This window comes from Panicum virgatum, chromosome 9K (genome assembly GCF_016808335.1).
Source record: "Panicum virgatum strain AP13 chromosome 9K, P.virgatum_v5, whole genome shotgun sequence".
NCBI lineage: Eukaryota > Viridiplantae > Streptophyta > Magnoliopsida > Poales > Poaceae > Panicum > Panicum virgatum.
In genome coordinates this window covers 41,196,404-41,252,254 of record NC_053144.1, presented here as the reverse complement: position 1 = coordinate 41,252,254, position 55,851 = coordinate 41,196,404, and the positions used below count along the sequence as shown (strand labels likewise).

General features: G+C 46.3%; 2 protein-coding genes across 2 annotated transcripts; one reads left to right on the top strand and one right to left on the bottom strand.

Annotated features, from left to right (window-relative positions):
* Positions 1-7,138: 7,138 nt before the first annotated feature.
* LOC120647995 lies at positions 7,139-14,818 on the bottom strand. Its single transcript, XM_039924784.1, has 4 exons — positions 14,749-14,818; positions 14,441-14,685; positions 8,524-8,894; positions 7,139-7,541 (listed from the first exon to the last, which is right to left on the bottom strand). Exons 1-4 carry the CDS (start codon positions 14,816-14,818, stop codon positions 7,196-7,198), a joined length of 1,032 nt encoding a protein of 343 aa, XP_039780718.1. The 3' UTR covers positions 7,139-7,195.
* Positions 14,819-31,617: 16,799 nt separating this feature from the next.
* Positions 31,618-34,138, top strand: LOC120651426. The gene is made up of 3 exons (XM_039928900.1): positions 31,618-32,984; positions 33,097-33,209; positions 33,316-34,138. The coding sequence occupies exons 1-3, from the start codon at positions 31,667-31,669 to the stop codon at positions 33,751-33,753; spliced, it is 1,869 nt and encodes a 622-aa protein (XP_039784834.1). The 5' UTR covers positions 31,618-31,666; the 3' UTR covers positions 33,754-34,138.
* The last annotated feature ends 21,713 nt before the right edge of the window (positions 34,139-55,851 follow it).

Here is a 55,851-nt window from a genome sequence, read left to right as displayed (position 1 = left end):
TCACCTTTAGCACTGCTTATCATCCTCAAACCGGTGGACAAACCGAGCGAGTCAATCAAATTCTTGAAGATATGCTCAGATCATGTGCAATCATTTATGGGAAAGATTGGGATGAATGCCTACCCTTTGCTGAATTTTCCTACAACAATAGTTATCAAGCAAGTATTGGGATGTCCCCATTCGAAGCCTTGTATGGGCAGAGTTGTAGAACTCCTCTCAATTGGTCGGAATCCAGAGAGCGAGTGTACTTTGGCCCGGATATTGTTATGGAAGCCGAAAAGAAGGTGAAGACCATTCAAGAACGGCTACGGGCGGCTCAATCTCGCCAAAAGCAATATGCCGACCGTGGAAGGCAGGAGCTACGTTTTAAAGTTGGTGATCATGTCTATCTCAAGGTTACCCCTTTCAAAGGCACACAACGATTTCAAGAAAAAGGCAAGCTTGCTCCCCGCTATGTTGGTCCATTTCGGATTTTGGCAGGCGTGGGGCTGTCGCTTATCAATTGGAGTTGCCACAATCTCTATCAACAATCCACAACGTGTTCCATGTCTCTCAATTGAGGAAATGCCTAAGAGTTCCTATAGAAGCCACCAATTATGAAGATCTTGATATCCAACCGAATCTTTCTTACAAAGAGCATCCTATTCGAATTCTTGATCAAGCGGAACGCAAGACTAGAAACAAAACCACCAAATTTGTGAAAGTCCAATGGAGTCGCCATTCCGAGCGAGAAGCAACCTGGGAGCAAGAAGACCAATTTTGGCAATCCTATCCAATTTATTCGAAAACGAGTATGTGCATTCGTAATCCTCCCATTTATCTTGTTCAACATCTTCTTATTGATTCTAAGTTGATTGTCACAAAATCTGAAAAATTTCTGTTGTTGGATGCTTCATGTCTTGAGAAAACCCACTTCTAGTTGTGCTGTTTCTAGGCATTTTTCGTGTCTCACGGACAGTCCGGCCTTCTGTCGTGGACAATCCGCAGTACAAAACTCCAAATCCACCAGAGAGCCTGCAATCTGTGTCTTCCAGCTGAAATCACCTGCGTGCGGTCCGGTTTTTACCAGCGGACGGTCTGCCGTAGTTTCAAAAAATTGTACCAGAACCCTCCCAGAAACTTGTTGTCCCGCTAGTTTAGCCGGCGAACAGTCCGCCTATATGTCGCGGACGGTCTGCAGAAGACTTGCCCAGAATTACACAGAACCAACCCGAAACTTGGAATTCCCAGCCTTTTACCTGCGGACGGTCCGCATTTCTGGATCGGACAGTCCGCCGTAGACAAACCCAGGACCTCACCGAGCACAACCCTCTCTGGTAATTATTTTCCTCACTGATCCCCGGACAGTCTGCCCTACCTAGCGGACAGTCCGCCCCACCTAGCGGACAGTCCGGCCTCTTTTGAGGTCCTTAGCCAAATCTCGGGACGAGATTTTCCCAACGGGGGAGAATTTGTAATAGCCCTATGTTGATTAACGAGCTAAATATGTCATCATGTGCATCATTAAACATTAAGCATAATTAGCTCACACTTAAGGAGTGAATCAATACTTAGGATAATCCACTGATTATGGTAGTGGCGGACAGTCCGCCCCTATACGGCGGACGGTCCGCAGTTATGGCACGTGGCCGACCACGGTTCACCTTGGACTCATCGACTTCAAAGCCACGTCACCCCACCCGCGGGCAGTCCGCGACTCACTCGCGGACGGTCCGCGAGTGCACCTCTGGTACGTGTCATGCGCGCAGAAACTTAGCACCACGTACCCTCGCGGACCCCACGCGTGAGCCACGCCTCCTCTTTCACCAGAGCACCCCGTGCTCCCTCTCCCTCATCCCATTCACTCAAACTACTCTCTCTCTAACCCCAAGCCATGGAGGAGCTTCACCCTCTCCTCCACCATTGAAGCCTCTTCTCCTCGCCGGAACCTCGTCGGAGCCTCACCGGAGCATCGCCGGATATCGACGCCGACGAGCTACACCACCCGATCTTCTCTTCTTCCTTGGGGAGGAGCTTCCCCAACGAGTTCTTCTTCTACTCCATCTCCTCCTTCCAGCCCCAAGCAAGGAAGACGACCCCGAGCAACTCCAAGCCTTCCCCGTCGCCTTGAAGCCCTTGCCGGTATCCTACTCGACGCCGGTGAGTGTTTCTACTCCCCGATCCATTCCCCATTGCCTAGGATTTGAGGCTAAGAACTCACCTAGAGCCCAATCACCATTGTTGACCTAGAGCTTCAAAACCCTAATGCATGTGAAGTTTAGTTGCCAAAGTGAACTCCCTAAACTCCCAGGAACCTCTAGGAACAAACCCCACCTCAAACCGTGGCCGGAATCGCCGGCAGCGAACTCGCCGGTGAGCCTCAGCCGTGTCGCGGACGGTCCGCCCGACATGGCCGGACGGTCTACCAGATTCCCCAAATCAACAGAGCCTCTGTACGATTTATAGCCTTTCAAAATTTGAGAGGCGGACGGTCCGCTTAACCTACGCGGACAGTTCGCGATTTAGTCAGAGAGCATGTTTTCACCCAACACGGTCCGCACCTGACTGGCGGACGGTCCACCAAATGTTCCGCCGTTTAGAGCCGGACGGTCCGCTTCTCCCAAGCCAGATGGTCCGCATTTAGTTGTTCTTTGTCCTTACACTTAGCAATGATTAATCCACATATGTACTACATGACTAGCCCCTTTTATCATAGTTTTGCAATGTTAAATCATACCTTCTCATACTATTTGCATACCATGTCAATCATTCATGGCATACTTATTTATCATGCATCGTTGCACTCATGTAGAGACCGTGACGCCGGAGCAAGAGGAGCTTGAACCGGAGATCGTTGGAGACTCTACTCCCGTCGAAACTCAAGGCAGGCCCCTAAGCATTTCTTACACCCTATTTTGGATCAATGAAGTATATGTGTCTTGTTTGCGCATGAGTTACTATATATATATCATTGATTGCATAGAACCTATTTGATGCATTATCAACCTTGATTAGGATATCATCCTTAGATGAGTATGCTTGAATAGGTGTCACGAACTATATGCTTAGCCATGCTTAGCTACGGTACAAGACGAGAGGTGGCAAGGTCACCACCACTCGCGAGCTATAGGATGTTTGATTAATTTACATGATTAGTCAAGAATGGATAAAAGTTGAGCAAATATGAAAGATGATTCGGACTTGGGCAAGTATGATAGGGCCATGTTGGGATGGAGCTCACATGGTTAGTCTTGCTTGAGTTGATTAAGGACCGATGCATAATTGCTTTGATACTTGAGCATCTTTCCGTACAAACCACATACTTTATAATGGGACGGTAAGCCAATTAGCATGAGTCACACCTTGCCTTGATCGGATTCGGTGCTAGTTGTGATGGAGTGTGATCGGCGGGTCCGGTGCATTTGTCCTTCTCGACCATTCGCTCATAACCGGTTGTGTTTGTGTGAAAGGTTGAGGCTTGAATCAACACTTATCCTTGGCCGTGGGTATGGTCGTTGGTCTTGTTCTCGTGTGGGAAAAGTTGTACACCCCAGCAGGGTTTTTGATCTATTGCAATAGCCGCGCTCTTAGACATTGAGCACGCTCTCGTACTTTGACTTTAACGTAGAGTTACCGAGGAAGTTCATGGAAGATTGAGCTTATGATTTATGAACACTTTACTTATGTAATTGTTTGATGCATGCTTTAGAGATTATAGATGCTCTGTCTTTTGCTTATTACAACTTGATCAAAGTTAGATGCTTTTATACAAAAGTTAAATACCATACCCTATCCTTGCTACTAACCAAATGCATTCTCCTTGAGGTCGGGATTGTATATACCCATATTGGTTAAGTCCTGCGAGTACCTTTTGTACTCATGGTGCTTTCGTTAAAAGTTGTTGCAGGTGATCCGCAGTCGGAGGCCGTCTTTGGGTACTTCTACCCCGCGGACGGAGGTGCGGGTGAGGAGTAGATGGCCGGTGGCTATGAGAAGGGCACTATCGGCATATAGTGTTAACCTTCTATTTTGTACTATGTATGGAGTGAGCGCGACGTAGAACTTTCCGCTGCAAAAATTCTGAAACTTGATGTCCTTGTACTTGAACCTCTTCATGTAATCTAAACTCTATGTACTGTTGTGCTTGTGTGACGATGTCTACATGTTGTGCAAGTAGAGTGTGTTTAAATCCTAGGCGGTGCTCATGACACATTCTAAGGACTACCGGGGTTGGCCCTTTTTAATCTAGTTGATTAATAGACGATAACTTGATTAAACATGATCGACTTGGACTGGTTCCTCACATCCTCCTTCGTATGGCACGCGAATTTCAAACACCGATCATTTGCCACAATTTTGCTGCAAAATGAAATCCAACACATCGGGAGCCTTCTGTGCCTAATCAATGAGGAGGGGGCCGTATCCCCAGTATGTATCGCAGCTGAAAGCCGGCCTCTTGACTCCCCCACTAGCCTCATCTATATGTACGAGCTTCCTGAGTCACGGAACCGGGCGATGATTAGCAAGCAAATAGTTTTATGAACAGAGATTAGAGACCTACTTAGTGGCAACCTAGAGCTGGCTGGTACATTGCCTTTGATTTACAGTGTTTCCTTCAGATAGGGTCTATTTGGAGAAATAGCCAAGAGCTATTTTAAAAACTATTCTTTAGCCCATGTAAATAGCCCTACATCCAAATAGCTCTAGAGTTGTTTGGATCTCTTGGCTATTTTATCTTCCTAATTATTTGGCTCCCACTGCACCTGGATCCAACGATTCTGCTCCGCTGTGACCCTTGTTGTGGCCGCTCTGCCCTCTTTTCTCGCTCCACAGCCGGACACACCTAGCTGCCTCTGTCTCGAACTCGTGGTTCTCGATGCTGACGGGCGGCCACCGCTCTATGACCTCCCTCCTGCCGCCGGCCGCATGCTGCTCACCCTCCCTCCCGCTGCAGGCCACACGGGCTCGCCTCCTTCTCGCCGCAGTAGGCCTCCTCCGCCTCGGGCTTGCGCCGAGGACCGCGGCTTGCGCCTCGCCACCTCCGCGGCTGTGGGAGGCGGCGCAGGTTGGGGAAGGCGGCGGCGCTGGCGCGAGTGTCTGGCGGGGCGCGGCTGGGGAGGTGGTTGCGGATAGGGGAGGCTTCGTGGGTGGAGAGAGGGGCACGCAGATGGGGGAGGAGGGCTAGCCCACCGGCGACGCTGGGAGGGAGGAGACGCCCCACCACCGGCGAGGTCCTGAGCGCCGCCCCATGGTCGTGCTCCTCCCTCGGCTCAAGCTGCTCGCCATGGAGGATGTCGGCGTCGGCTCGGCCGATCGCGAGGAAGCGGATGGGGGCTGGCGACGCCGATGGGAGGCGGCGGGTCGGATCAGGTGGGGGCCGCAGAGGCCGCGAGCGCCATGGCCAGGGGCTCCCTGGCCAGGAGCCACCATGGTCGACGGCGTAGAGGCTGCGAGTGGATGCGGCGCAGGATGGGGGCAGGCATCGGCGTGGGCTGGGCGGCAACGCTGGTGTGTGGGTGAGGCGGCGACGCTGGCGTGGCGAGGTGGCGGCGCAGGCGGGTGGAGCAGCGGGGCTGCGATAGGGGGCGGCGGGGGCGGCACAGGTGGTGGTGGGGGGGGGGGGAGATGGGATCCAGTGCGTGTGGGGGAGAGAGAAAAGACAACTTTTTCTGTGGGGTCCACTCAAAATAGCCCAAATAGCACCTCTTGAGGGGATAATTTTTTGAGGTGAGCTATTTGGAAATAGCCCACAAATAGTCCTCATGTTTGGCTCCCCTAGGGCTACTTGGGGCTATCTGGAGTAGGCTAAAAAATAACCCATGGATTCAAACAGGGCCATAGTAACAATTATACGCTTGCCAAGCTGGTTTCTACTTGTAGTCTATGGGAGGGACACCTTCGGTGCCACAGAACTAATGCAGCTCGGTCGCGAAAAAAGAACTAATGCAGCTAACTTTGCAATTGTTTGCTGCCTAGGAGCGTTTCATTTCTTGCAATTAGGTAGTGCAATATCCCCAGGCTACTGGGGTCTTAATTTGAGTTAACTAGGGACTATGATAACTATGCTTTTTATGTTCTGATGGTGCAGGGGTGTTTTCAACTTCTAACAAAGATTGCAAGAAAATATTGCATCGCTACAGTGTCCTAAACAACAGTATAGAATGTTTCTGCTACAATGCAATACACGCATTCGAACATATCCTTACATTATTAGCATTTGCATCATGTCCTCATCGTTATCTGTTATTTCTGTGACCCATCTCGAGAGGCGTGAATTCCATGACAAGCTACTCAAACTTGTGGGGTTTTGAAGAAAGAACATGTGCCACGTAGTTGTACCTCCGTTATCGATCCTTCATCCTTGAGTAACCTCTATTTCATACTTATGCATTGCAATCTCAGCTGCATTTCCTTAATGCTAGGGTGGACGCAACAATGGAGCTCGAGCTAGTGCTAGGCAGCCATTATTAACGGATGAATACCTAGCTGAACTTGAAGCTGACTTAGCATCTGGGAGGTAAAGGCGCCATGCCATTTATGCTTATTTGATTTAATTCAAATGTTCCTCCTGGCGTGTCTTTTTGATAGATTGGCCTTGGAGAAAGCAATAAATGAGCGTGACGCGAATATGCGTTTTGTGATTTGGTCTGGCGCTGCTGGTTTCGGCCTGGCGTTGCTCACTATTGGACTGACAGTTCGTGAGGAGAAGAAGAGAGCCAGGGCGTTTAGACTTGGTTAAGTAATCTGGAGTTTGCTGGTCCAGCCGTGGCAATTCAATGTGATTACCAAATTACTTGTCCTGGTAACAGCTTGTTCGTGGTGTACCCAGCGTACCTATTTATGTTTGTTATATGGGCCTGTGTCATGCTGCAGAGTTCAGAGGCACTCTGATTTGTGTTGTAAGCTTGCACCTCCTTAACTTATTAGTAACTATTATTATAATTTGCAGCTCTGGTTGCCTTGTTGATTTGGAACTAGCTAGGCACGATGCCCTGAAAAAAAAACGGCTATCTGTTAACTATATGCGCATGATAAGTATTAAAATGTTTCTACTCCATCATAAAATTTATTTATTCCATTCCAAGTTAAATAAAGATAACAAAAATTGTAATCTGGAGCACCTTCATCGAAATCCATATATAGCTAGCTATTGCCAAATTCTAAGAAAATGCATTGCCTTCTACGAACATCTGGAGCGAACGTCCTTCCATAAGGATCAAACTTTGCTCGTAGGTTCTGTGGGTTGAGACAACGGGGGCGCTGAGGGCGGCAGCGGGTCACCGCCGGCGACCACCTCATCAGCATCTTGCCGCGGCTGCCCCATGGCCACCTCCGGCTGCTGCTGCGTGGCCAGCGGTTTCGTGGAGCCTTTCGCGGGCGCCAGGAGCACATACGAGGCGATCTGCGAGACGGTGGCTACGAGAGAGAAGACCGTCGCCGCCGCGAACAATACGCTGCCCGGGTCGACGGGGCACTTTCCGTCGGTGGTAGGCTGCCTCTTTTGGTCCGTGTTCATGGCAGCGCCCGCGATGAACAGTGCCACAACTATAATCACAAAGATCCTGCAAAATATAATTGGAAATTGGAACAAAATATAAGCAGAGAATAGCGCTACACAAATAAAATTTAATGAGACTATGTAAATTGCATTTCAAGAAATTAAAAGAATTGATAATATGTGTTTTACTCGCCGTTTTTGTTTCTAGCCCACGGGGGATATCGATGTCGTAGCCATTATTCCATCCTCCTTGTACATGTGGTTTGAAGTAAAACATGTATAGTTCAATGGGATTACTATCTTTACAGTTTACCCCGACGACATATATGACGAAGAGTCCAGGTTTTAGTTTGTACTTGGCTCAAGTTGCTAGACCCGGACCATAACCACACCAAATTGTTTACTAATCTTCCCACCTATCAAACCTCACCACACCGAACTGCATGCCTCAAAAACCGAGCTAAACCAAACTGATTTGCTGTTTCAAACCAAACCCAAACAAAACCAGCAGTTAAACTGTAGCAAGCAGCAGCAAGATTACACTTTCCAGTCGAGATGAGACAGACGGAGAGGCATCGGGCATCGGAAGACATGGAACTGATTCCAAACTGGACCAGTCCATCACAACTACTATCCCAAACCGAACCAGCCCATTACAGTTTCCAGGCCATTCCAACCCAAACCAGGTAGGTCCAAATAAAAAACCAAACCAAAAAAACCAGTTTTGGACCGAACCATTCCCATTCCCAGGTTGAAGCATGGCACCTAAAAGGTTGGTGTCGCCTTCGAGATAGATCTTACTGTACTAAGATTGCTGGATCCTTTTCGCCGATCTCCTAATTAATCTAGTATAGCATAACACAATAATAATTTATAATCCATATATTTTATTACTTTAGAAAATATACATATATGCGAACCATCTTTAAAATTAGATAGAGATCAAATTTATCCGATTTCTATAGTTCAATTGTCAAATATACCCAGACTAGATGATAATTTGATGATCATAAATGGACTTTTTGGAAAAAAAAGAAAATATGTACCACGAGACGACGGAAAGAACGATGCCGACGATGTGTCTTGCCGCTCTGGGGAGCTCCCATGTTCGGCAGCACCCGCAGAGAAGGCTGGTGGTGGTGACGGCGATCTGAACCGCGAGCGCGAGCAGTCCCGCCACGATGCCGCAGGCCAGCGCCGGCGTGGTCTGGTACACGCATTTATTGACGTCGTACAAGCCGTCTTTGGACAGCCCGACCAGCGCCAGCGCGGTGGCGGCCTCACTGGCGACGCCCAGGATGACGAGGACGAGGCCGAGGAAGCCCACGACGGAGCACACGACCACCACGTGCAGCTGCACCATGGAACCCTTCTTCTCCGGCGAGGACTTGATGACTTGCTGCGGCCCACGTGCTTCCTTCACTAATTAAGAGCTGAGCATGCCTATGTAATTCCATGCACGCTATAGCTAATTACATGCGTTCATCATATATATAATAAGTTAGCTCAGACGGGACGAAGGTTGGCTGTTACATTGTGTCGCGTGATTTTGTCTGAATATAATGATGAAGCTTGCATTGCCTGCCTGCCTCCAATGTACGTGCAGGAATAACTTTGGGCTCTCAGCTGATGCGTCCTAGAGTTTTGTTGTTGCTTATTTGGCTGAGGCCAGCTGCAAACTAATAAATTACACGCCTCGATATCATGGTTTTATATTAGATTCGAGCCAGATGCATCGGCTACGGCTAGCATTGTTATCACCCCCTTTTCAAAGTCATTTAAAAGTTTCTACTGTTCCATAGCATCAAAGACATCATCCTAAGACGAGAGGTGAGAATATAAATATTTGTTATTATATATTTCTAAAGGGAGGACCATTTTCTTGGTTCGTCATTGACTTTCGTCGGTTTTAGTAGGTCCTATAATGGTCGTGGGGTCCATGGATGAAAAAAGATCGAATCGAAATCAGAAACTACCAGACCACACATGCATGAAGAGAGCTAAGGGTCTGAAACCCTATAGAATTAGCATTTGGAGAGTAAAATAATGAAGCTATTAACCCACACGTACTAGATGATTACTCTTTTAGTTATTTAAATGATTTTTTCTGTAGCAATGCACGGTTATATATTTGCTATATAAGGCCTAGTTTGGCAACGAGTGTTAATTAACCCAGGGAAGAAAATCCCTCACGGTAATTTCCTTGGACCACAGAATCCCCCTCCATCCAAGAGCGAGGAAACCCGGGAAATTACCTGCTGCCGTTTGGAAGCTGCATAAATCCTGTGTCCGTTAGGGCTTGCTTGCTTTATATTCACAGGTGTATTGCAATAGAGAAACATTAGGCATTTTGTTTTACTAGTTCATGTAAGCAACATTTTATCTGGAGATAAACAAATACAAAATACAAAGTGCCAGATGTTATACTAGTCCACATAAGCTTAATCCATATATTATGAAGATATCATCCAAAATAGCAGAATTGTTATTGTATGGTCCTTGGGGTAACACGCATTGCTATTCCATATAAGCTTAATCCATCTCAACTAGCACCAACATAGTCACGATGAGACATGGCTAAAATGATTCACACCATGCAAATCCTATATTACAAACTACTTTGACCAAATACTGAATAACAGGCCATGGAGATAAATTACTAGCTAGGTAATAATTTTTTCTAGGAAAACAAAGAAAAATCACGTGGATGAATAAAAGCAGAAGCAAGATGTAAGCTACATGTGATATTTAATTAACATCAATGCAATAAGCAACTGTAGCAGATCCGCCCAAATTAAACCGGCTTAAGTGAGCTAACTATCATCTTAATAAATAATCAAGTTACCACGCACTTATAACGGTGTAATCTGACAGTCCGTCGGGTAATTCCTGATTAAACTACTGTACTCCAGGATCACAATTATTTGCACTAGAAGTCTCGCACGAAGACGAGCACATGTAATACAAGCATACAGAAATTCTCAAATTAATTTACAACACTGATTTTACATAAAAGTTTGAATACAAACTATAGAGTTCAAATGCAGCGGAAATTAAAACAGAGTTCAAAATACAATACGGTAACTATGAACGATGATACAAGGTGAGCTCCACATCCTGCCCGCCGATGTGATGCCAACCTGCCCGAGCTTCACGGGGAAGACGGGGCCCACTCGATGTTCCACCCAGGAGGAAGCGGTTGTCCAATCCAGGACGCACAGATCTCCTTGAAGTCAGCGGGAACACAACCTGCTCAGATGGGTTACAACAACAACCCTGAGTATACTAATACTCAGTAAGGCTTACCTGACTATAGTATATACTTAGCCGACTCCTAGACATGCAGGCTTTTAGCTCTGGGTTTGTTTTGCTGAAAAGCTACTAATACTGGATCCTTACTTTCAATATTTTAGCCCCGTTTAGTTTAATAAGTAACAACTAGATTTGCCCTAACCGCTAAGCACACATGGTTGATCACATTATCTTTTCAGAATATCAAAACTACAACTCATATGCTCATCTTTCCATTCTCATCTTAACCCTTACTACGATGTGACAAAGTGACCAATGTTCTCTTAACCGAGAGAGACGGCGAATCGATCCGATTTAACCTTGCAAGGTGGACCTAACGCACACGACACATGCAAGCCCCGTCGGGCCACACACGTTAGCTGTTCCTAATATTACTACGACCTCTGAACCCCGCCAGCTAAAACCCAGGTGAAGGGCCCCTTAAGGCGAACTCCTGGAGAACCCGGAGGCGACAACAATCCAACACCCGCCATCATCCCACGCCCAGCGTAGCAGGTCGAGATTCAAAATATCGTTGTAACTCGGTACACAGTTTACCGGTTTCGACTACCTCCTACTTCCGGCATGTGGTTAGTACTGTTCAAACTTGATCAACACTGCCAACAACGGTACGGTCCTCAATCGACACAGGCGGAGGTTCTTTTTCCATCCATTTCATATCCATAATCAAACTTATCCTCGCCTGGTCTCCATTTTCCTTTTCTCATTGATTCATCCTCAAGACACTTTGCCCTAAGTAACAAGGACATAAAACTCACGAGTGACAGGAATCACTCGACTTCTACCGAGTCCTAATTAAGCATGGCAGCACTAACGACCTGCACACTAGTAGAGTAACTGAGGAAGCCTAGGGATCATGCATCTACGGTTCCAATCAACCCCTAATAATGTAAATGCACAATAATTATATAATAACATTAAATACTGAAATTAGGGGTTATGCTTCGGAGCTTGCCTTGCAGGTCAGCGAGGTTAGCGGCTTCTTCTGGAGCTTGCTCAACTGCTTCTTCGCCCTGCTACCCTCCTGCTTGTGGCTCCTGGTCCGGCTCAGCAACCAGCTCGTAGACTACTTCGTTTGTGGCATCTACACGTATGAAAAAGATGCCATGCAAGAATTAGAGGAACAGCGGTGCAATGAAACGATACAAATGCTTATGATGCAATGCAGGGCAGACTAACTAGAGATTCTAATTAGCTAGCAAGCAACTAGAACCAAGTCATTCCCAAGCGTACCATAATCTGACCCTAATGCAAGAACAGAAAGATTAAACCGAAATCAAGTAATTGTTGAAAAGATACACTGCAGCAAAGAATTTATTTAGCAGCCATAAAAAGGAACGCTGCAGCTAGGAATCAAATAAATGCACAAACATAACTTGCAGACCTGATCTAGCCACACAAATTTACCAGCAAGACAAGACATTGACAAAGTATGCCACAAAAATTTATCAACATTTATTGGTAGCATAAAACATTTATTTTGGCCCTAGGAATATAAACTGAACAAAAACAACTTCACAGACATGCACATAGCTTCTGCACATGAAAATTTTTCAGTGAACTACACAAGTGAAGAGTAAGCTACTACATAAATTTCATAACTTTTTGGACAACTATAGCTGCAGATACAAAATAAATAAGCTGGAACACAAACTAAAATATAACACAAGCAAAACTGATATAACACAAGCATGGATAATTTTCCTCTGAAGCTCTGGATCTAACTAAGCTAACAAAATTGATTTTGCATTTTTAGCATTTTTCTGTGATTTGTTATGCATTTTACAAAATCTCAGCCAAAATAAATGATTTTGATAAAAACCCTAAACCGTAAACAGGGGCTGACAGCTTGGCCCCACGGGTCAGTGAGAGGCCCAGCCCAGCCCCTCCCCTGAGCGCGCACGCCATGGCCAGCCATGGCTGGCACGGCGGCGGCGCGGCGTTCCCGCCAGCACAGAGCAGGGCGGCAGGGTGGCGGGGCACGCCCGCAGCTAGGGAGGCGAGGTGAGGTCGGGGCGCGCGGCAGCGCTGTGTGAACCCGCGTAGGGGCGGCCCGCGACGGGCGCCGGCGGCATAGCACGGCTGCCACAGCGGCGTGGCTACGCCCCGGCGGCGGCGGTGCCGGAATCGAAGGGGAAAGGGGTCGGACGAGTTGAGGAGCTCACCACATGTCCATTTTGCAGGTTGGATGGCGAGGAGGAGGGCCCGAAGGTGGGGATCGACGTTGGAGGTGGAGCTTCGGTGAAGCAGTAATGGCGGCCAGGCAGAGGAAGGGTCCGATTCGGCCGGGGAACGGCTCGAACGGGCTCGGCGAGGGGAGGCGGAGCTTCGGGGCGTGGCGAGGAAGGTTGGGGCATGCTGAATCGGGGCGGGACGGCGAGGGATGGCCGACGCGACGCCGGCGGCGGTCTGCTCCGCTCGGCTCAGCTCGAGCGCGAGGAAGAAGGGGGGAGGGGGAGCAATGATTAGGCTCGGGGACGGATAATGACACGCCCACGCGGAGGGCGAGGTTCGCCGCGACAGCCGACGCGTGGCGGTCACCGGCACCGTGCCGGTCGCCGGGAAGGGCGGCTGTACGGTGAACAGTGGGAGCAGGTAGAATAGGGAGCAAGTTTGAGTGATTTTGACCCACTTTTGACCGACTAAAACTCAAAATTTCATATTGCAACTTGAAATTTGGCCAAAATAGAAGTTGTAGAGGAAGTGAAGGTCTACAACTTTGATTTTGGGCGAAACTTGATTTGAGACTCGGATCATGGAGAAAAACGTGGTCGAACTCAGCTAAGTTGATGTTTACTATGCAACTTGATTAGCGCTAATGACAAGTTTAAGCCCATAATTAGTGAATTAAGCACAAATTAACACTGATGTGTTACAACAACTGTAAACCGCATTTGCGCCATTTCTATCACAAAAGTTTTAGGTTCTATGTATTTCTTCGACCAAGTGCTCTGCAAGTAACATGAAAACCCCCTCAAAAGCTGAAGCTAAATACTGAATGCATTGCACGGACCAAATAAACTAAAAAGGCTAGAATGCTGAATTCTGAGCTAAAAAACCAATAATGCAAAATACATATCATGCTGTAGGCTAACAGATGCTGAACCAAAAAATTATTAAGCTAGCAAATATTTTATTTGAGGCTACCAGATATTGAGTTAATAACATATTGTATTTTTTTAACTAACAGATTGTATTTTATCATACAATACATCAATGCTACTATTAGAGTCCATGCCTGCTCAATGCAACAACACCAAAAAAATATGATAACCACTAGTAAATATCTACAACTAAAGAGTTGGCAAAATATTGTCTCTAGAATAATTATTGACAATCTACTCTAGAAAAGCATATCAACAGTCAAATTTCAAGTGCAAGACCAAAAATAGAAAAGTATTTTAGGAAACATATATACCTGATTTTTCTTCAATTTTCATATCATGCACTTCCACTAAGCACTCTGCAGGTAACAAAAATTGACACATGGAACAGTTTAGCCATTCATCTTCTGTAACTCTACTTATATTTCTAGATAGATCTGATCAGACAAGTTTTAACTAAGTACATTGAGCATATTAAAGAGACATACCTGGTATTTCTCTTTAGCCAAATTAGTCGAACATCAGGATTTTTGGTCTTCATGAATACTTGTCTGTTTGTATCAAATTCAAAGAGCTCCACAGCATATAACTTCTCCTCATTTGTTAATTCATTCATAGAATCCACTTGATCAGCACACTTCTCAAAACAAAATTTCTCATCACGCCTTTTCTTTTCATTCAGAGCTTCAAGAGTTTTGCTTGTTTGGCTCTTTTTAAACTCCACATAATCCTTGAGAGTAGATTCAATGTAACTTTGCTTACGCTTTCTCCCACTTTCACATTCACTTGGAGCTGATTGAGCTTCATTTTGTTTATTACGTGCAACAGGCTATTCCGCATGGAAATTGGGCTCACCCGGGCCGGAAACCTCAAGCAACGGGCTACCAAAAGTGCTTGCTGGACTCTGCGCGAAATTCTTCCGCATGGGCTATCGACACCGGGAAACCCTATAATAGAAAGTACGACTGTGTACGTGTGCTAGATTGAAAAAAAAGACATTAGTTTAGAAAATATGCACGATCATAACTCAACCGATAAACTATGTGCTGGATATGTTTACATGGCTAAAAGTTGAATTATTGCCATGATTATATGTTGTTAAGGATGAAAATCTAGCTTAATTTATAGATCTTTGCGGCTGATAACTAACACAGTAGGTGCACTAGCTGTGCCACTGTCACCGTCTTGCGGCACTGAACATGGACAAAAACCGATTTGTACAGACCAAAAGTAGCAAAGCATGGATTAATCATATTCCCTGCATTGGCTATTGCGTTCTTACCCCTATTTTGAACCACAATTGTGATTTCAACCTTATTTTCTTTCATTTTAAATATTCACCCTTACTGTACTCCATGGGCAGCACATAACAGTGTTGAAGAAGATAATTTTGTCTTTGCGCATGCGAATGTACCCCTACTTTTTTTAGAACTTTGTGAATATACCCTTGTTTGCAATTATATTTCAACATCATTTCGATAAGAAAATGAACAATAATTTGTATAGCATCATAAATAACATTCCATCATACATATCTAAAAGAGATGTACCACCAGATCACATCCCCATCATATATATCTAAAAGAGAAGCATCACCGGATCACATCCCAACATATATAGGTGTCTAACAAAAGTACATCACATTCATGCATCTATTCCCAACAATACAGTCAATCGCCCTCCTATTCCTCCCCTTCTACTCTTCTTCTTCCTCTTCCCCTACCTCCTCTAGCCCCTTCTATTCTAGTTTCAATTTGACTTAGATTTCCCCTTCCTCTTCCTCCTCCTCTTCCTCTTCCTCTTCCCCTCCCTCTATGGAGTACTTCTTCTGCAGCATACTATGCAAATCCCGTGGTCCATTTCAGGGTCATCCACAACAAATCCACCACTCTTTCAGCAACCCATTTATTTGAGTCCATTGTTCCACCATAATTGTTGAAAGAACCACACGTATGCTTTGGTCCACTCGTCTTAGCCTACAAGAAATGATAGAAAAAGGTACTAGTTAGTGCTAATTATTTGCTGAAAATAATAGGAAAATGCACTAATTACTTACTAAAAATGATAGAAAAAATGTCTAATTACTTCATGAGTACCTTAAAGCCAATGTATTTCGTACTTGTTGATGCAAAAAAACGTCCACTTGCAGCCTTGATAGGATCTCTTGCATTTAGCTCTAAATCTACTCTTGTCCTTTTTCACAATCTCAAAAGTAAGATCATGCAAGATTGCATGATGGGTAACTGCAGACATGCACTGATCCACATATAGTGGTCAGCTATGAAATTTACCAACTACAGCAAGCTATAGTTATGGATGTCAACCATTTGAGTGGGCAAAGTTTTACCCTGCATTCATGTTTTTGTCCCCCATCAGGCAAACTGAAGAAGGATGAACCCTAACAAGATTCAAACTCTTCTTATTTGACCTACAAATCAGAGCAACTGAAACCAAATTAGCGCATCCCAAAATTGGCCAATACACAGCCAGAGGTCGAAATTTTGTACCTGGGCACCAACTCCACAACATTGGACTCCTGCCCGAGCCTTGACCGAGCCCCGCCGCCTACACGCGCCGGTTGTGCCAAGCCCGTGCATGCCGCCCCGCCCCGCACATGTCCTACCGCTCGTCGCTAGCTCGCCGCTAGGGTTCGTGGGTTCCTAATGGATAGTAACAGCACGGTGAGGAGGAGGGTGAGAGGATGGGATTCAAGGGATAAGGGGCATTTTTGTGTTTTCGGCATATTACAAAGCATTTTCTCTTTTTTTAGAAAATTCGCAAATTCTTGGCACAGCTAACGGTGTAAGACTAGGAGCAAACAACGGCTTCAAAGTGCAATGGTGAGGGTAAAAATGCAAAATGAAATAAAGTGGGGGGTAAAATCACAACTAGAGTTCAAACCAAGGGCAAGAGTAGTCCCTTTTTATTTACATGTCATTTTAAATTGTTTTAAGTCAAACTCACTAACTTTGACCAAATCTATAAAAATAATATAACAATAACTATATTATCCAATATATGTTCTATCAACATATACTTTATGGTGGATTCAGGGAAACAAATTTGGTATTGTAAATGTAATTATTTCTTTCTATTAGTTTAGTCAAAGTTTGACAAGTTTGAGTTAAAACAAACCTAATACGAAATGTAAAAACACAAAGGAGTACTCGTGAGGGAGTCCTCATGCAGGTCATCGTGGTTTCATATATAAAAAATGTTTCAGGTAGGATTGGCACAAAAGCTCGATGCTCACAAGCCGGCTGTTGGAATTTATATATTCAATAATTTAATGGAAAAGGATTAAAGTCCACTGTTAATGCTAGGGAGTCATGAGGAGATCAATACCATATTGGTAATTGACGAGAGTGATGATTGGGTTGTAATTGGTGATTAAAATAGAGGATTGATGACTGGTTAATGGTGCAAATTGATAGTCATTGTAGCACCTATAGGTGTCCAGGTTCATCCCCTTCCTCTAAGATCAATTATATAAGGATACCAGCCTCTCATTCTCATACAACTCAAGCACTCTCAGGCACTCTCGCTAAGATCTCTCTCTTCTCCCTCAGTTGCTCTTCTGCATTCTCATTGCTAGTGCTGCGCCCATAGTACTGGCATGGGAATTGCGCACCCGGTGCCTCCAACACTGGTCCCACCTCGGGGTACATTTTAAACCACCTCTGATTTATTGTTTTGTTCATATTTATTACTTAGATTAACATGAGCACAAGCACATATTTTTCTATCACAAGATTACTAATTTACGTCATGAAATTGTTAATAATATTTTGTATTAAAATATACCGAAAATTGACTATATATCTAACACCGGCTAGGCTCGTTTATAAATTTGGTTTGGTTCAGCTCGGTTTGACCTCTCAACGAACCGAGTCAAATCTCAATTTCAGCTCATTTTCTTAACGAGTTAGTAACCGCTCGTTAGATTTGATAAATATGGCAATATCAAACTTACTTAATTTTATTTATCATTGGTATTATTAATATTGGATAAATAAAATTTCCATTCTACTTCTAATTCAAATATGATAGTAAAATAGTATCCAGACATCTATATTTTACCAAACTATCAGCTTGTGTTATTTATTTTCCTAATATCAGCGTAGCTATAATTTTAGATATTATTTGCATTCTTAAATTACTATATGTTAGCTACTGTTGTACTTCAATTTAGCACTATTGTTGAATAATGCTCGGCTAGTGGTTGAGCCAAATGAGACAGCCCGAGCTATTCGGACGAACCCCAGGTTTCACTTCCCGTCCGGGATCCGCCGGAAACCGGAAAAATTTCCCGTTCCCGGAACTATCCGGGATTGGAAACCGCTAGAATTTCCCGAAAAATTTCGCCAAACTTTAAAAATTTTTAAAAAATTTGTATGAACGGTAACCGTTGCATCCCGAGTGGGAACCGACGTTTCCCGACCGGTTTCCGTTGATTTTGACCGGGAAATGCCGTCGGCCGAGGGGAAAATTAAAAATTTTGGCAACATTTCCCCGTAATTTTGTAAATAGCATTGCACAAAGTATATATCAAGCATTTATGTATCATTGACAGGGAGATAAACATATAAATAGAAGTTCATATACATATAAATGTTGTGTTCGCATGAGTAGTCCATAAATCACAACAATAGTCCATCCAAACTTCATATCCATAGTCCATACAAATCATCAAATACACATCATGTTATTTGTATGTATCATGTGGAATAATGTGTACTATGGAGCATGGACTTTGGTTATGTATTTGATGATTTGTATGAACTAGTGTGTATGAACTTCTATTTATATACATTATCTCTGTGTCAATGATATACAATTGCTCGATGTATATTTTGTGCAATGCTTTTTACAAAATTAGGGGGAAATGCTGTTAAAAAATTTTATTTTCACCGCAGCCGACGACATTTTTCGGTCAAATTCAACGGTGCTATATGACTTGTATTTGTAAGGCGCTATATGTGTAAAACATATGCTGTGACATGTCTATATATGTGTGTGACATGTATATATGTATCTTATATATGTTTGTGCCATGTCATGTATTCAATTTGCACTGAAATGCTGCCAAAATTTTCATTGTTCGTACTAACTATGCAATGCTATGTCCATTATATACATTAAAACATTATATATGTCTTCAAAATATCTTACGACATGTCAATTGTTCAAATGGAGTCATTTCTTTGTAAAATTTGGCTTCACTGCACCTGTTTTTTTAATTCCCGGCAGCTGTGACCGGTTTCCCGGTCAAAAAACACCGGTTCCCGGTCGGGAAAACCGGTTTCCCGATTTTTGAATTTGAAGTGTCATCCCGTCCGGTTTCTAGCGGTTTTCACCGGGAACCGGCCGGTTTCCCGTTCCCGGACTCAGGCGGGAAAGCGCTTCCCGACGGAAACGTAAACCCTGGACGAACCAAGCTGCAGGTCAACTCAATTTTCTGCTTGTTAGTCTTAGCAGACTGAGCCGAGCTAGCTTGACATCAAACAAGCCATAACGACTGGTAGGTGCGGGTTACAAGGCAATTATCAACAGTCACTAATTCCTACTCCTCCCTCTGTCTCAAAAAAGAATGCAACCTTCGCTTCTCAAAAAGTCAAACAATTTTAAGTTTGATCAAACATATATAAAGAATTACAATATTTATGTGTCCAAATAGATTTAGTATGAAAAGACATTATATTGTTAATCTAATAATATTTATTTATAACATAAATGTTAATACTATTTTGTATAAATTTGATCAAAGTTTAAATTATTTGACTCCAAGGGAAGCGAGATTCGCATTCTTTTTAGGACGAAGGAAATAGGCTGATATGAAACGACCACAGCAGATATGATGAAAAGAAATAAAAATTTGCATTTTGACCCTCGGTATACCTAAGCTACAACACTGGTGGAGCCATCAGTATGGCGAGATCTGGCGTCCGCCATTCCTGACGGACGGTAAGCAGCCTCGTACCTCCTATTTTCTTCGGGCTGCCATGGCTGCGAGCCTGCGATGCAGAGGCCTTCTCGGGCAGACATCGACTAGAAGACCAAGAGGTATCTATTGTCTTGGGCTGGGCCTAGTGCTTTGGCCCTCCACGGCATAGCCCACTTACTGCTGCCCCATGCCGCCAATCATATTCATCTTTTATGAGATTTTTTCTTCTTCATCTTCCAGTATTTAAGATTCGTGCGAATAGTTATACCCGTTGATCCACTCCAAACCCACCTCTCTCCGCAAGCTTCTCTCCCCGCCGCAATCACTGCCGGCCGCCCTCGCCACGCGCCCGCGGCTCCCGCTTTTCCCGGCGCTGCCTGCTGGGACCTGCTGCTGCTTGCCGCGTGCTGCTTCCTGCTGCCTGCATTGCCCGGACGCTGCCCGCCGCGGCCCACTGCTGCCCGCCTGCTGATATCGAAGATGCTTGATCATTTGTTCCAGCTGCTCCCAAATAATTAATATGGAGCAAAAATTGAATCCTTGCTGTTCACAGGAACTGATGGAAGGCGACCACATAACCAAACCGGAAGGGATCGAAGTACCTGCAGGATTTGCCCGTGATGAAATTGGTCACGAAATCCCAAAGGATGCGCCGCTGCAGCACACAGTCCGCGCTGCTCCCTCCGCGCAGCGTCGCTGCCTGCACACTGTTGCGCCGCCGCACCGTTGCCCGCGCTGCCGCTCGTCGGAGAAAAAGCTTGTCTGCTCGTGTTTAACATTTTGAATTTAACATTTCATTCTTCCAATTTTAACAATTCATCTATAAAATTTTAATATTTTATTGTCAAATGTTGAACCGGTTCAATAAAATGTTATCAAAATATTAAATATAGTCACAGAAATTTATACAGAATAATTGGGTCAAATATACTTTAAAATTAGATAATTTATTTATCTTTCAGAAGATAGACAGGAGGCCCCGCCCCATGCCGTCTACTCAATTGCTCGAAGGCATAGTGATTGCGTACACCAGAACGGAAACGAAGGGACGCTAGCCGCCGCGCGTGAGCGTCGAGTCCACGAATCCACAATGGCTGATGGTCCGATGGAGAAACGTGGATTCAATTGAACAAATCGTTGACAGGGTAGAGAGGATTCAGTTCAACGAGATCGTGGAAGAGTAGGGAGCCAGAAGAGCGCACTCTGTGCTGCCGTGGGACAGGCTTCTCATGCGAGTCAGATGAGGAATAAATTTGCCTCAGTCTCCTCACCCCGATTATTTTGCGTATACACTTGCATTTTAGTATACTGTTCAGAGTATTCAGTGGTAGATTCGCCGTAGGTGAATTTTGGTTCCGGCTCCGCCACTGGCTACAACTTACTTTACCCTATTTATCTAAGAACTCTTAGTGTACATATGACTATATACACATTTGATAAGTTCCGAAAAAGATGCAACATTATGGATATCATGACCGATCACCATCGAGAAAAAAGAATAATTTTTCTAAATCACTTCAAGTGAGCGGGGCCTTCAAGCATCCAAAATACGCCGGGTTGTAAATGACATAGCCTTCCTGATAGAAAATGACGACTTCTTCAGAAAAACAAAATTATTCAAATTCTTTTTACAGTACCTAAGAAGTCCCGCTCTGACGGCCTACACGTTACATCTTGTTGGTCAAAGTGAACCATATAAATTGGCGCAATTTATTTTTCGCTGACGTGCCTGAGCACATATTTTATTAAGAGGAAAGCAATACGACCAGTACAAACCTTAATAGTCAGATGCTATTAAGGCGAAAACAAATACGGCAAGAAAAAAACAGGGAAGACATAGGCAATCCCGCGATCCTAGACACAAACACAACTAGAACCTACAACAGGATATTACAATGCCAAGGGTGCAAGGATCGGCAACACGACAAGGGTGGCAAAGCATCTACCCGACCCACCATAGTAGCAAAGCATCCGCCAGAAACAATCACAAAGACGACGATGGTGGCCAATCATCCACCAGAACAGGGCGGCAAAGCATCCGCCAGATAACGACCAATGCAACCTAGATGATGTCGACGATGCAAGCAAAGGCAGGAGCAAATGCGGAGACTCTCGCGACCATCACCAGCAGACGACCACCGCAAGTCGAGCTTCCAAAACGACGCCTTCAAGAAGGGAGCGACGCCAAAAGCGCCGTCGTCGTCCGACCAAACAGGTCAAGGCTTCCGCCCGGAAAGCTCAACGAAGGAGAGGGAAGAGGTGGAAAGGATGACGCCTTGAAGAAGATGAACGGCGCCGCAGGCGTTGTCGTCATCGGTCCACGAGGAGACCTATGGCTTTCGCCTCCACCTCAAAACCTCTCCAGAGCCGAGGGCCGAACAACGCCGCCACAACACAGGAGAGCCCACCCGCGGCCACCAGAAGCAGCCGACAGGAAGGCACAAGCGAGCGACGGCCTGTCCTGGGGCGGGACAACGGGCAGCGCCGTCGGGGTGCCAAAGACCCGCACCGCCGCCGCCGCCACAGTGGCCGCAGCCATCGCACGACGCCAGCGCAGGCCCAGGACGAGCCGCAACGCCTCCACCACCACCGCCAGGCCCGCGCACCACCGTCGCCGCGCCGACCCCACCAGGGGACGGGCCACGGCTGGAGAGCGCCGACCGATGAGGAGCCCCAGGGAGGCCAGATCCGGCCAAAGGAAGCCCGGTTCCGGCAAGGGAGCCGCCGGATCTGGACCCGCACGGGCGGCGGGCGGCGACCGGCGGTGGTGCAGAGGGCCAAGAATCGCGAGTTTGGGGGAAGAGGAAGGGAGGAGGGAGGGAGGGGGCCAACGAAGCCGACTTGCCGCCGCCGCCGGGCAACTGGAGGAGGTCGGTGGAGGCGCGGCGTCGCCCCCGAGTTGCCTAGGAGGACGACGCAGGGGGAGGGGGAGTTTCGCAGGAGAAGAGCCTTGGATTCCCAATTGGCGCAATTTACACATTTTCAAAAATACATCACAGTTAAAAATGGATAATGCTTTGCCATTTGTTTTTTCTCTGTAGGCCAACAAGTACGGTGTTTTCATAGGAATGCTGAGTGGCTAGAATTAGATTATAACCGAGGAGCATATCAGTATATCAGATAAATATCAGGAAAGAAATTTTTCTTTTTTTTGAGAAATCGGGTTGATATTTCATTTATATTCTTGGTGATTACAGCCCATGTTACAAAGATACTCTTAAAAGAAATAGAAATTACAGTTCAGTCCTGGTAACCATCTCCCGATTTTCCTCAATAAGGCGACTGGCATCCGCGACCTGAGGCCGGCCTCCTCTCGGGTGAAGAAAGAAAATTTGTTGTTGCTGTCTTGAGCAGCATATTGAAAACAACATGCTTTATTGTCGTTGAACGATCCGGCTGTAGAAGATGACCGGCGGCCATCACATCGTCGGGCCATGGGGAACCTGACGCTCCAAGAACCTGCATAAGCTTCAATCCGCCGGACAACGAAAAACCCCAAAGAGGAACTGAACCACTAAGACAAGTGGTAATTAGCAACCAACCCGATTTCATCTCTGGTTAGTAAGCAAACCTCTCCAAATCGACAACGACAAGAGAGGGACAAAAGAACCTAACGAGACCTAGAACTTCCAGATCGAGGGGACACACACCACTCCGGCTCATCACCGGCATCAAAAGACTCACCAGCGAGGTGAAGAAGAAGCCGGAGTATCTTATTCCGCTACTACAGTCCCGCCTTCACCGTGCGAGAGCTGCTTGAGCTAAGTTACCTATAGTAGATAGGTACTTGTACACCGACCACCTCACTCCTCGTTCCCCATCCTCTCCGGCACCTGTCCGGCCACTGGAGTGGAAGGGGAACGGAGGAGATCGGCGCCGGACGCAGATCGCCTCACGGTATCCTGCTCTCAACTGTAGGTGGCGAGAGAGTTCGAGACAGGAGTGCCGAGGTTCACTGATTTTTTTATTTTTTATATTATTTTTTTCGGATTTGTCAAAAATATATGCCGATTTTTTTTGCAAAAAATGTCATCCTGCTGCCAGTTCAACCGGCGGAATGAAGGTACTGCCGGATGAACCGGCGGCAGGCGCACTGTAGAAACATACCGCTGGTTCCTCCGGTGAAAGGGTACTGTAGCGATTTTCACTGGCACTCTAGCGCCTTACCGACAAATCAACCGGAGGCACTGTAGCAATTCTCTGTAGCACATTTTCAAAAATATATAACAAATTCATATGGATTCGGATGGTGATAAAATTTATACGAAAATTATAGACCTCGACGAGATCTACAACTTTGTAATTCAAACTTTTTTCATTTGAAATCATCGTGGTGTTTAAATAATCGACACAACATTTAGATCTAAAAAATCAAATCTAAACAAAGTCGTGCTGCTCATCGGGAGTGCACCGGGAATTTTTCATCTAAACAACGCTAGACTTGTAATTACAAAGTTGTTTAGATCTAATTCTCGGTGCACTCCCGATGAGCAGCAAGACTTGTTTAGATCTGATTTTTTAGATCTAAATGATGTGTCCATTATTTAAACACCAGAATGATTCTAAATGAAAAAAGTTTGAATTACAAAGCTGTAGATCTCGTCGAGGTCTATAATTTTCGTATAAATTTTATCTCCATCTGAATCCATATGAATTTGTTATAATTATTTGAAAATGTGATACAGCGAATTGCTACAGTATCGCGGTTGATTTTGCGGTAAGTCGCTACAGTGCCTTTCTCCGGATGAACCGGCGGTATGCTTTCTACAGTGCACCTACCGCCGGTTCATCCGGCGGTACCTACCTTCCGCCGGATAAACTGGCGGCAGGATGATATTTTTGCAAAAAAAAAATCGGCATATATTTTTGATAAATCGGAAAATAATAATATAAAAATTAAAAAAATTCAGGTTCACTGGACATGCCCCGATGTGGCGGTTTTTTTATTTCTATATTTTTTATTTCCGTTTTTTACAAAAAAATATATTTTCGATTTGGAAATTTACAGAAATATACCTCGGCCGCCCGGCTACCGGGCGGCCGAGACCTGGCTGCCCGACAGCCGGGCGGCAGGGGCTTATCCGCAAAAAAAAAAAAAATTGCAGATAGGTCCCTGGGGCCGGTCACCCGGCTGCGGGGCGGCCGGCCCCCCCGGCCGCCCGGCAGCTGGGCGGCCGGCCCCCCCACCCCTATATAAGGTGTTGGCTGCCCCTCACCCCACATTTGGCTCACTAAAAATCCAGAAAAAAAAGAAAAGAGAGGGAGGGAGAGAGAGAGGAGGGGTGAGGGAGAGGCAAAGCGGCGAAGCCCTGTCGGATTTTTAAGCCGGCGACTTTAGGTAACTAAAAGTTTCTACATTTTATAAATAGATTATGTTGTAATTATTTTTTTGAAATAGTAGATTAGCAATCAGTTCAATTATTATTAGGAGTGATTAGTGTTACATTTAGGTGCAGTTACTTGTAGTGATTAGCGTTGATATAGTACATTTAGTGTTAGATTTAGTATTAGAAAATACTAGAAAAATGTTAGAGAAGTATTAGAAAATAAAAAAATGCAAGATAATATTAGAAAATTGTAGAAAATATTAGAAAATTATAGAAAATGTTAGAATTTTTTTTAGAAAATAGTTTAGCAATCAGTTTAATTATTATTAGGAGTGATTAGTGGTACATTTAGGTGTAGTTACTAATAATGATTAGCGTTGATATAGTATATTAGCAATCTGATTGCTCACTTGTGATTGCCAGGGTTTAACACCATGGCATCCTCAGGATCCACCTATATTCCATGGAATAAGGTGACGAAAACAGTCCCCCAAGGAATCTAGGTGCCTATGTGTTTTTGCAGATCCTTGTGCAAACTAATGAAATCAAGGGTTTTGGGGGACGACTTTGGCAAGAGATTCTTCATGTGCGAGAATTACGAGTACGACCCGCCCAAATATTACGGCAAGGACTGAGCAAAGGTACTACAAAACACTATCAGAGTTTATCACTTTCAAATCTAGTAATGACTTCTAACATGATTTGGAGAAAGACTCCACCGCCTCTATGTGATTTCGTGCAGTGGTTAGACACCGAGCAATCTCAGCAGGATAAGGACCACGTGGAGCGTCAAGCAAGGTGGGCTACACAAAGGTGGCAAGGAATGCTGCATGAAGAACAGATGGAGGAGAAGCGTAAGAAAAACCAGGAAGAGATTCAGAAGATGATTGCAGAAGTGGAACGTCAGAAGGCAGAGGAACATGAAGCTGATAAGGAGAGGAAGCGAGAGAGGGCCCGCAATGCTAAGGAAGCAGGGTCTGAAGCTATTAGGAAGGGAAAATATCCCCGGTGCACTCAGTAAATCACCACCATGTAATCCCGGCATTTTACATTTCCTAAGGCATGTTAGGTTTACTCACAACACGAGGTTATCGTGTTGCACATGCCATGGTTTTCATTGTTCAAGTATCTAGTAGTACAAACGCCTTAGGCCTCTGCTTTGTAATCGTAGCATTGTTTACAAAACTGTATTGCAAACCGAAAATTTATGATTCGTAACTACCCTTCTATTTTCAGTACACTTTCCAGTTTTTCCAGTGAGATATGAATTTTGAGTTACCACTCTCTTCTGTGTTCTTGGATTGTTCTTCCAGCCATCATATATATAATCAGGGAGCGTACAGTGGAAACTCTATTAAATGCATGCACACTTCTCATCTTGTACGAGCGGAGTCTTTGATTTTTCTTTTCATAATTCTTCAAGGAGGGTTGAAAAGTACAGAACAACTCTAAGGAATATTAATTACAGAAACTTTTACTTTTGCTACCGAAGGAACTTGCCTTCAGATGATGATGCCTTTCTCCTTTACGGATGCTATTATTTTGATTTTCTTTTCTGCAATCCCATCTGGTCAACCATTAACAGACCATCAAGCAAAACACAGAACAATTCAAATAAAGCTTTGAAAATATTGATATACATATAGATAGGCCCAGTGGCTGGCCCAAGCGAGCAATATAATTGAACCAACCTACACATTTAGAACTACAACCAAGAAATGTTACTACACAAATACCTTCGTAATATTACATGCTACAATCTAGTGCAAATACATATCCATACATAACGAAATATAATTATCACATACAGGTCGGAATACATATCCATACATCTGGTTCAAATACATATGCACACATAACGAAATCTAGACGCGACGGGCTCCAAAATCCGGAGGCAATCCATCGGTGGGATTTCCAGAAGGTCCAACCTCAGCACCAACATTATCTTCTTGCATTTTAGGGCACTTCTTGTAAGTGTGACCATCTGCTCCACACAGGTTGCATCTTTTTTTCTTCTTTCCTGCCTCAGACTCATCCATTCCGTTACGGATACGAAGTGTCTGCCGTCGACCTACCCCTCTCCTAGCATCTGGATTGGGAATGTACATTGAAGAGATATTTAGTGTAGTTAATGATCCCAGACTGCCTATGCCATATATCTCATGGCCCCAAGTGTGCACATCAGTTTCTTTTCTGTAATATTGTGAAACAAAAAACCCCAGGATCCAACCCAGATTCTGAACATGCCGCAATGACATGGGAGCATGGGAAGTGAAGAAGCTGTGGCTTCTTGCATCTGCAAAAAATCTTGCCTTCTGGCGTTATCAAGCAATCCCGAACGACCCTTTGTCTGCGGACACCCTGCCCTGTCCTGTCCTTGCATGAAACCTCAAACCTTTGACCCTTTGTGCCCATGGAGACCACTTTATGATATTGAGCCTTTTCAATCTTTTTTTCATGTAGTTAGTGACCCTATTAAAAAAATCACACCTGGATCATTAAGTAAGACAGCAGCTATCTGGTACCGCTCTCTGAAGTACCTTGTGCATCCGTATATGATGAATTCAACTATGCCAACAAGAGGAAATCCACGAACATGACACATTACCATATTGTAACACTCTGCGTGGTTGGTTGTCTCGATCCCATATCGACGACCACCAGTGTCGTATAGAATTGACCACTTCTCCTTAGGTGCATCCTTAATCCACTGTGTGAAAGTTCCACCGCCGGAACGTTTCCGGCTGGAGGTTGAGGCTTGTTCCTTTAGCAGCTCGGCGCACATGTTATCTAGCACTTGCCACAATGCATCAAATTTCCGCTGCTGATTCTGAGTGCACAATCTCTTGAACAAATTCATAAGTTCCTTATTCTTAAAGCGCTCATAAAAGTTTGCACCCATATGCCTTATGCACCACCTACTCACAACATCTGGCCATAGAGGAGGCTGTCCTCGACTTCCTTCATGTAGTTGCCTTATTGCTGCTAGAAGACCAGCATGTCTGTCACTGATGAGGCAAACATCAGGCCTTCCAGCAACAACGTGAATCTTCACATGTTCAAGGAACCAGTACTAGCTCTATGTGTTCTCATTCTCAACAAAAGCAAAGGCGATGGGAACCATCTGCTTGTAGCAATCAACTCCAATCGCTGTCAGTATTGTCCCCTTATATCTTCCTGTCAAGAATGTGCCGTCAATACATAGAACATGAAGACAATACATAAATGCCCTCACACATGCACCAAGGCAGAAGAAAGCACGAAGCAGACACCCAGGTCCCCCATCTAAACTTGGTGCAATGTAGGTATCAGCCGCGCTTCCAGGATTTCTCTGCACAATTGCTGATAGCATGTGAGGCAAGCTATCATATGATGCCTCATATGTGCCAAATCTCATCTCAAACACCTTTTGTTTTGCCTGCCAAGCCTTTACATAGCTGATTTTGTATTGAAAACGATCGTCGATGTCCCTAATTATCAATTTTAGCTCATAATCAATTTTGTCCAGAATCACCCCATACATCTTCTTGGCAACGAAAGTGGATGTGATGTTACGGTGAGTTTGAGCAATAACAGTTAATCTACATGTATGTGGTGTAACAATTGAACACTCCCAGTGTGTCTTGTACTTGCCCTTGTAGGCATGTACTCGCCATGTACAATCGCCATTGACACACTTCACCTCATATTCTTTGCTTCTAGACTTCACAACTCTGAATTCCTTCCTCAACGATATAGCCCAAAGCTTCACAGCATCTTTCACAGCTTCAATGCTAGGATACTTTGCCCCCTGCACAACCTCAATCTCTCTGTATTCGTACTCATTACTCCTAATATCCTGTATCACTGGATTTCCAAAACCCTTGCCTCTCCATTCACCTAGCAACGGGTAGTCCTCATCGTCTGATGAGTCCCCACATTCTTCCATCATTCGAGCCTCTTGGTCTTCATTCTGTACAGCTTCCACAATTCCAGGTATCCACTCACCCTCATCAGCTAAACCTTGCAGCTCAGGTTGAATGACATGCACGTTCTGATCTTCTTTTTCTCCTACCTGATCAGCTATGCCTTGCGGCTCAGGTTCTGTGACATGCATGTTCTGATCTTCATTTTATTGTTCCACTGCTTGGTTCATATGAGATGATGTACTTGTTGATCCTTCACCGAAATGGGCTGCCTTCAGGTGAATCTGAATTAGCATTGCAAGAGGCCACCCGCGGTCAAGAGCTGCTTGCATGTAAGTCCGTCATTCTTCGGTGTTTGCTATAAGCATCAACTCCCAGAAATCCCCTTCAGTTCCCCAATTTGTCACAGTCTGAACGGTTAGGAAATGAGTCTTTGGATTCACATTTAATATCTCGTGAAGCCATTTGCGTATGGAACCAAAACTCCTCTCTAAGGGTTTATCTATTCCGCACTCTCTTCGTTCAAAAACTGATAGATCTACTCCATACGCATCATGAGAAATATATCCGTCACCATAATGAACTTGAAGACGAAGCTTGCTCGACATATCTGGACACAGAATCATGATATTAAATTGATTGCTAATCTACTGTTTCAACAAAAATAATTGCTCGCCATATCTGGACACACAATCATGCTATTTGTAAAGCGTAGAAGAATTTTGGTTACCTGCAGTCGTCGGCTCGAAAATCCGGCAGGGCTTCGCCTCTCTCCCTCCCTCCCTCTCTTTTTTTTTTCTGGAATTATAGTGATGCAAATGAGGGGTGGGAGGACTAGCTAACTCTTATATAGGCTGGGAGAGCCGGTCGCCAAGCAGCCGGGCGGCCAGTGGGGGCCGGCCGCCCCGCTGCCGGGCGACCGGCCCCAGGACCTGTCTGCAATTTTTTTCGTTTTTTTTGCGGATGAGCCCCTGCCGCCCGGCCGCCCGGCAGCCGGGCGGCCGGGTATATTTCTGTAAATTTCCAAATCGAAAATATATTTTTATAAAAAATGGAAATAAAAAATATAAAAATAAAAAACCGCCCCCGATGTGAGTTTGGACAGGGACACTGGGTTCATTTTTTCGATCCAACAACGAGCCCAGCCCAAGCCCAACAACCAGCCACAGTCCTGTCGCTTCTCTGCTGCCTCCCCACGAGCGCGGCGGCCGGGCAGGCGACCCAAGGACTGTGGCTGGTGAGTCAGCTTCCGTCTTTCCCCAAACCCCGTTGGTGGGTTCGTGCACTGCCTTCTCCTTGAGCGGAGGCGCTGCTTCTTATTCCCGGTCGGTCCGTACATTGGCTGCTCCTCGAACGGATTGCTCGCAAAAGATTTCTTTTCTTTTTTTGTCTCTATGTTCTCCCCCATTGCGGACGGGATTAGGACGTGCATTTCGGGATTTTCGGGGGTGCTTCTTTTGGGGTATTGGCCGGTTTGCACCGAGAAACCTTGACAGTTGGATTATGTGTGTGGGCGTTTGGGAAAAAAAATACAAGCGTCGTGGGCCGGAGGACGATGAAATTGCGGGGTGCAGATGGGAAAGGGAGTAGCATGCAGGACCCGTGGGATAGTGTTGCTATGGAACATGCTTTTTCTATTTATGTTCCGAGACAACTGTCAGCAACAATGGGAAAACATTGGTTGCATAGCCCCAGACTGTAATACAGAGGGTAGAATGCAACCAATTGGCAATTGATGGAAATTTATATCCAACTTGTTTACTGACCTGCCAGAACCCTTCCATGGTGCTAGTCAGTTAAATGTACTAAAGTTAGCCTGTTTGTCAAGCTTTTATAGAGATTAGGTTCCAAGTCAATCTGTTGTGTTTCATGATTGCTTATAACAATCACAGGCAACTGTAGCACATATGCTGATTACAGGGCTGGGCACACTTGTTTGATTTTGTCTCCCAGTGGATGACTTATTTTAGTTTTATAACCTATCTGTTGCTTCATTGCAATTGTATACTGTACGGTTGGAATGTTGAACTTCGTCTGAGACCCTTGTGATTGAACATTGTGCACAGTAAGTCTGAGAGAATGTATATGAGAATAAAGGAGCACCCGTAGATGATGTGTACTGTTATAGGCCTTGTTATTTTATATTTAGTTTATTAGTTATTTTTTTATTGCAGTTTATTAGTGAATTAGTACACTAGTGGAGCTTACACCTGTACGACTCCTCAGAAGCAATATTATTTAAGTGTGTTGTCAGCTGTTTCTTGTATTATCAACAGTTCATGGCAGGAGTGTTTTTTAATGAGCTGACTTTGAATAAATGAATATAAAAGTTTGGTGCTTGCACTTTATGTTCCGTAAGGATTGTTTTACAATTATACAAGCAGAGAAAAATGATGCTTAATTATAATCCAACATGCTGTATGACCTGTCATAATACTTTTGTTCATGCTAGTACCTTCTTTTCCTGTAGTACCTTCTTACTTCAAATTTTTTTGTTCATGCTAGTACCTTCTTTTTTCTGTAGCTTTCTGTAGCTTCTGTTTATTAAACGATCAATTTTATGCCTTCTCTGTCAAGTACAGATTACAGAACAAGCAATGAAGGAACAAGAAAATGCACGAACTACCTATGGTGCAAAACAGATGGAAAAGAAGAGGAAAAAGGTTATGGAATGTATAGCTGCATGGTTCAACGAAGCTGGGATTCCTTCTAATACTGTTTGTCTGGAGAGTTTCGACTTAATGTTAGAAGCAATTGGACAATTTGGCCCTGGTTTACGGGCTCCATCTCCAGATGAGCTTGACGGGCCATTATTGCAGAAACAAGTTTTGGCTATTAATAATTCAATTGAAGCGCTGAAGAAATCTTGGGCATTGGAAGGATGCTCCATTCTGGTTAACATTGGGTATGGTGATAATGAATCTTTGGTTTTAAACATGGCAGTCCATTGCTCGCAGGGAGTGTCTTTCCTTCGTTCCACCCTTCTACCATCAGATAGAGACTTTGAATCATATATTTTTGAACTAGTTGACTCTTGTATTGAAGAAGTTGGAGAGAACAATGTGGTGCAGGTTGTCACAGACATCCATTCGGAAATGAGGTCAGCAAAAATGCTTACTGACAAGAGACCGAATATATTTTGGACTCCCTGTGCTGCAGATTGCATTGGCATGATGTTTGGAGACATATGTGGCACTCGTTTCGTCAGGAAAATAATTGATAAGGCAAGGTTACTCGCTGCTTTCATTTATGGCCGAACACATTTGTTGGACATGGTGCGGCAGTTCACTAGTCAATGGGATTTAGTTCATGTTGGGATCACTGATTGCATCACTTGCCTCTTGAACCTGAGGAGTCTTTATGATAAGAGGATTGAGTTGAAGGCTCTGTTTATTTCCAAAGAATGGGAGGACAGCAAATGGGCTAATGGAGCTGTGGGCAAGAAATTCTATAAGCTAGTAGTTAGTAACGAGTTTTGGCATGGGGTGCTATATACTATAAACAGTTTTGAACCACTTGTGGATGTTCTGAGGAAGATGGCTGGTGGTAGACTCTCCATGGGGTACATATATGGTGAGATTGCAAACACTAAAAGGGAAATTGCCATGCGTTTTGAAAACAAGGAAGAGCAGTATTTGCCAATATGGCTGTCGATAGATTCTAGATTACGTGATTCCCTCATGACACCATTGCATCTAGCTAGTTATTATCTTAATCCATTCTTCTACTATCAAAATAAAGATGAAATTACAAATGTGGAAATGTTCCGAGATGCAATTGTTGAGTGTACGCGCAAAATGTACCAAGATCAGCCTACACAAGAGAAAATTGGGCATCAGTTGGATCTTTACAGAACTGCTTCACAGAGTTTTGGGACAGCTCATGCCATCAGTAATCAAATGACTGCCGATCCAGGTACGTTTCTTTTGGGAAGAAACTCTAGGTAGGTATTTTTCGGTTTGCCATTGTTTGCAATAATGATTATTTTCTAGTCCAATGTTTAATGTTACAGTGCTCCTGTCTGCAGTTTCTTGGTGGGAATTACACGGCGGTTCAGCAAAGGAGTTGAGCACAATGGCAATAAGGTTGTTGAGATTAACTTCTGGTTCGCTGGCATATGAGGAAAGTTGGATCCAGAAGGTAGCATAGTCATAAAGCTACATCAAGTATTCATCTGCCAGTTCTTCAACTTATTATCATCTCACTTATGTAACTATGAACTTTTCCTCTTGTGATCCCTTTTCAGCTTCATAAACAGAAGCCACGTTGGGTTAAACGTAAGCAATTTAAGGATTCAATGTTTGTGTCGGTGAACAGGAGGATACAAGGGAAAGCTCAAATGAAAGATAGAGATCCTGTTCTAGCATACATTCCTGTTGAAGATGAACCTTTTGAGTGGCTGGTGGGCATGTCTCGCTTTGATGCTCTACAAGCTGGAAACCATGCTTTACGTATGGCACGAGCAAACAGTAGTGAGGAGGTAGGACTTTCGAAGCAAGCGAAACAACTATTGGACTACGATGAGTGTATATCCTCGGATGAAGTGTACGAGGATAGAGATGAAGAATCACCAAGTCATTCCAGCAACAAGAGGGCATCATCTGGTGCCTCATGCTCAAAGCGAGTGAAGAGGCCACGGTTGGTCCACCAGTGTGAGGGAAGTGACGGAAACATCAGCAGCTAAGCTCTGGTTATGATGTCCAGGCTGTTGTTTTGTGATTGAGAAGCTCTTAGGATGGAGTTCCTTCTGACCTATGTTGGACTGTTGCCTAATGTATGGCCTGCCTGAAGTCTGGATGCATTGTCTGTATTATCATTTGATTCGTAGACATCCAATTTGACATTGTGTGACACTGTGACCTACTCATCGAGCATGCTTAGTTGGTAATTGCTTGGTGATATGCACACTGAAGTGGTGGCCAGACTGGCTTTGCTAGCATCCTTGGAAACCCGACTTGTAAGCCTCTTTTGGCTCTCTGTTCCTGCGGAGCTCCATGTTATGTCTCTCCATTTTTGTTGGGGAAAAAGAAAAAAAAATCCTGACGATTGTTTTTTTACAACCCCGAAAATTGATTTTGCAGGTCAATCACCCACAGTTTTTATGTGATCTTAGATTCATTGGCTCTTTTGACCTCATATGTCGTCGCTTGCATGAACCGTTTTTGCTGGCATTTGTTAAATTTAAATCTTTTCCGTCTGAATCCATGAGACACTTATCTCTCTCCGAACTCGTTAAACTCTGCAGTTGCATGCTTGTTTCACCACTTGTTCACGCCATGCCCAAAATATGAAGAGGCCAAGGAGTGGATCAGTGGAAGCATGTTAGCAGCAGCACCAGCACTTGATCAAGGGTTGCGTCTCTGCATGGTGTTTCAGCTAGCTGTGTGAAAGAGCATCCGGAGGAAGACATTGGGAGAAGGAGGGAAAGCCTTAGCTTCGGCTTGTTAGACTGAATCACCAGCCTGGACCAGGCCCAGACGAACCGGCCCAATCAAGCAGCCAACGCCCCGGGATTTATATTTTTCAGAATCATTTTTTACATAAATATATTTTCGGTTTCATAATTAACAGATTTATACCTCTACCGCTCGGGCGGCCGGCCCCCTGCCGCCCTCCTGTCGGGCGGTAGGGGCCTTAATATAAATAAAATTTATTTTTAATCGCATTTTGGCCCCTGGGGGAGGCTGCCGCCTGGCAGCCCGGCGGCAGGTACCAGCCGCCCGGTGGCGGGGCGGTAGGCCAGGCAGCCGCCCGGCAGGGGGCGGCAGGCCCCTCCCGCAGGTTAAACCTTGACCGTCAGTGCGGCAGCGCGGCATTATATGTGGTTTTAAATATTTTGGATAGAAATAAAAACCGTTAGTAAGGTAGATGAATATGAAAAGTATAACTTAGCAATTCATACACATACGCAACTGAGAACGAAATAGGTGATGCATGAGAACGAAATAAGTATAACATGACGACATGTCCATAACAAAAATACAGAAACAACTAGAAGAGCTAGTTGTTTCTGTATTTTTGTTATGGACATGTCGTCATGTTATACTTATTTCGAGCTTCTAGTTGTTTCTGTATTATTGTTATGGACATATCGTCATGTTATACTTATTTTATTCTCATGCATCATCTATTTCGTTCTCAGTTGCGTATGTGTATGAATTGCTAAGTATAAGCTTCTAGTTGTTTTTGTATTTTTGTTATGGACATGTCGTCATGTTATACTTATTTCGTTCCCATGCATCACCTATTTTGTTCTCAGTTGCGTATGTGTATGAATTGCTAAGTTATATTTCTCATATTCATCTACCTTACTAACGGTTTTTATTTCTATCCAAAATATTTAAAACCACATTTAATGCCGCGCTGCCGCACTGACGGTCAAGGTTTAACCTGCGGGAGGGGCCTGCCGCCCCCTGCCGGGCGACGGGTAGGCCTACCGCCCCGCCACCGGGCGGCGGGTACTGCTGGGCGGTAGCCTCCCTCCAGTGGCCAAAATGCGATTAAAAATAAATTTTATTTATATTAAGGTCCCTAACGTCCGGCAGGAGGGGGCCGGTCGCCCCGCAGCCGGACGGTAGGGGTATAAATTTATAAATTATGAAACCGAAATATTTTCTGTAAAAAACGATTTTGAAAAATATAAAAATAAAAAAACGCGGGAATCCAGCCCACCAGTCGCCGCGGCCTCAGCTGTCTATTTTCCCCACTAGCGGCAGCGGCGGGAAATAGGACAATCCATTGCCGCCGAAACGGCGGGAAACCAAGAGGCAAGAGCACTTCCCGGGCGGCTCCCTCGCCGCCTCGCAGCCTCGCTCCCACCCTCCGTCGCCACCTCCGTTTCCCCGCAGCCGCCGTCTCTTCCTCCCGACCCCTTGCTCAGTGATTTCGTCGTTGGCCCGTCCGCCGGTTGCTCGCCACGGGTGATCTTTTTACCTGTGGAGGAGCCGGGAACAGGGGCCGCCGGTTCTTCTTCGAGGTAGGCATCTCCCTTCACCGTTTCTTGCTCTATGCACGGATTGCTTTAAAATGGATTCCACATTTTCCCCATTTCTCCCGTGCCAACTTGTTCGGTTTGGGATGCGGATTAGGTTGGGTTAATTTGGGCCCGCTGCTTGTTACTCTGTCCTCCGTTAATCCCTGCCTGGCGTGTAAGCATTTGGGGGTACATCCGAGGGTTTGAGTGTGGGCCTTGATGCTTCGATTATTACTTGCATAATGGACGCAGCCAAGGGTTACTATGCTCGCATATTTGTGGGCCTGAAAAGACATGTGATCTTGGGGAATGTAGGGTTGAGTTGACTACCATCTGCGCTGAGGTGTAGTCTGTTTTTGTAGGCCTTTCTCATTTTTTTCTTTAGGTTGGTTAGTGGTTAGTAAATAGTGGAGCTTATGCCTTACCTATAACTGTGCCATTAGCTGTCACTCAAATTATCAATAGTTCGCAATAGAGGTACTTCCTACCCTACCAACTTGACTATGACTAACATCTCAAATGATTGTTGCTTGTACTACCATGGTCTATGAGGATTATTTTCTTTGAGATTTGACATCTAAACTATTGTGTGCTACAAATTGGTGCAAAATGGTTATTCAACTTGTGTTCATTAATAATTGATGTTAATATCTTCTTTTATCAACATTTTCGCCAAGTCTGTTTAGTATTTGTTGCCATGATGCATTTGTGAATTTGCTGAACATGCAGCATCATCGAGTCTATTTACACTATCTGACCATGATTTGCAGCCTAGTATGTACCCGGAATAAATTGAATTTATTTTAAAGGTTCACACCTATAATGATCAGTGGTAGACTTGACTCTTCATGAACCGTGTTTGCTTTTTTCCCCTCGATTTGCTATGGTACTAAGTAACATAGCAAGCAGAAAAGGTCAGGATAGTTTGCATCATCACATGCCAAATGAGAATAGGAAAAACCATTTGCATGGGGAGCTATAAATGTTGATTGAAAACCTGTAGATGCTCTCCACTGTTAATGTTCTTTGATGAAATTACTCATGACTTACAAAGAGTGCATAATGCAGAATGGGCGACAATGACGATGACATCTGTGGAAATACATCAGAAGATAATGATCTTAAATCTAAGAACCAAGATAGTGCAGGACCAGCTAATATGATATCTATGCCAACTAAAGAACAAGCAATGAAGAAAGGAGAGAATATACAACCCATCCACACTGCAGAACAGATGGAAAAGAAGAGATGGGCCATTCAGTGTGCAGCAGCATGGTTCAATGAAGCCGGGATTCCTTTTAATACTGCTTGTCTTGGGAGTTTCGACTTAATGTTTGAAGCAATTGCACAATGCGGCCTTGGTTTACATGTACCCTCTCTGGATGAGCTTGATGGGCTATTATTGAATCAACAAGTTTTAGCAATTAATGATTCAATTGAAGCACTGAAGAAATCTTGGGCACTGGAAGGATGCTCTATTCTGGTTGATCTAGACATGAGTTATGATCCATTGTGCGGAGGGTGTCTCTTTCCTTCGTTCCATCGAGCTGCCTTCAGGCAACTATGATGAGGCATTTACCTGTCAACTAGTTGACTCTTGCATTGAAGAAGTTGGAGAGAAAAATGTGGTGCAGATCATCACAAACACACATTCACAAATGACACTGGCCAAGAGACCCAACTTATTTTGGACTCACTGTGATGTAAGTTGCATTGACATGATGCTCGAAGACATAGGGCATATTCCTTTGATCAAGCGAACAATTGCTAAGGCAAGGTCAGTTACTGCCTTTCTTTATGGACAATCGAATTTGTTAGACATGATGAGGCGGTTCACCAACCAGAAGGATTTGGTTCATGTTGGAATCACTTATTACATCACTTGCTGCTTGAACTTGAGGAGCCTTTATGACAAGAGGATCGAGTTGAAGACTATGTTTATTTCAAAAGAATGGGAGGACAGCAAATGGTCAAAGGAAGCTGTGGGCAAGAGATTCTATAATCTAGTAGTAAGCAATGAGTTCTGGGATAGGGTGCTGTATGTTATAAACAGCTTTGAGCCAGTAGTGGAGATTCTAAGGAGGACGGCTGATGGCAGACCCTATATGGGGTTCATATATGGTGAACTTGAGAATGCTAAAAGGGAAATTGCCTTCCGCTTTGAAAATAAGGAAGAGCACTATTTACCAATATGGAGCCATATAGATTTTAGAATCAATAATTACCTGAAGAAACCATTGCACTTATGTGACAGAACCGCCAAATTAAAACTCTAATTAAGCGTAATGGCCGTCATTTGAACACATCAGGCTCATTAGCTTAATGGCTTAATTTGGCGATCCTTTCGCAACCCACGTCCCGATCGAAACATCACCGATAGTCCCACGCGAAGGTGGGCGCAGATGGTACAAGCACGACACATAATTGAATATACAACAAATATACATAGAACTTGACCTTAAGTTTTACAAACCGAGTTTGAATAAATACATAATTCACAAACTTTTCAATACTGAAATCCTGGTTCGTCTAGAGGAACGGGGCCTACAGCTACCAAAAGTGAGCCCTAGAGAAATCCCTAACTAGACGTCCGGCTCCACGACCACCCATCCCTCTGCATCCCGGCGGATGAACTTGGCGCAGCAGGGACAGAAGTCTACGTCTGCGTGCCCTGAAATAATGTTGGCAACAAACCCTGAGTATTCTAATACTCAGCAAGGCTTACCCGACCAGTGGGTATAACTTAGCCCACATAGCTAGACATGTAAGGCTTTTGGCTGGTGGTTATTTTGCAGAAAAAGCAACTAAAGTAATTCCTTACTTTCATTATTTTAGCTTCAGATTCTATAAAAATTAACTCTCATCTCATATTCGCGAAGACATACTATAGCAATCATGGTGATGCAAGCAAAATAATTTGGTGAGCTCAATATTTTATATAAACATTCCTAACTCATATTCTACATTTTTGCTACGGTGTGACAAAGAGACCAAGGCCCTCATAACCGCGAGACACGGCGAATCGATCCGATTTAACCTTGCAAGGTGGACCTAACCAACACGGCACGTATTTGCCCCGTCGGACTATACATACCAACCATTCCCCTCCCCGCCTCGAACTACAGGAACCAGCCCAACGACATATGGTCAGCCGAGCTCAACGTGAGACCACCAAAAGTAAACACATGCATCCCAATTCTCCGCGACTACTCGACTCGCCCCAGGAGTTGGGTGCGGGTTCCTGTACTTTCGAAGCAAGGCAGTACTCGGCTTACCGGTTTCGACTACCTCCTACTCCCGGCATGCGGTTAGTACAGTTCAATCCCCGATCAGCACTGCCACATCCACCGGTCCTTAATCGACACAGACGGGGCTAAGACACCCAGGAACCCTGTCCTGCTGCCATACCTATCCATCATCCCCGCCCGGTCTCACATTTCCATGTTCATTTCAAAACCAATCTCACATACTGAATCATATAAAGATAATAACATATCTCGCGAGTAACCGGAAATTACTCGACTCCTAACATTCTACATCTCGCGAGTGCAGGAGACCACTCGTCTTCTACCGGTAACGCTAAGCTTAGCACAACTATCGTCCTATACATGCTAGTATAACTCCGGGAATCCTATGAATCATGCAACTAGGGTTCCAAACAATTCCTGAACTTAATGCACAAGTAGTAGAAACATACATAGGTGTCTTAATTTAAAATACTAGGATGTGCACCGGGGCTTGCCTTGCGCCTGCTGCTCAACACTGGGGCCAGACGGGCCTTGGGCCGGGTGCTCACACCTCTCCTCTTGGGCTTGCGTCGTTTGCTCTTGTGGTGCCGCGATCGCCTCAAAGACGGCTCCCTCAGATGCGGATGCTACACGTATGCATATGTATTAAATGAGTGCAGCCCAAGAATTGTAACTAGTTTACTTTAACTGAAATACCCTGCGGACTGTCCGCGCCCGAGTGGCGGACTGTCCGCCGCACTATCCTACCAACCCAGCAGAGGCAACAACGTCTCTGGAACTTTTTCCCATTTTACCTGCGGACTGTCCGGCCACCCCTGGCGGACCGTCCGCAGTTCAAGTACTCAACCCACCAGAGACGAAAACGTCTCTGGACAATTTCCTAGACTCTACTGCGGACTGTCCGCGCCCTAGTAGCGGACCGTCCGCAGTTCACCCCTGCGAACCTCCAGAGACGACATCGTCTCTGGAACAAATTTGAGCCTCAATGGCGGACCGTCCGCTCCCCGATAGCGGACTGTCCGCAGTCAATCTTGCAAAAACAACCAGAGGCAACATCGTCTCTGGACAAAACTAACCTGACCTGCGGACCGTCCGCGCCCCCCAGGCGGACCGTCCGCGATAACTAATTCCTGACCCTCGCCCTAGGCGGCAGCAAGGGCGGCGGCGACGGCGGAGGCCGTGCTCCGGCGCCGGCGACACGCCATGGAAGGGGAAAAAGGCTGGGAAGCATAAGAAACTCACCACGAATCCATTCCCGCAGTCGGTTCGAGTGGAGGGCGACCGGAGAGGCGGATCGGCGGTGGAGCAAGCTTCAAGCACCCCCAATGGTGTCCGGCGGTGGTGGAAAGATTCCAGCCGGGGATAAGCCGGTTTAGGGGTTTGGGAAGGTGGAGGAGGTGACGAGGAAGGTTCCTGCGCGAGGAATCGAGGTCTGGTGGACGGAGGAGGGAGATCGAAGCAAGGGGCGACGATGGCGCGGGAGCTCGAGCTCCGCTCGGCTCTGGAAGGAAAGAGGAAGAAGAGAGGATTGACGAGTGGGTCCCACGCCCATCCAGATAAATATCTGGGCGACGCCTCGCGGACTGTCCGCCGTCACCTCGCGGACTGTCCGCGTGGTGGTTGTTACAATCCTACCCCCTAAAAGAAATCTCGCCCCGAGATTTAAGGAATAGCTAAAGGGAGAGTTATAAATTGGGGTGTACCTTGGTAGACTTGTAGCAATTCCGGACATTTAGTCCGAACAAATTCCTTCGTCTCCCAAGTAGCTTCCCGCTCAGAGTGATTGCTCCATTGCACTTTATAGAATTCACTGGTTTGATTCCGAGTGACCCTGGTTTTGTGATCAACAATTTTGATTGGGTATTCGGGATAGACAAGATCGGGTTCCACTTGTAGTTTCTCAATGTCAAGCACCTTCTCCGGAACACGGAGGCATTTCCTGAGCTGAGATACGTGGAATATATTATGAACCGCGGATAGGTGGGCAGGAAGCTCCAAACGGTATGCCACTGGCCCACATTGCTCAACAATAAGAAAAGGCCCAACATAGCGAGGTGCGAGCTTTCCCTTCACCCCGAACCGTTGAACCCCTTTCATTGGAGATACCCGCAGATAGACATGATCCCCTACTTGAAACAGGGTGGATTGACGCTTCTTGTCCGCATAACTCTTTTGTCGGGATTGGGCAATCTTCAAATTTTCCTGAATGACCCGAACCTGCTCTTCTGCTTCATTCACCATATCGGGCCCAAAGAAAGTTCTCTCCCCCGCTTCTGACCAATTCAAAGGCGTTCTGCATTTCCGTCCATACAAGGCCGCAAATGGAGCCATTTTGATGCTTTCTTGATAACTGTTGTTATAAGCAAACTCGGCCAATGGCAAGCACTCATCCCATTTCCGACTGTAGGTGAGCACGCAAGCTCTAAGCATGTCCTCTAATATTTGGTTTATTCTCTCTGTCTGACCGTCAGTCTGGGGATGATAAGCCGAGCTGCGGAGGAGCCGAGTGCCGAGGGCGGCATGAAAGTGCTCCCAGAACCGGGCAATGAACTGAGCACCCCGGTCCGAAATGATTGTTTTTGGAATTCCATGAAGACTCACAATGCGATCTATATATAGCTGAGCGTATTGCTTCGCCGCATGTGTGGTCTTTACCGGTAGAAAATGGGCCGACTTGGTGAGACGATCTACAATAACCCATATCGAGTCATACCCCTTGGAAGTTTTGGGTAGACCGACGATGAAATCCATACTAATGTCCTCCCACTTCCAGGATGGAATACTCAATGGCTGCAAGGGGCCGGCTGATCTCAAGTGGCTAGCCTTAACCCTCCGACAGGTGTCACATTCTGACACATAACTTGCGATTTCCCGCTTCATCCTTGTCCACCAAAACCGCTGTTTCAGATCCTGATACATCTTGTTGCTGCCAGGATGGATAGAATACCTAGAGAGGTGAGCCTCATCAAGAATTTGTTTCCGGAGTTCTAAATCCTTAGGTACCACCAGCCGGTTCTTAAACCATAACACACCCTCGCCATCTAGCTGAAAACATGCCACACGAGGGTCACTTTCCATGAGCCTCTGCCTAATCCTTTCCATGCCAATATTATCTCTTTGAGCGGCAATAATTTGATCCCGCAGTGTTGGAGTGAGGGTAATATGAGTAAGTGTACCCTCAGCTACTATAGCCAAATTCAACTTCTCCATCTCTTGGCATAGAGTTGCATGCATAGGGGTTACTGAGATACAATTGCAACTTGCCTTTCTGCTCAATGCATCTGCTACCACATTAGCTTTGCCCGGGTGATAGTGGATTTCCAGATCATAATCCTTAATCAATTCCAACCACCGTCTCTGGCGCAAGTTTAGCTCATTCTGAGTAAAAATATACTTTAGACTCTTGTGGTCGGAGTATATATGCACAGGATTACCCAGGAGATAATGACGCCAAATCTTCAGCGCATGCACCACTGCTGCCAATTCCAAATCATGAGTGGCATAGTTCTCTTCGTGTCGCCTAAGTGCTCTGGAAGCATAAGCTATCACCCGCTGATCTTGCATAAGGACGCAGCCAAGGCCCGTACCTAATGCATCACATACAAACATCAAGGCCAGAATCATACCTGGCTAAGTCAAAGGCGGAAATGAGAATGCGGCCAAAACTCATACCTGATGCATCACAATAAACATCAAATGGTCGAGTGATATCTGGCTGAGCCAGGACAGGAGCAGACGTCAGAAGCCTTCTCAAGGTCTGGAAAGCCTGCTCACAATTGTTGCCCCAACTAAATCTCACTCCTTTCTTGAGTAATTCGGTCATGGGCCTAGCAATTTTTGAGAACTCCGGTACAAACCGGCGATAATATCCTGCTAGCCCAAGGAAACTTCGAATCTCGGGAACAGAGGTAGGAGCCTGCCAATCCAGGACATCCTGAATCTTGCTAGGATCAACCGAAATCCCTTTGTCCGAGATGATGTGGCCCAAGAACTGGACTTCCTTGAGCCAAAAATCGCATTTGCTAAATTTGGCATACAGCTTGTGCTCCCGCAGGCGCTGAAGCACAATGCGGAGATGCTCTGCATGCTCTTCTTCATTCTTGGAAAATATAAGAATGTCGTCGATGAAAACAACGACAAACTTATCTAGCTCGGGCATGAATACCGAGTTCATGAGGTACATGAAATGAGCAGGGGCATTGGTTAGCCCGAAAGACATGACCAGATATTCAAAAAGTCCGTATCTGGTGGAAAAAGCTGTCTTGGGAATATCCTCAGCTCTAATCTTTATCTGATAATAGCCAGAGCGGAGATCAATCTTGGAAAATACTTTGGCCCCGAATAGCTGATCAAACAGAATATCAATCCGGGGAAGGGGATATTTATTTTTGATTGTGACGGCATTCAGAAGTCTATAATCCACACACAGCCTGAGGCTCTCATCTTTCTTTTTCACAAAGAGGGCAGGACAGCCCCAAGGTGACTTGCTAGGACGGATATAGCCCTTATCAAGCAATTCCTGTAATTGCTTCTTTAACTCCGCCAGCTCATTGGGTGGCATCCGGTAAGGCCTCCTAGAAATCGGTGCCGTACCCGGTTGCAATTCAATGGTAAACTCCACGTCACGATCAGGCGGCATTCCAGGCAAATCATCCGGAAAGACGTCCGGATATTTACACACCACTGGTATGTCCTCTAGCTTCTTGCCCTCGGCGTGGTGCACCGCATGAGTCAAAGACGCTGGATCCCTCAAATTTAAAGTCATACTACCATGAATAGAGGAGTTGATGTGCACAGATTGTGAGGTCGTGTCCAGGGTAACTCCCTGACCCTCCATCCAGTTCATACCCAATATAATATCTACCCTTTGGGTTGGTAACATTATCAGGGCCATAGGGAAAATTTTTCCTTGCAACTGTAGGGGTACTTGCTTAACAAACTGATTGGTGATTAACTTCCCCCCAGGCGAATGAATGTGGTATGGCTTGGGCATGCTTTCAGTTTTTAATCCCAGTCTAACAATACACCCCTTGCTAATAAAGGTATGAGACGCCCCTGAATCAAATAATACTGTAACGGGTTGTTCATTTACTGAGAACGTACCCGCCATCACTGGAGCTCCCTCAGGAATACCCTCGAGGGTGGTGTAGTGCACTTGCCCCGGCTTGAAGTGGGCCACTTGCTGCTTCTGACCCTGCTGGCTCGACTGCTGGCCTTGCTTGGGTGGCATTGGGCAATTCCGTGCAAAGTGACCCGGCTGCCCGCAGTTGTAGCACGGAAACAGATTGGGGCGCACCCCCGGCTGCTGCACCCAGACCTTCTGCTCATTCTGCTGAGGAGCAGGAGGCCTGACCGTCCCCTGTGGCTGAGTGTACTGAGGGGGCCTGTATCCCCACTGCTGCTGTGGCTGGTGCTGAAAAGGAGCTCGCTGTGGGCCCGACTGCACCAAGCGAAACCTCTGAGGGGCACTGCTAGAGGACCCCGCTGCCGGCGCCTTTCTCTTCTTTTCTGCCTTGTGAGCTAGGTGGGCGTCCTCCTGTATGATAGCCCCGTTGACTAGCTCACTGAAACTGTCGAACCTGACCATCGCCAAGCGATCCTGGAGCTTGGTACTGAGCCCCTGCCTGAAACAGGCCTGCTTCTTCTCGTCAGTGTCCACATGGTACCCAGCATACTGTGAGAGAGTGTTGAATGCTTGGGAGTACTGTAGTACACTGTTATTGCCCTGCTTCAGGGCCAAGAATTCGGTGAGCTTCCTTCTAATCACCCCCGCTGGAATGTGATGTGCCCTGAAGGCTTCCCGGAACTGTGCCCAAGTGAAATGGGTGTCCGCAGGGAACATTGCCACATGATTGTCCCACCATGTGCGTGCTGGGCCCCTAAGCTGCTGAGCGGCAAATCCTGCCTTGTCCCCATCATTGTACTGGTGTAGGGTGAATTTGGACTCGATAGTCCGAAGCCAGCTGTCTGCCTCCAGCGGTTCATCCGCTTTATGGAAGAGCGGTGGTTGAGTAGCCAGAAACTCTGGATATCCAGGAGCAGGCGGCTGATGGTGAGGTCCAGGCTGCGGCGCTCTGCCCTGCGCCACGAGCTCACGGAGGAGTGCCGTCTGCTCATCGCGCCCAGTGAGCATGGCCGCAATGGCCTGGGCCAACTCAGGAGGGTTCGGTGGTTCTCCCATTCTGCATTCAACCATGACGAGGTTAGTTCCCTCATCCAGATAAATCAAGACAAAACCGATAGCAAATTAATCCTTGCAAGTCATGGCACAATGCAGAAGGTAGGGCTTCAAAACAATTCTGAAGGATACTAGCAGGCGGGGCCAGGCGATCGATCGGCGCCACCAATTGGTCTGACCGAGCTGCCCTGGTCCAGCCGAAATTAGTACGGCGGACCGTCCGCAGTACATGGGCGGACCGTCCGCTTCCCAAAATCCTAGTCGACCGGACTGTCCGCGGAGAGTCTGCGGACCGTCCGCCGTGCGCACTGTCAACCAGATTCAGTTCCACCCGGCTCTGGTAAATTTTTCTCAAGGTCTGGCGGACCGTCCGCGGGTCCTAACCGGACTGTCCGCTGAACATGCCTCGCGACAGTGCCTCCGGTCCGACCGACGATACTCTCGCAACCTTTTACGCCCCCTACCAACCCTCTCAATCCGTACGTCATCTACAAAGGTCCTTAGGATCGTAGACTCACACCCCCACCAACTCCCACGGAAAAACCCCAAAAACCCTCCAAAAATGAGATGCATGCTCGCCCTACGCACAAAACCCATTTTTATATTTTTAGAAAAACTCGAAACTTAGTCATGCCTGTACCACCCTCGGTGCGTTTCGGCTCTGATACCAGCTGTGACAGAACCGCCAAATTAAAACTCTAATTAAGCGTAATGGCCGTCATTTGAACACATCAGGCTCATTAGCTTAATGACTTAATTTGGCGATCCTTTCGCAACCCACGTCCCGATCGAAACATCACCGATAGTCCCACGCGAAGGTGGGCGCAGATGGTACAAGCACGACACATAATTGAATATACAACAAATATACATAGAACTTGACCTTAAGTTTTACAAACCGAGTTTGAATAAATACATAATTCACAAACTTTTCAATACTGAAATCCTGGTTCGTCTAGAGGAACGGGGCCTACAGCTACCAAAAGTGAGCCCTAGAGAAATCCCTAACTAGACGTCCGGCTCCACGACCACCCATCCCTCTGCATCCCGGCGGATGAACTTGGCGCAGCAGGGACAGAAGTCTACGTCTGCGTGCCCTGAAATAATGTTGGCAACAAACCCTGAGTATTCTAATACTCAGCAAGGCTTACCCGACCAGTGGGTATAACTTAGCCCACATAGCTAGACATGTAAGGCTTTTGGCTGGTGGTTATTTTGCAGAAAAAGCAACTAAAGTAATTCCTTACTTTCATTATTTTAGCTTCAGATTCTATAAAAATTAACTCTCATCTCATATTCGCGAAGACATACTATAGCAATCATGGTGATGCAAGCAAAATAATTTGGTGAGCTCAATATTTTATATAAACATTCCTAACTCATATTCTACATTTTTGCTACGGTGTGACAAAGAGACCAAGGCCCTCATAACCGCGAGACACGGCGAATCGATCCGATTTAACCTTGCAAGGTGGACCTAACCAACACGGCACGTATTTGCCCCGTCGGACTATACATACCAACCATTCCCCTCCCCGCCTCGAACTACAGGAACCAGCCCAACGACATATGGTCAGCCGAGCTCAACGTGAGACCACCAAAAGTAAACACATGCATCCCAATTCTCCGCGACTACTCGACTCGCCCCAGGAGTTGGGTGCGGGTTCCTGTACTTTCGAAGCAAGGCAGTACTCGGCTTACCGGTTTCGACTACCTCCTACTCCCGGCATGCGGTTAGTACAGTTCAATCCCCGATCAGCACTGCCACATCCACCGGTCCTTAATCGACACAGACGGGGCTAAGACACCCAGGAACCCTGTCCTGCTGCCATACCTATCCATCATCCCCGCCCGGTCTCACATTTCCATGTTCATTTCAAAACCAATCTCACATACTGAATCATATAAAGATAATAACATATCTCGCGAGTAACCGGAAATTACTCGACTCCTAACATTCTACATCTCGCGAGTGCAGGAGACCACTCGTCTTCTACCGGTAACGCTAAGCTTAGCACAACTATCGTCCTATACATGCTAGTATAACTCCGGGAATCCTATGAATCATGCAACTAGGGTTCCAAACAATTCCTGAACTTAATGCACAAGTAGTAGAAACATACATAGGTGTCTTAATTTAAAATACTAGGATGTGCACCGGGGCTTGCCTTGCGCCTGCTGCTCAACACTGGGGCCAGACGGGCCTTGGGCCGGGTGCTCACACCTCTCCTCTTGGGCTTGCGTCGTTTGCTCTTGTGGTGCCGCGATCGCCTCAAAGACGGCTCCCTCAGATGCGGATGCTACACGTATGCATATGTATTAAATGAGTGCAGCCCAAGAATTGTAACTAGTTTACTTTAACTGAAATACCCTGCGGACTGTCCGCGCCCGAGTGGCGGACTGTCCGCCGCACTATCCTACCAACCCAGCAGAGGCAACAACGTCTCTGGAACTTTTTCCCATTTTACCTGCGGACTGTCCGGCCACCCCTGGCGGACCGTCCGCAGTTCAAGTACTCAACCCACCAGAGACGAAAACGTTTCTGGACAATTTCCTAGACTCTACTGCGGACTGTCCGCGCCCTAGTAGCGGACCGTCCGCAGTTCACCCCTGCGAACCTCCAGAGACGACATCGTCTCTGGAACAAATTTGAGCCTCAATGGCGGACCGTCCGCTCCCCGATAGCGGACTGTCCGCAGTCAATCTTGCAAAAACAACCAGAGGCAACATCGTCTCTGGACAAAACTAACCTGACCTGCGGACCGTCCGCGCCCCCCAGGCGGACCGTCCGCGATAACTAATTCCTGACCCTCGCCCTAGGCGGCAGCAAGGGCGGCGGCGACGGCGGAGGCCGTGCTCCGGCGCCGGCGACACGCCATGGAAGGGGAAAAAGGCTGGGAAGCATAAGAAACTCACCACGAATCCATTCCCGCAGTCGGTTCGAGTGGAGGGCGACCGGAGAGGCGGATCGGCGGTGGAGCAAGCTTCAAGCACCCCCAATGGTGTCCGGCGGTGGTGGAAAGATTCCAGCCGGGGATAAGCCGGTTTAGGGGTTTGGGAAGGTGGAGGAGGTGACGAGGAAGGTTCCTGCGCGAGGAATCGAGGTCTGGTGGACGGAGGAGGGAGATCGAAGCAAGGGGCGACGATGGCGCGGGAGCTCGAGCTCCGCTCGGCTCTGGAAGGAAAGAGGAAGAAGAGAGGATTGACGAGTGGGTCCCACGCCCATCCAGATAAATATCTGGGCGACGCCTCGCGGACTGTCCGCCGTCACCTCGCGGACTGTCCGCGTGGTGGTTGTTACAACTTAGCTGGGTACTATTTGAATCCCTTCTTCTACTATCCAAACAGAAATGAGATTGAAAAGACAGAAATCTTCAGAGATGCACTTGTTGAGTGTACACACAGGATGTACCAAGATCAGTCTACGCAAGAGAAAATTGTGAATCAACTGATGCTTTACCAGACTGCTTCTCAGAGTTTTTGCACGGCTCATTCCATTCATGCTCAAATGACTGTTGACCCAGGTAATTTTCTATGGATAAATATTATGTAGGTGCTTTTTGATTCGTTTGCCATGGTTTAAAATTCAGTTTCTTCTTTAATGTGATATTTAAGTAACTATTCTCCTTTGTATAGTTATCTGGTGGGAATCACATGGTGCTGCAGCAAAGGAGTTGAGCACAATGGCACTGAGGATTTTAAGATTAACTTGTGGCTTAGTGGCCTATGAGCCAAGTTGGATTGAAAAGGTAACAAACTGATAAGCTAGTTTCAAACATTCATCCAGTAGTTCTTTTCGTTTTTTCATCCAGTTGAAGATTAACAAACTAAACATTCATTTTTTCATTTTTGGAACTAAAAAATTCTGCTATGCTCTTCTTGGATCCCTTTTCAGATCCACAGAGAGAAGCCATCTTGGGTTCAACATAAGAAATTTAAGGATTCAATGTTTGTGACGGTCAACAAAAGGATACAAGGGAAAGCTCAAATGAGAGACAGAGATCCTTTACTTGCTTACCTTCCCCGTGAAGATGAACCATTTGAATGGCTGGTGGGCATGTTTCGCAATGATGCCCAACTACCTCAAAGTAGAGCTTTGCTTATGGCACGAGCCAAAAGCTGTGATGATGCAGGACTAGCAAAACTTGCAAATAGACTATTGAATGATGCAGATTTTGTGGCATCTGAAGAAGAAAGTGATGAAGAACCACCAAAGCACTCCAGCAAAAAGAAGACATTGTCCAGCGCTTCATGCACAAAGCAAACGAAGAGGCCAAGAGTAATCAAAGAAAACGTAGAAGGCAGAAAGTGTGAGGGAAGTGATGGAAACATCAGTTACTAGGCTCTGGTGGGGGTCATGGATAGCTTGGAAGGGGTGATGAATGGGGGGGATTGCCGGGTTGGTATCTTTGGTTATCTTTAACGTTTAGGTGTTGCTAGCTTCAGGAATTTGGCACTCTGTTAGCTTTAGGAATGCTTGATCATCATGTGATTTAGTTGTATCCAGCCAGTTAACATTGATTGAGCTAATAGTTCAAGGTGCCTAGTCGAACTAGTCCCAACAATTGCTTATGGCACGAGCGAAAAGCAGTGATGATGCAGGACTAGCAAAACTTGCAAATAGACTATTGGATGATGCAGATTTTGTGTCATCTGCAGGAGAAAGTGATGAAGAACCACCAAAGCACTCCAGGAAAAAGAAGACATTATCCAGCGCTTCATGCACAAAGCAAACGAAGAGGCTAAGATTAATAAAAGAAGACATAGAAGGCAGCAAGTGTGAGGGAGGTGATGGAAACACCAGTTACTAAGATCTGGTGGGGGTCATGGCCTTGTATGTATGAGCTATTAATTCAGCTTGGAAGGCGTGACGAATGGGGGATTGCCGGGTTGGTATCTTTTGTTATCTGTAACGGTTTGGTGCTGCTAGCTTTAGGAATTTGGCACTCTGTTAGCAGTGTGCTGCGCGTCCCTCTCCTTGGACCCCCACGTGCAAGCACAGCACGAGGTCCAGCTCTTGCTGCCCCGGCGTCCTGCTCTGGGCGCTCGCACAGCTCTGGGTGCGGCAGCCCCAACTCGCGCTCGCGCAACACCGGCGCGGTGGTAAAGGGCCACAACATTTTGAATTAGAAAATTTAAGAGCCGGATTCTAAAAGAGTCGGGCTCTAATTTTATATAATTTTGAATTAAATAATTTAAGAGTTTTGTTGGGCTGTGAAGAGATCATTAGGGTCATGATCCATTACCACCCCTACTCGGAAATCTTATACATCTTCCGAAAGATTTTTTCTTCTCCAATTTCTAATATTTGAGATTCGTGCAAACTTTCTCAACCGTTAGATCTCTTCAACCCTAATCTTCTTCCTCCTTCCTCGCAATGCTGCTGCCGCGCATGCTGCTGCTGCCGTGCATGCTGTTGCTGGTCTGCTGCTGGTGCCGCGCATGCCTGCTGCGCCTTCGCGCGTGCTGCTGCTTTGCTGTGCTGCCCGACTACTGCTGCTGCTTTGCTGCGCTGCCCGGCTACTGCTGCTGCCGCGCTGCCGCCGCTGCTGCGCTGTGGCTGCTGTGCTGCTGGTGCGCCGCACACCGCCGTCCCCACTCCCCGCCGACGCCGCAGAAGATGAATTGAAAAAAATATTGATCTAGATTTTAGTTTGCTGAATCTATGTGTTCTGAGATGTTGAAATAATCTGTAAAAAATGTTGAATCTACTACTTTCAAATGTTGAACTATTTTTTTTCAAAATGTTGAAACTAATTTAGACCTAATGGACTTTATAAATATATAACTTATACATCTTCCACAAGTTATATAGGAGCCCTCGCGCCGCACGTGCCAGCCGACGGGCCTCGCCCGAACCGGCGCCCGCGCGGAGGCCGCGTCCCGCCCCGCCCGGGATCTGAGGCAGTGAGCGACGGAGGCGGCGGCGGCGCACTCCCAGCCGGCGGCGTCGGCACACTCCCAAGGGCGGCGGTAGCAGCCGCACCTGGCGTCGGCGGCGGCTGGTCACGGCCTCACGGGTGGCTATATTGGACCGACATTCGGTGACATGCTTACAGCATGTAACATGCTGTTTCCACCCCGACAACCGGGACCGCGCCCCGCACGTGCTGTTTCCGCCGTGAACGGCCGTCCGCCAATCCCATCCTCGCCTTGCGCTCCGGGCCGCCGCCGCCAGGCGGCGCCATCGCGGGAGGCAGCCGGGTCGCCGCCGCAGGAGGCCGTCGGGGCCTTCGCGGAAGGTAGCCGGGTCGCCGTGCCCGTGGAGCCCCTGCCCTACCGCCGCAACCAGAGAGGAAGGGGGCCGGCAGGCGCGTGCAGGCCGGTGAGCGCCTAGAGACAGGTGGCCGGCGAGAGCCTGACGCACTGCAGGCATCGGAAGAGCGCTTCAGGAGCTCCGCTCACGGAAAGCAAGGGCCGACCATGGCGTGTTTGGTTTGTGTAGCGCAAGCTACTGTAGCAAATTTTGATCAATAATTAAATGTACTAAATAAAAGTATTTTATAAAATTAACTTCACAATCCCTGCGCTACTTCGTGAGACGAATATAAGGAGGCTTTTGACGTACGATTAGAGGATAGCTACTGTAGCATCAATGTAGCCAATCACGGATTAATTACCATCATTAGATTCATCGCGAAAAATTACATCCATCCATAAAAAGGTTATTCAAATAAATTTCGTTTAGTGCTTCATGCAGGCAAGATTCTCTCGTAGCACAAGTAGCGTTGCTTGCAACCAAACACGGCCCATGGTGGCGTAGGCGACAGCGCCCCCGACCCCGATGTTGTGCGGCACCGAACACAGTAAGCTCTCTATTTGCAGAATTCGAAGTAGGGATCATGAATTGAAAATGTAATTCTTATTGATTAAATAAGCGAAATTCAGGAGGGGTAGAAAATCCAACAAAGCCAATCCCACCGCAATTATGCAAGCAAAATCTGTCTTACTAGCTCTCGATATGATACATACACTGAACAACAGAAATTCTTGTGGGGAGAGAAAGCAAAGCAGCGCATCACAGCATAGCAAGCAGCAGCTTGGAGGCGGCGACGACGACGGCGTCTATACGAAGGCGTGCTTCACGAGCAGGTTGAGGACGTCGTCCTGTCCTGGTTGTTGAGCTTGGCCACATCGATGGGCATCTTCCCCTCCAGGTTCTGCAGCGTCCTGATGAGCACCATGAGCACTCGCCGGCCGCCCGTCTCCACGCGCCTGCCGGCCTCCACGCGCCTGCCGGCCCCCTTCCTCTCCGGTCGCGGCGGTAGGGCAGGGGCTTCTGCCTCCACACGCGCAGCGACCCGGCTGCCTCCCGCGGCGGCGACGCCAGGCGGCGGCGGCGGCCCAAGGGCCTCCCTCATCGGTCGACTAGGAGTGCAAGGCGAGGACGGGATTGGCGAATGGCCGTTCACGGTGGAAACGGCGCATGCGAGACGCGGTCCTACCTGTCAGGGTGGGAACAACGCGCGTGAGGCCTAAGGATGGCAGTGGGTTCGGGTCGGGTCGGATATCCGCAGATTTCGGGTCCGCGGGTTTTGGTTTTGGGCCTTAATTTTCGCCCACGGATTTTCGGGTTCGGGTATCCGAAATGCAACGGGTTTGGAGCGGATCTTTAATTTAACCCGCGGATCTCCGACGGACCCGAAACATTCAACCGTTTGCAGTACGCTGATTGTCGCTGACCCAAAATGCCTTCTCTAACTGACTGCCCGCTGGACCGCTGGTTGGCCAGGAGCGTGGGAGGTGGGACCGGCTCGCCCGTCTCCCAGGGAGAGCAGGCGGCGACATGCGCAGGCGCAGGTTTGACCGGAGTGGAGTGGGCGCACCCTAAGCCATCCGTTCCCTGCCGTTCGGCACAGTGCATGGCTGCATGCCTGCATGTGTGGTTCGCTGGGCCCGCTTGTTGGTGCATTTGAACCTGAGAGGGACTGAGCGAGTGGGCTCGCGGGCGCCGTTTGCTGCTGGTTGGTGCGGTTGGAGGCTGGGCGCCTAGGTCTGCGCGTCAGCTGTGAGTGCTGCGGTCGACCGTTTGCGGGGCTGGGTCCTGGGTGAGTAGTGTGTTGCTGTTCTGTGAAAATATATTTCGGGTTTCGGATTATCCGTCGGGTTTCGGGGATCCGCGGATTTCGGGTTCGGGGATGAATTTTAATCTGAATCAGTGTTCGGGTCGGGTTTGGGTTTTAATTTCGGGTTTCGGGTTTGGGTGCCCAGACAATCCACCCGATCCGAACCCGCCCCGTTGCCACTCTTAGTGAGGCCAGGGCCTTTGGATTTGCTTTCAACGATCCAGATGGACAGCATGTTACACCTTGACATGCCATAAGCATGTCACCGAATCTCGGTCCGGCTGTCTCAAGGGGATTGAGGACAGGTATCTGGGATAAGGGCAATATAGACAATTCACTAGATGGTTCTCACCTGTTAGAGCTCATAAACTGTTAACTTCTAACAGAACGTGGACGGAAGGGTATAGAGGTAAAGAAAAGTTGGCGCAAAGGTACACAGGTGCATCTGAACTTTTTAGGAGCATGTACGTAATGAGTAACTTTCATAAGGGCATACAGGAAAAAGACTCTGTAAAAGGTGGGATGCACTTCATACATGGGCCGGGCCTCAGACACCAAACCGTCTCAGTTCTCGTCGGTGTCGGTCAGTAGTCGTACCCCAAGTGGACCTGTTATCGTAGGCAGCCCACCCCTTCAGGATTCGTGTTTTGGATCTAAAACCGGCCCAATAAATCAGTCCACTCGTGTTTTATTGCTGGAACAAATATTTTATTACCAAAACAATTTTACCTGGAGACCATGATGGCAGTGGATGTGTTGGCGTGTCGCGGTCTGCCATATGCTGAGCCAAAAAAATCATTCTGGTATTTTTCACCTTTTCTTCTTTTTTTTTGTGACTACCTTTTCTTCTTTCCTGTGAATTCGAGTGTTACGTTGTTCCGCGTTGTTAGTACATCACAAAACTAGAAGTCACCGGTGAGCTCCGGCTAAATGTTACCGGCTGCTACTCTTTTTTTTCGAGATTTTACTTGTAACACCCAAAATTCAAAATTTCTTTGAATTCAAATGAATTTATTCAAATGAGTTTGAGTTAAAAAAAAAGAATACTTCTTTCTTCTCTCAATCTCAGCCCAGCCCACCTTCTTTTCTTCTCCCTCCTTCTTTTCCCGCAAGGCCCAGCCGGCCCAATCCCTGCACCGGCCCATCCCACCTTCCCCCTCCTCTCTTATTTTGTTATTTTGTTTTGTTTTGTTGTTTTGTTTTGTTTTGTTTGCTTTGCTTGTGTAAGAACAAGAACCAGCATTTAAACGAGTAAGGTAAGTGGATTTCCCCCTCTACATGTTCCATTTTGATCCCAATAATAGCATGATGAAACACTTTACTTTATTGTTCTATGCATGAAATTGATGGGAATCCTATTTAGGACATTACTTAGTCTTTTTACCTAAGCCTTGAAACACCGGATTTTATATCTTGTTGGGTAGAACGGCTTAGTTGCTTAACTTTGGGAATGGTGTTATCTTAATCTTTCGAAAATGATAAATATGTTTTATGTTGTTATACTTGTTTTAATTACAAGATCATGCTATATAAATGGAACGTGGAGAACCACCCAAAAAAACCGTACAACCACAATACCACATGGCTCTGATCTTGGCTGATTAATTAAAGACTCGGGCAAGAGGGGAAGCATCGTTGGGGTATAACCCGGTCCTCTTGGGATAGCAACTTTTGCTAATGTACTGACCATTAAGAAGGTTTATGCTCTGCTTTGATTTGAAACCTTAGTGGATTGTCACTTGTTAGGGAATTTTTGTAAAGGCCTCGTAGTGGACCCCTCGCCACTCACCCAAAGGAAGTGTTTAAGGGCCTTACAAACCCGGGCGACTCAGGGGGACACGAATTGTGGGGAAAGTGTACAACCTCTGCAGAGTGTAAAACTGTTATAACAGCCATGCTCGCGGTCAAGAGCGGCTTGGACCCTCACATGACAATTGAACTTGAAGAATAATTAACTTGTGGTTTTTGGTTTTAAAATGTTGGATCCTTTATGCTTAAGTGGGTTGGTATATACTTATACCTAGATAATAGGCGCTTGCTAATAAAATTGGACCAACTAAAATGCTAACTGCAATAAACCTTAGCCTTTCCTTGATGGCCTTGTATTTTCTCCCACTTGCTGAGTACCAACCATAAGAGTACTCACCCTTACCTAATTGCTGTTCAGAAGAGAACAATGAGGTGGAATTATACAACGACTTTGAGGAGTTCTAGGAGCGTTCACCAGTCGAGTTCCTGTGGAAGCCTTGTTGAAGATCTCGTTTATGTTGTCGGTGGAACGTTAAGACTTTCGTGTCTATTTCTCGGAGTGTGTAAT

What these genes read in the sequence shown, in the direction of transcription:
- LOC120647995 (XM_039924784.1), bottom strand. Translation starts at nt 14,818, where the DNA reads ATGCGGAAGAATTTCGCGCAGAGTCCAGCAAGCACTTTTGGTAGCCCG. An exon ending in GCTTGAGGTTTCCGGCCCGG is followed by an intron (nt 14,686 to 14,748) that starts GTGAGCCCAATT and finishes AAGCTCAATCAG; the next exon opens with CTCCAAGTGAATGTGAAAGT. An exon ending in GTTCTTTCCGTCGTCTCGTG is followed by an intron (nt 7,542 to 8,523) that starts GTACATATTTTC and finishes TATATTTTGCAG; the next exon opens with GATCTTTGTGATTATAGTTG.
- LOC120651426 (XM_039928900.1), top strand. Translation starts at nt 31,667, where the DNA reads ATGAAGGAACAAGAAAATGCACGAACTACCTATGGTGCAAAACAGATG. An exon ending in TCAAATGACTGCCGATCCAG is followed by an intron (nt 32,985 to 33,096) that starts GTACGTTTCTTT and finishes TCCTGTCTGCAG; the next exon opens with TTTCTTGGTGGGAATTACAC. An exon ending in AGGAAAGTTGGATCCAGAAG is followed by an intron (nt 33,210 to 33,315) that starts GTAGCATAGTCA and finishes ATCCCTTTTCAG; the next exon opens with CTTCATAAACAGAAGCCACG.